We start from the raw sequence: 72089 nt of genomic DNA on the forward strand, positions 1-72089 counted from the left end.
CCACTATTAAGACTGGTACTATGTATTCAAAACCGTAAAGCTTAAGTTTCAGCTCACACGTTCCCACCGGACTAGTCTGTTTCCCACCACACCCCACAAGAACAACATTGGTAGTCGATATCAAATCACCCGTCACTACTCCTGCCTCCCTCAGCCGAGGAACCACATCAGCGCGCAGAGAAGTAGCCATGGATCCGCTATCTAACATCCCCTGTAACTCAACCTTGTCTCCTGTTAATACGGTGGTGAAAAATAAACTGTCACTTTGGGATGTTCTGGTCACATTCTGCATAATTACTGTCTTGTCTTTGGGTGCTGCTTCACAAACGGACGTATATACAGATTGAATATCATCATTGCAATTGGAGGAAAAACCATAGAGGCCCACATTGTCCTCCTTTGAATGAGGGCCGTCTAGTTTTCCTGAGGAGGACCAGCCTGTCTCTGACCAGGGGGCTGTCTAGGAGTGGTCTGCCCACAATAGATACCAATATGCCCTGGACCCAGACACTTGAAACACAGCCTGTGCGTCCTACAGTGCGTCCTAGTGTTGTGCTCCAAACTGCCACAAACCTGACATTCTTGAGAATGTTTGGGGAACTGTTTATGGGGGCCATTTTGTACATAAGGGCCATTTTGTACAGACTGAGTGTTGTTGCCTAAAGCCATTTCTAACACTCTCAAAACTCTATCCATTGTGTTATTCTCAGATACAGACGACAGCTGCTCTAGCTCTGGACTACTGACAGCCATAGGTGACACGCTTTGTTCGTGATTAACAACCACCCTCTCCTGTGATGACTCAATGGCGACCACATGTTGTGTCAACCGACCTCGACTCGCTCTATGCTCTCTCAAATATTCATCCAAATGTCCCTGCACCTTTGATTTGATTTGATTTGATTTGAAGTCTTTATTTCGAACATGCAATGAATACAACAAACAATAACAAAAAAGAAAAACAACTCAATCTGCATGTTCGAAAAGGAGTAGGAAGAAGTATACACTTATTTAATCCTACCCCTTTTCCACTACTCAAATGAGTGTACTATTTTAAACATAAAAAAAAAAAAAAAATATATATATATATATATATGCAAAACAAAAAACTATATATGTATAAAATAAAATAAAATAGAAACAAAATAAAAATGTAAACACCCGTGAATATCAAGTCCCTTCTTCATCCCTGTACCTTGTGAACATAATTTCCTTATACATCAGTTTGAATTGTCTCATGTTTGGACATTGCTTTAACACCACATTAAGACTGTTCCACAGTATCACTCCACATATTGAGATGCAGTGTTTTCTCATGGTAGTGCATACGTTTAGCACCTTTAAATTGTGTTCTCCCCTCAGATTATAACCCCCCTCCCTATCAAAGAACAATTCTTGAATGTTTCTTGGAAGTGCATGACTTTTTGCTTTATACATTAATTGTGCCGTTTTAAATTCCACAAGATCATTTAACTTCAATGTCTTTGACTCCAGAAACAATATGTTAGTGTGATCACGATAACCTGCAATGTGAACTATCCTTATGGCCCTTTTTTGGAGTATAAAAAGTGGTTGTAGTGTAGACTTATAATTGTTTCCCCAGACTTCAGCACAGTAATTTAAATATGGTAAAACTAGTGAACAGTAGAGAATGTAGAGTGATTTTCTATCCAGGATGTGCTTTACTTTACTCATGACTGAAATGCTTCGTGAGAGTTTAGATTGGACATGTTTTTATACCTCACCTGCTGTCCACTCACGAGATGGCTTACTTTTGAACACTAAAGACAACTCCTTATCGGGGCAGTTACGGATGAACATGAGAACTAGATGCTGGCTCAGGCTAGTCTGAGGTTCCCCCTTACTAAGAAGACACTGTTCTGTGGCTTCTGCTGCTTTGTTAAGCCTAATCCAATAGTCAAGAGGATTCTCGCTTGCATATGCTTTGACTGCATAAAAGTCAGCTAATGGAAGATCTGAGTGAATAATATCACCAAAATGTTGCCTCAGAATGCTAAAAATAACACCCACCTCACTGACAGTTGAGTTGCTACGCATCCATACTTTGGTAACGTCCCGGGCCCTCCCCATTAGCTTGTTCATAACCTCCTCAACTTGTTCAGCTCCAGTACAGTTATTTTTCTTTCTGATATACGTCCTCATGAGTTCCTCCCACTCAAAAACAGAGCACTTATCTGTGCTGTCCCCTCTAAAATAGGGTGGGGCATTTGCATCTGAACGTAACACAAGATTCATTTTGGATGCATCAATCACAGTATTCCCACATTGGTCAGGTTGGAACATCTGTTGGGGATTTTGTGAAACTAATACAGGTGAAGTCCCCAAGGTTGTGTTCTGCATTAACGTCATTCTAATAGCTTCCCCTATTTCTGACCCAATGGATTTTATCAAATTGGCCATTTGGCTGGGGGATGTTTCAACACTAGTGTTGTTCATTTCACCAGGTGAGGGAACAACCGGGGTGAAAAGTAACGATTGGGCATTTCTCTCAGAGTGACCCTCTACACTCCCCCTTCCAGGACTAGAGGAACCTGAACCACCTGGACTCGCCGGAGTAGACTGCATAACCGGTGTGTAACTTAGAACCCCTCTCCCTCTCCCCACAGTCAAGTTCCCTGTAGGAGTGTTTCCTACGTTCAAAGTCATTTTCAGTATCAAATGGTACTTTTACCGTTATACTCACAGCGTGTTTTAGGTAACACACTCAAAATCAATAAACTTGATGAGAGACCGTATCTTTTTCAAAGGATTCAGTGCTCTCCAGCCTCCCTCAGGAACAGACGGCGAATGCAGCGTCCACGTGACCAGGCCGCACCGGCAGCATCCACGCGTCTAGGCCGCACATGAAGCCTCCACGTCTCTCCAGCACCACCGGTGGTCGGCTTCCGCTGACCAGTTGATCCGGATTGTCTCTGCACCAGTTTGTAGCGTGATCCAATCTGCGTTGTGTCTGGTGTGAAGTGGAAGTAGACTCCGACAACGGTACTCAATTGATGGTTGTTTTATTGGTGATCTCCTGTTAGCGAACCAAAACAGCACATACAAAACATGGCGTGAGCTACCATCATCACCGTGTAGTCCACCTCTGTGCTCTTTCACGTTAGAACTCAAAGAGAGCGAGCGCGCGCGCACATTCAAAACAGCGCGCCATCCACAGTTACAACAATTGTTAGCTACTATTAAATACATGTAGCTCAGTACAAGTCAACTTCAGCAAAAACATATGAAATAATATGAAATGAAAGACAGTGTGTAAGCATTAATTAAACCGAAATACAAAAACAACGGTTCATACCTGTTATTGAACCAACACAGCACACACAAAACATGGCGTGAGCTACCATCATCACCGTGTAGTCCACCTGTGATTGCCAAACAGAATACTAGTTAGCACACAACGGTACTGTGGCTGTTTTACACAGGGTGAATTAATGTCATCACACAACAGGGTATTTCAGTACCAAAACCAAAACATAAATCAATTTTACAAGTTATACATAGTGTTGTGAAGGATCAGATTAAACCGAATATATATATTTATTTATATATATATATTTAATTGTATTTGTATATAGTTTGATATCCCCTGTATATTCCTTGTACAATATGCACTGAATATCCCTTTAGTCTACTAAACAGCCCATAATAGTTTCATTCTACCATTGGACGAGAACCTGGCGCCAGGTTGCCATACCCCTAGGTCCAAGTTCAATCGTGCCGCCCAACATGTCGGGGCAAGCCCCGGTTCCGCGCAGGAATATGTCGGGCGAAATACGAATGGTACTATTTGTTCATAGCGCATATATATATGGCGCAAGTAAAGTAGAACTTTCTTTTAGTCCAGTTCTTTACCCACCAACAGAGTGACAGACGCGAAGCCTCCCCACGACGCACGTGTGGTGTAGTAAGGCCTACTTGGCCCCAGAATAGGCATTGAGATATCGTGTAGATTAATAGTTGAATAGTCATAGTTTGGCACTATACCGTCGAGTTGGACGTATTCTATTAAGCTAATAATAGTCTATTTATGTATGGTGCATCGTTCGGTTAGAGTTCTAAAGTTATCAGTACCCCCATCGTTCCTGACGTTATCTGGACGCTTAACCAGGCTGGGCAGACCCCTAGTGGTGCTTGCATCCGAGGAGCTCCGGGCCAGGGCGACTGGACCTGTATATTGGATTACTCTACCCGGACGACGGCGAGCCTTCCACGGCTTGGATTATGCTTTGGGTGCTTTGATTATTCCATGGATAAAGGCCAACACTGCGGAGTGTTGGAACTACCCCCCGGAGAGGACTCCAGGTGAGACGGCGCTCTACACCAGTGAGGTCGCCTCACGTCTCTCCGTTGTGGACCGGCATCTACCGTCCACAGAGGGTCCAGCTGTATTCGTCTGCGGACCGAGGTTCTGTGGGCACCGTGTTCAAGACTTTGAATTCTCCCAAGAAACCGTCGGCCAGATGGGATACCGCCAGCGGCTTCTCTAACCCCCCCCCTCCTACTGTCTTACAACCAGCGGGACACCCCCCCCCCCCCTTAGTGTATCCAGCTATAATCATCTAAGTACCATCGCTATAGTTTCCTAAATATTCCAGGTTGTATACTTACTCCCTGCGTAACCAGAGATTGGACATTCAATGTTGATTTACCTACGAATACTCATTTGCCATACAAGTGCATATTTCAAATCATAAATGTAAACAAGTGAACGTTGTATATACCTTTTGCTATATTAAACCTTCGATTTGGTACATTTGTGTGGATTCGTTTCATCAGGTGGGAAAGTGTTCATCATACTTATATCATGTACTGGATGGCCAGAAGTTAAAGTACAAGAGGTAGTGGTATTAAATATCATATCTAACAATACAGTCAGGGAATTGTACCCCTCAGTTACAATTGGTCCTTCGAGCCGGAGGGTAACTAGTGTAATATTAATATAGTGTTATTAATATCGAAATGGCCTATGATGAACACTCCACGAAACGATCCTCCTAACCTAGAACGCCCGCGGCGCAGACGACAGACACCTCAGTACTTAGAGGCTTACACTGTCAGTCAACTACCTAGCCTTCGACAAACGGTAAACGCGGTAAAAGTAGAAAGTAAAATTATGTCTGACCTTAACGACCAGGTTTCCCCGACCACAGAGGCCCTAGTAGGTCCTAATGTAACTGACCAAGCTCACGGTGGGGACCAGGAGGGAGCGGACATGCCTTTACCCCCCGCCACTACCCAAGAAGTAGTCCCCGACCAGCCCCGGGAGGAAGACGACCCTACAGAGAGAGAACTCTGCACGGAAGAAGAGGAGGAGAGCGCCGAGGAAATAGAGCTCCAGGACTCCCCAACGAGTACCCCCAGGAGCGGCTCACGCAGGAGCGGCTCACCTCCACAACCGCCTTCCCCCAGCGAAGCGGAGAGGATGCTACAACAGGCGTTCCTCGTCAGCCTGACAGCCTCTACCGAACGCGATCGACTCCAAGCGCAGACGCTTAGCGAGCGTGAACATTTTACCATTGAAAGAGACCGTCTCCAAGCACAGGCGCTTAGCGAGCGCGAACAACTCCAAGCGCAACAACGGAGCGAAGAAGAGCGCACACGCCTGGAGATAAGACGCCTCCAGACAGAAGAGAATATGGCAAGAGACCGGGCCGACGCCCAGCGCGCCGCTGCCGGTGCCCAAAGAGAAGCAGATCTCACCAAGCGCGAAGTCGAGCGCGACAAGTTACAAGCGCAGCTAATGGAGCAGCTGATCCGCAAGGCAACACCCTCCCCCTCCGCCAGGGGTTCAAGGAACTAGTCGAGACAACAGTCATGGGCAGCGTCTCCTCAACGAGCAAGCGACCCTGAACTTGACCAACAGACCGAGCCTATACCCCCCGCAGACCCCCTTCACAGACCGGTCCAAGCGAGACCCAGCTACAAGGAAGGAGCGGCATACACTGCGGAGAAGCTAAATAAACGAGGTCTCTCCCCCAACGCTCGCCGATGTATCAGCCATCCACGGCGTCATACATTGCCACGCCGTCATTTCCAGACTTCGCCTATGAGAGTCGAGCACAGTACACGGAGCTCCGGATGTGCTTAGAGACAATGATGGTGGATGTCGCTGATGAACGCCACAAGTATGCAATATTACTGAAGCACCTGAAAGTACCGCGAGCGCACAATATAGCGCTAGCCTATGCCACCTCTTCGACACCATACACAGCGGCCCTAGCGGCGCTGGACCAGAGATATGGACGTATATGGGATTACGTAATCCAAGAGATAAGGCATATTGATCGCCTACCCCCAGCCACGGACAATCGCTCATTAGACGACCTGTCAATCAAAGTGCAGTCCCTGGTAGGGATGCTGGGAGCGCAACGGGAAAAGGGCATGCATGAGCTATACGCCAACTCTAATGTTGAGAGGATTTTGGAGAAGCTGCCACCCGCAAGACAGGAGCGCTTTAGGCGGCAGAGAGATTACCGGGATCCCAACGGCCCCGAGCCATCCCTCCTTGATCTAGCCGACTTCCTGGCGAGAGAAGTCAGCAGCTTACGACTAGATACATTCGGGCGGAGCACGCCAAGCTCCAGAGAGGGACCCAGGAGAATAAATGATGGAAGAAGATCGGTGACTGTCATGCACCAATCAGTCAGTACCGAGCAGTAAGAGTCACAGCACCCCCTCGAGAAAAGAGAAGTGGAAGATAGCGTGTCCCTACTGTGAGAAAGAACACTGGCTGTCACAATGTGACCTATTCACAAAGATGAATGCAGAAGAAGTGAGTCAATGGATAAAGTCCAACAGGCGCTGTTATCGATGTGCGCGGCCCCACATGGCAGCCGAATGCCGCCTAAAGAAAAGGTGCAGCCGGTGCGATGGAGCCCATCTAGATATACTACACGAAAGTAACGGAAGACGGCCTCCACCTGCACCACGGAGCGGCACCAAGGCAAGTGTCATGTACATTGACCCCGCCAGCAGCAGCGGCGCCCAAGTGCTCTTAAAGGTAGTCCGTGTGACATTGAGCTACCAAGATAAAGTCATGGACACTTACGCCGTCCTTGACGACGGGTCAGAGAAGACCCTTCTGCTCGCGTCCGCTGCGGCCCAGCTGGGACTGCGGGGGAGCAAGAACGAAATGACGATTCGGACAATAAGAAGGGATTTAAAGACGATAAAGGGCGAGAATGTCTCCTTCACTATCGCAGCAAACGGGCAGCCAGAGCGACGGTACAAGATTACAAATGCTTTCACCAGCCGAGAAATAGGACTATCGCAGTACACCTACCCTGTCACCAAGTTGATGGATAAATATGTGCACCTGCGCCAATTACCTATCCCGCTCATAGACGGCGCTACCCCGACCCTGCTGATAGGCTCCGACCATGCAGAACTCATAGTCCCGATTGACCGGGTTCATACAGGACCCCGAGGCTGTCCTGCAGCAGTCGAGACCCGCCTAGGGTGGACCCTACAAGGCCCCCTCGCTAAATCTCTCAACCGAACAGCAGCCACTAGCTGCCTCCACTCCAGAACGACAGAAGAAGACACCACTCTCCTGCAGCATGTCGAGAGGCTATGGACACTAGAGACAATGCCCTTTAAGAACGAAAAGAAAGATATTCGTTCTAAAGAAGACATTTACGCCATCAACCTACTCGAGCAGGGGACAAAGAGAGTCACAGTCGGCGGAGTGATGAGATACGCAACTCCACTCCTGAGGCGAGAGGGAATGCCCACCTTTCACGCAAAGAAAGACGCCACGGAGCGCTATCTATTGAACACGGAGCGGCGCCTAGCCAAAGACCCCGCTCAAGAGAGTGTGTACCGCGCTGAGATTGAGAAGCTAATCACAGCGGGACACGTAACAAAGATTGACATTAAAGAGGCCGATCAGACGACCGAATCATGGTACGTGCCGCATCACAAGGTCCATCACAACGGCAAGGATCGCATTGTGTTTAACTGCAGCTACCAGATCGGATCCCAAAATCTGAATAAAGAGCTCTTGCCCGGCCCCACACTCGGCCCCTCCCTACTAGGCGTGCTACTGCGCTTCCGCCAGGACAAGGTGGCTATCAGCGGGGATATCAAAGGGATGTTCTTACAGGTGAGACTAGTAGAGGAGGACAAGCCTCTGCTGCGGTTCCTATGGAGAGAGAGGATCGGAGACGAGAACCCAGCCATCTACCAGTGGGAAGTACTCCCCTTCGGAACCACATGCAGCCCGTGCTGTGCTACATTTGCACTACAGAAACACGTCGCAGAGGACCCAACAGCAGATGAAGAGGTCCAACACAGTGTGAAGAACAGTTTCTACGTGGACAACTGTTTACAAAGCGTTTCGACTCAAGAAGAAGCCGAGGCTCTCCTAATCAAGTTACGCGCCTCCCTGATCAAAGGCGGCTTTGATCTCAGGCAGTGGGCCAGCAGTGACCCGCACGTATTGCGCAGCCTCTCCCCCGCGGACAAGGCTGCCAGCAGCGAGACCTGGATGGCGACAATCCCAGGAGAAGCCCAAGAAATGACACTAGGACTAGTCTGGCGCTTCAAAACAGACTCGCTCCACTATAGACACAAACCCTTGGCTCCAGAGCAGGGAAGGTCGACGGCGATACCGACCACCAGACGGAGTGTGTACAGAACACTCGCCAGACAATATGACCCGTTGGGATGTATTCTACCTTACACCACCAGGGCAAAGATGATTGTACGAGCACTATGGGACAAGGACCAGGGCTGGGACGACCCAATACCCGCACACCTTGCCTCAACATGGAGAGAGTGGGAGACGGAACTCCGCTCACTCCCAGGCGTCAATATACGCCGCAGCTACTTCCCATCCACAGTGAGGCCAGAGACATGCGAGATTGAGCTACACGTCTTCAGCGACGCCTCCGAAGTAGCCTACGGATCGGTGGCCTACTTGCGTGCCCAAGAGAAGGGAGGAAAGATACACACTGCTTTCATCCTGGCCCGCTCAAGAATAGCCCCATGTAAGCAACAATCTATCCCACGTCTAGAGCTCTGCGCAGCCCTAGCGCATCTAGCCACGCTAATCCAACGTGAACTCACCATCCCGGTGCACAGAACAATCTTGTGGTCAGATTCCACGACAGTACTCACATGGATCAAGTCTGATTCATGCAGATACAAAGTCTTCGTGGGAGTCAGAGTCACCGAGATTCAAGAGTTAACAGAAGCAGCGAGCTGGCGGTATGTGGACACCAAACACAACCCAGCTGACGTCATCACCCGGGGAATGTCTCTGGATGACCTAACCCGTCGCAACATCTACAGTGACGGACCAGAATTCCTCAAGCTCCCGGAAGGAGATTGGCCTACGCCCACCCCGCGGGAAGCAAGTAACGAGGAGGCTGAGAACAAGAAACCTATGTTCTGTGGACTGAGCACAGTCGCCTCCACAGACCCCAACATAGATGACTGCATTACCCTAGAGAGTGCGCAGCAAAGAACATTCCTGCGGCACCACCCAGAGATTCAGTCCACCACTGACATGTCAGCAGCTGACTACGAAGAAGCAGAACTCCTTCTACTACAACGAGCCCAGAGAGACTCGTTCCCCGATGAGCTAGACTGTCTACAGGGAGGAAACCCTGTCCCATCAGACAGCAGACTGATTCACCTGGCACCAGAGAGTGACGCCCATAATCTCATCAGAGTGGGTGGTCGCCTGCGGAGAGCCCCCGATCTACCGGATGATACTAAGTACCCGATCGTCTTGAACAGCCGACACAAGGTCACAGAGCTGATCATAAAGAAATACGACGAGGATGTACACCACGCAGGAGCAGAGAGAGTCCTCACGGAGATCGAGGGAGTATTGAACTCAAAGCCCCTCGGTTACATCTCCAGTGATGTAGCAGATGTCGACCCAGTCACCCCCACCACACTCCTAATGGTGCGGCTGGACCCCGCGCTACCCCAGACAATGTACAGGCCTGAAGAAGCGAACGGCCGAAGAATGTGGAGGTACAGCCAAGTACTAGCTGACAAGTTTTGGAGCAGCTTCCTACTTCACTACCTACCGTCTCTACAGACCCGCCAGAAGTGGGTAAAAGAGAGAGACAATTTGACAGAAGGAACAGTCGTCATGATTATTGACCAGTCACTACCCAGAGCTATGTGGCCGGCTGGCCGCGTAAGCAAAGTGATCACCGGTGCCGATGGCAAGGTCCGAGCAGCTGAAGTACTCGTCCAGGGGCGCACTTACACACGTCCCGTGGCGAGGCTCATAGAACTGCCCCGACTCCCAGATACTATCGATGATGACCATGACCCCATGACTTTGTGAGTTGACTGACCCTTACAGCGGACCTTGAGTGGTAGACAGTGCGGTTAATCTGTCTCTGCTTAGCTAATTAGGTGGGACTAATTAGGGGGCGGCTGTTGTGAAGGATCAGATTAAACCGAATATATATATTTATTTATATATATATATTTAATTGTATTTGTATATCGTTTGATATCCCCTGTATATTCCTTGTACAATATGCACTGAATATCCCTTTAGTCTACTAAACAGCCCATAATAGTTTCATTCTACCATTGGACGAGAACCTGGCGCCAGGTTGCCATACCCCTAGGTCCAAGTTCAATCGTGCCGCCCAACATGTCGGGGCAAGCCCCGGTTCCGCGCAGGAATATGTCGGGCGAAATACGAATGGTACTATTTGTTCATAGCGCATATATATATGGCGCAAGTAAAGTAGAACTTTCTTTTAGTCCAGTTCTTTACCCACCAACAGAGTGACAGACGCGAAGCCTCCCCACGACGCACGTGTGGTGTAGTAAGGCCTACTTGGCCCCAGAATAGGCATTGAGATATCGTGTAGATTAATAGTTGAATAGTCATAGTTTGGCACTATACCGTCGAGTTGGACATATTCTATTAAGCTAATAATAGTCTATTTATGTATGGTGCATCGTTCGGTTAGAGTTCTAAAGTTATCAGTACCCCCATCGTTCCTGACGTTATCTGGACGCTTAACCAGGCTGGGCAGACCCCTAGTGGTGCTTGCATCCGAGGAGCTCCGAGCCAGGGCGACTGGACCTGTATATTGGATTACTCTACCCGGACGACGGCGAGCCTTCCACGGCTTGGATTATGCTTTGGGTGCTTTGATTATTCCATGGATAAAGGCCAACACTGCGGAGTGTTGGAACTACCCCCCGGAGAGGACTCCAGGTGAGACGGCGCTCTACACCAGTGAGGTCGCCTCACGTCTCTCCGTTGTGGACCGGCATCTACCGTCCACAGAGGGTCCAGCTGTATTCGTCTGCGGACCGAGGTTCTGTGGGCACCGTGTTCAAGACTTTGAATTCTCCCAAGAAACCGTCGGCCAGATGGGATACCGCCAGCGGCTTCTCTAACCCCCCCCTCCTACTGTCTTACAACCAGCGGGACACCCCCCCCCCCTTAGTGTATCCAGCTATAATCATCTAAGTACCATCGCTATAGTTTCCTAAATATTCCAGGTTGTATACTTACTCCCTGCGTAACCAGAGATTGGACATTCAATGTTGATTTACCTACGAATACTCATTTGCCATACAAGTGCATATTTCAAATCATAAATGTAAACAAGTGAACGTTGTATATACCTTTTGCTATATTAAACCTTCGATTTGGTACATTTGTGTGGATTCGTTTCATCAGGTGGGAAAGTGTTCATCATACTTATATCATGTACTGGATGGCCAGAAGTTAAAGTACAAGAGGTAGTGGTATTAAATATCATATCTAACAATACAGTCAGGGAATTGTACCCCTCAGTTACACATAGCAATTAAACCAGATATTAGATAACCGAAAGGGCGTACCTCTGCTCTCGTTCATGACAAACTCAAAGAGAGCGATCACTTCCGCCGGCGTGTCTCTCGTCGACAAACCGGCTAAACCATTTTGTACATTGGTTGAAAGTATTTACTATACAACAATTACTCAACTGGAAAGATGACCTATCCTCTCTAAACCCATTATAAAAGACCAAAAGGGATTTCGTTTGGAGAATCAATAACTCAATATGAGGAAATTAATATAAACTAGTAACCAAGGCACCCCTCCAAAAACACTAGAGTGAGCTCGGTCCACTTTGTTCCTTCAAAGTAAGAGTGTTTCCGTCTTGGCCTACTTATTTAAGATGAAAGATAACAGTTTCTGTCCATGATTCTAGCATAACAACTTCACTCTGCTACATATATATAAATCTATAGCTTATTAGCAACGATGCAGCAGTCTTGGTGAGGACACATACGGAGCTGCATGCAGAGACAGCAGAAGGAGGAGAGGGCCAGGCACAGAAAAGGCAACCAATCCCACACAAAACATACAGCCTGCGACCTCGCCTAAATTAGTCCAATCCTACAGTTCCAGCTGCCTCTGATCATTGAAATCAAAGTCTATGTTAATGTTCCTAGTGAGGCCTTCACACAGCCTTGGACAAACGGCAGTTCACACACTCTTCAGTCAAGAAACAATAAAAACACAGGAAAATCACTCACTGCAAACGGCGGCCGTACTTGATTGATTGATTGATTGAAAACTTTATTAACAGATTGCAGAATGGGTACAATACAGTACAGCTCAATACACACAATTGTTAAGGGGATGCAGACCAGAGAAATACTTTCGTCTTGTTTACATCAGGGTCCCCCATTTTCAATTCATCAGGACATATATGACATACATGACATACAGATAGACAGTACTGCTACATCTATACATTTATGACATACCAGATTTGCAAATACAGTACTGTTTGTGATACAAAAAGAGTCCAGAAAAGAGAGTATATACATTTGACGTAAAAACTGTACATTGGGGGAGGTTGGGTAGGTGGGGGGGGGGGGGGGGGGGGGGGCTGTACATTGGAGGTGGTTGGGTGGGTGGGGGGCAATCAATTGTAGTTACTGGAGAAGTTTAACAACAGCAAAACTATACCAAAACATCCTTTTGCAAACTCTCAAACACATCTTGCAGTATATCATTCCAAGTCTCCTTTATCCAGCCGTATGCAAATGCATACACAAACACATGCATAATCGCTAAAAACGCCTGAGCTTAAAGTTTGTACATATAAGCTTTTAAAATACATTTGTGACAATTGCAAGTAAAAGATATTTTAAAATATTTGTCCAGAGCCCCACCCCCCAAGAAGAAAAATATTGTTCTGTTAGGATATCTGTTTAACAGTACTGTATATTTGCATATTGTGTATGTCACAAATGTAACAGTACCGTATATCTGTATGTCATAAATGTCATATCTGTATATCTGTATGTTGTGTATGTCATAAATGTCATTATGAATTGAAAATGGGGGACCCTGATGTAAACAAGACGAAATTCTCTCTCTGGTCTGCATGCCCTTAACAATAAGTGTGTATTGAGCCGTACTGTATTGTACCCATTCTACAATCTGTTAATAAAGTTTTCAATCAATCAATCAACCAATCAATCAAGTGTGCACTACTCACGTCCAACAGAAGAGGCAGCAACGTGCCAACGGCCGTCTAGACCTGCGTGCCGAAAAAAGCAAAAGAAGAAAGGAGGAAGTACTCTCGTCCTGAAAAGGGTTTTTGATATCTCTCTCCCTAGAAAAGGTAACGTTAAACATGTACTTTGGGATATGTGTGTAGTCTTCTCTATGACAATAAACGTATAATGTTTGGTAATACAATAATGCAGTTTGTACCGTGAACGTTAGGTGGCCGTATTAAATGTTGCTTTCCTTTCCCCCTTATAATAATTGGTGCTTAACCGGCATAGCGAGCTAACCATCCAACTGTTAGCTCGGCGTTAGCGTCGTTAGTTCTCCGTCAGCACGTTAGTACTGAACCCCCCTGTGTGTTTGACAGGAGGCAGCACTTCAACATCAACCTTTAAAAAGTCCCCAATGTGGTTATTATCACCATCAGTATAGCTAGCTAACGCTAGCCATATCGCCGCTTGCTCTCCCCCAATGACCTAGCGTTAGCTGGCTAGCTAGAATGACAGCTAATGATGTCGTTAATATCGTTTAAAGCTTAAATTAACCTGCCATTCTAGCTCCACGGTGGCCAGTTTAGTGGGTCACGTGGCCCGACTGAAACAGCTTGTTGTCGACGTATTGATTGAAAACTACAGATTGCAGAATGGGTACAGTACAGTACAGCTTAATACACACAACTGTTAAGGGGATGCAGACCAGAGAGAGACTTTCGTCTTGTTTACATCAGGGTCCCCCATTTTCAATTCATCATAACATATATGACATACATGACATACAGATAGACGGTACTGCTACATCTATACATTTATGACATACCAGATCTACAAATATACAGTACTGTTTATGATACCAAAAGAGTCTAAAAAAGAGAGTATATATATTTGATGGTGTACTGTAGAGACTGTACATTATTACTAGTCTCTACGTTAGTAACTAGCCTACCGATATTGCGAAGCCACACACACATTAAAGATGTATCGATGTCCACACACACATAAGTCTAGGCTATTCCAATCAAACAAGGGGCATATCCTAGATGTAAACCCAGAGACCGCTGTCTGCAACTAGTCAGTCACCACACACACACAAGTCTGACGCCGATTGCATTTGGGATAGTTCAGATTTTTGGAATCCTAGCCCCATTTCTTGCGTACCAGTGTTGTTTTGGTAGAGTCCAATCTCGGCACAATCCACGCAATTCCTCATACTAGTTTAGGATAGTTGGCTACAACCCCAATACAAAGTCAATGGGGGGTCACAAAAATCCTATCTGTACAAGCTGACTGAGGTTCACTGAAATGTACAAGAGGGTGCAATCACAACTCAAACTTATTCCAATCGTGTCTTCTTAACCTGGTGCAACGGTCCAGACAGACTCGTATACAGTAGAAGAAATAAGCAGCAGACACAAATAATGTCCTTTAAGTGCTTTCATTGAGCACAAGGAATACAATGCCTGAAACTCGCAGAAAGCACTGAAATTACCAACAGTGATGCAGGACACCCTTTTATAGATGTTGCTTGATTATGGCGGAAATCATAATCATGATTATTTTGATTGATATTGAAATCATGATTATTAAACACACAATTACTCATTGATTTGAGAACATTGCATGACGACGACTGAATTTGTTTTACCTTCTCTGCCAAAAGCTGCCTTTCTGTCATCTTCTACAAGTTACCATAGATGTTTCAAAATAACTGGAGGAACAAGCCGTGGCTCCCTCTTCTCACTCAACATGAACTGAACTACTGTTTGGACTTGGGGAGAGGGGTGAAGCACACCGCTTTGAAGGAAGTGTGCCGCATTTACAACTCAAGACTAAATGAGACCAACACGGCATGCCGCACAATAATCGTTTTATCTTCATGATCTTGTTTTCATAATCGTGGGAAGCCAAAATCCGAATTGAAATTGAACAGCGTTGAATCGCCCCGGCCCTATGTTAGCTGGCCACCAGCTAAAACACAAAACGGGACATGATCCAGCTACCAAAACACAGGTTTGTTGATCACAGACGTTGTCACAAGGTGGAGCAGCTCTTATGACATGATGGGACGATTTTTAGAACAACAACCAGCCATCTGCCGTGAGCTCCTGTCAGCAGAGGTCAGAGAAGGAGTATCTTTTCACTGCCAGCCAGGCTGCCTCAACCAGAGGGATGCCACCTTGCTAATGTCAGAGGAGAACATGCCCACTCTGGTCTTATCATAGCACCACGTCATGACAGACTTTAACCATATGGAAGCGTGTTCTTTATACAACGATAGTTTTCCTAAAATGTAATTTAAGAAAAAGAAAAAAAAAATATATATATATAACGCTTTGGTTACAGCATCGCAATATATCGAATTGTAACCCCTGTGTCACCGGATCCATGCCAATACACAGCCCTAGCACTGAGTACATTAAAGTACATGGAAAATATACTATGTTGTGCCCCTCTGTACTAACGGAAGCAGCAAGGCAAAGCTCTGGCATTTTAATTTGATTTAACCTTTATTTACCAAGGAATTCTCATTGGAAATGTCCTTTTCAAGAGAGACCTGGTCAAGGTAGCAGCAGTAGGCTTACTTAATCATTCCAACAGTCAACAATACAACATACAACAATTCACAGAGACTGTTATTCAGTCCAGTCTCAAAAACATTTACACTTCTGTTACGAACTGGCTCAAGCTCGCAACAATAATGTGGGAGACACAGGCACAATTTAAGAAACGACAAAGAATATATATATATTTTTTGGATCCACTTTTTTTTCTCCTATTCTCCCATCCCAATTTAGCTGTTTCCCTGTCTTGAACGTTGCTCGCATATGCCCCCCACTGGTCAGTTGTAGGGAGGATAGAAGCCTTGCATCACGTGTCCCCTCCGGTACACGAGGAGGCAGCCTGTCACGTCTTTTCACCTGCCAGCACGGACTCTCATTGGCGAGGAGTAACGCGTGGGAGGCTCACACTACCCGCACCATTTCCTGTCTGCTGTGCAGGCGTCCCCTACCGGCCTGTAGGAGTCGCTGTCCACAACGTCCAGATTACCACCCATCGACTTCCACCCGCTGACTCTGCCAATTGAGCCAGTATGACGGCCGGCCCAAGCCGGAGGCAACGCCGACAGCCGGATTCGAACCCGGTGTCTCTTACGTTGGTGACGAGCGCAATGTCCGCTGCGCCACCCAGCCGCCATACAACAAAGAATTTATTATAATTAAACCAAAGGAGCAATATATATGAATATCAGTTTGTCAGCAGTGTGTGGATGAGTGTGCAGCATGAATGTTGTAGGTGTAAAAGCACAGAAAGTAACCAAAACCAAAGGAACCAAAGACAACAACCAAAAGAACCAAACCAATCAAACTAAAGGACCAAATGTGTGATATCCTGCCTGGGACACCCCGGCCCAGGTGTGCCCCAATTAACCTGACGAGCCTTCCCCAGCTGTGCTCTGCCAGCCAGAGCAGAGGAAGACAACACAGTGTGGGGGAGGGTCGTCACACTCCTCAGCTACAGTATCTTGTATACTGCTTTTAAAATCACCCAGAGGTGTGAGATTTGTTCAATTCAAAGCTGTTATTCATAGTTCTTTTACGAGCCATGGGAACATTATAGACAAACCGCTCTGGGAACATAGCGAATAGCTGCTTCTTCAGTTCAGGTACAGCAGGGAATGATTTATAAATAAAATAGCATTTAGCATGCCGGCTATTCTAAATGCACAGATAAATGGATAAATGCTCTTTTCCTTGTACCTTAATGTAATCACAGCACCAGGAATACATTGTGGCACGAGAGACGAGACAGCAGATTGTTTGTCACCATTTTATTTATTTAAAACGGACCTCTAGTGAACTGCAGATGCTATTTCCTCAACTACTGTCCACTGTAGTAGACCCAGCCCCAGTTGAATAAATAGTCTTATTGAAGAAATGAAGCAGTTCACTAGAGGTCTGCTCTCCTTATGTATTGCATCTTATGTTACTCCTTATATACACATTGTTACTCCTTGTTTATTATACCTTATGTTACTACTTATGTATTTATACACCTTATGTTACTCCTTGTTTATTACACATTATGTTACTTCGTATGTATTTATGTTATGTACACCTTATGTTACTCCTAGTTTATTACACCTTATGTTACTACTTGTGTATTACACCTTATGTTACCCTTATGTATTACATTGTATGTTACTCCTTATGTAATTAATGTATCTTTTCCTCTCTCCCGTCTGGACGTGGCTGTGATGTTTGCTCCAGCTCCTAGGAGCTCACCACCACCAGTAAAGCTGTATAAGCACCGGGTTGACGGGAGCGATGGCAGCGGCACGTCGTCGTATGGGGAGCTGCGCGGTGACATCGCCATGAGCTACAAGCCCATCGCCCCCGCGCCGTCCGGCTCCAACCACACCCCGCCAGGTTGGTACCACCAGGTTGACCTAAGTATAGACTGTTCCTTATATATATAGGCTTGGGCGGTATGACGGTATTACGGTATACCAGGATATTTCGAGATCCCGCCGGTATGATTCTCAATACCGTGATGTCACAGACTGCTATTACACTGACACGGAGTTGATTGTAGTGCACAGCACGCGCCAGCAGAGGGTTACGTGGCTATCGTTCTGGGAGCTAACGGTAGTACCTGGCTGGTGCTAACTAACTGGCTATCGTTCTGAGAGCTAACGTTGATACCTGGCTGGTGCTGGCTAACTGGCTATCGTTCTGAGAGCTAACGTTGATACCTGGCTGGTGCTAACTAACTGGCTATCGTTCCGGGAGCTAACGTTGATACCTGGCTGGTGCTAACTAACTGGCTATCGTTCCGGGAGCTAACGTTGATACCTGGCTGGTGCTAACTAACTGGCTATTGTTCCGGGAGCTAACGCTGATACCTGGCTGTTGCTAACTAACTGGCTATCGTTCCGGGAGCTAACGTTGATACCTGGCTGGTGCTAACTAACTGGCTATCGTTCTGAGAGCTAACGTTGATACCTGGCTGGTGCTAACTAACTGGCTATCGTTCTGAGAGCTAACGTTGATACCTGGCTGGTGCTAACTAACTGGCTATCGTTCCGGGAGCTAACGTTGATACCTGGCTGGTGCTAACTAACTGGCTATCGTTCCGTGATTTGTTTACTTGGTAACACGGGTTGCTAAGGAATTTAGGTTCGAGGTTGAAGAAAGTGCACTTTTAGGTTGAAAGAACGGCCCTAATGTCAACGTGTTTCAATATAAGCGTTATGTATGGTGATAACGAGTATATTGTTAGCTCCGCCCCCCCCCGGGTAGTTGCCGTATTAATGGTATCAACCCGTAGGGGCACTCGGGTTATACCACGTTACTTTTCGTCTCTAGGAAAAGGGGAGGGGAGAAACGGCAGGCGCTGAGGCTTGTTAAATTGCTCGTTCTCAGCTTGATATAATTAACCTCTTAAGGATCGGGCAAAAATGGGGCTAGTTCTTTTTGTTTTTTTGACTATTGCATAGCCATGGTAATTTTGATTTATTATACTTTATACCTATAGCACATGCATGGGTCTGGTCTCTTTTGAAAGGTAACATTCTGAAGATTGTTACCCAATAAAGAAAAATTACTTTGAGTGCTAATGAAATAAATGAACAGGTTTGAACACACTGAAGTGAATGTTTTGTGTACTCATTTCTTTTTACTGGTTCCAGTTGAGAGGTAGGAGCTGGAAAACATAATGGTTCCATAGCCTGAAGTCGTATGTAGTATAGGTCCAAAGTTTATAAAAATCCCACAGAAAATGAATGTTTTACAAAGGTTTTTGTAATGTGTGATGATTATCCAAAATGGCCGTCCGCTCCCTTCATTCAGAGGCTCTCGTCAAAACAATGGAATTCTTCGTCTTCTTGTGTCACCTTCCCCCACTCTCAGCGCTCGTCTGGGATCTATTTAGGAGCAGATGCTCCTTGGCTACAAAGGCGGTCAATAATTTTCACTGCCGGGGGTCATGCTTGCGCACGGCGTGGCACTTTGCCCTCGTCTGTCGGCTCCGGGCTGCTTTTTCGCCGATCAACCAATAAATACATTGTTGGAAAGTTGAATTTGCCACCTTTCGATCATCACCCCACTCAACCTATTGCGTGCTTCCATTCTCGAGTAATTTGACAAGCCATTCGGACAAGTGACCACGTCCTGTTTGCCCCTGTCCTGAGCAGACCACATAATCCATAAAACTAATTTATTTTGCTCATAATAGCCGTTTCGCGAGTTGCAAACAAAAGGCTCTGGGCTTTCAGAATATTTCGATTTTATCGAATTCAGATGATAAATAAATATTTCATGATGATTGTGGAAAGTTGTGCTTAACACTTTGTATCGCTTGAGTGCCAGCGCTTTAGTCAATGAGAGGACGGGGATATTTGCAAACGCATAAACTATATCTTAAATTATGGCTATGTGTCTAATACGCCCGTCGCTTATCAATGACTTGCTTGCAGTCAACATGTACGAAACGGATAGTTTTTTCATCAGTACATTTCCGCTTTATACCGTTTTGAATAAGAGTATAGTTTTGAAGATTTCTAGTGATTCCAGAAAAATCCCTGATAATAGCTCTTTAGTGGAATACACAAAACACGTAATTTTTCGGCCTATTTATGAATAGTTTTCAAATAAACGCTAGATTATCGATAGTATATGTGTACTTATGCACGCTAGAGAAGCGGGCTGAAAAATCAATTATCCATGACCTGGTCAGCGCTAACGTCATATACACACATAGGGGACACGTTGTGAACGCTGTGAAAGAAAACTGATTAACCCAATACTGGTAAAATAGATTCCTTACCTCAGATCAGATGTTCTGCAAAAAGATTATTCCAATTCCTGATCGCCATTCCAAATATCGATCACGTTTATTGATCCAACGTTAGACCTCGAAACAGATAATCCACACTGCTTTCGGTTGCCTCAATGAATGCAATAGTCTCCAGGGCTGTACGCTAAGCTTTTTCACTAGGGGCACACTTGCCCCTAAATTAGAAATTTAGGGGCAAAAAATATGTTTTAGGGGCACATTTTTAAATAACAATTTTACCATTATAGTGCAAAAAAATATGTTCCTCCTGCCTCATTACTGTGGTCCTTTTATTTAACATTTAAGTGCTTTTGTTGTCAGGTTTGTATCTTTTATAATGAACCAACTAGGGCTGGGCGATATGGCCTAAATATGATATCACGATATTTTCTGACCTTTCGGCGATACACGATACACATCACAATGTTTTTCTTTTTTACCCCAAACAATTCATTATGAGGCTTACCAAGACAGTATGAGTTTGCAAGCTAACATTAAAGACAAAATAAAATACCCATGCATTTAGCATTTTTATATTATATATTAGATTTAGATTATTGGATTATTAGATTATATATTGCATATATTTAGCAATGAGATATTATATGATTTAGATATGAAATATGATGAATTGAAAATGGGGGACCCTGATGTAAACAAGACAAAAGTCTTTCTCTGGTCTGCATCCCCTTAACAATTGTATGTATTGAGCTGTACTGTACCCATTCTGCAATATGTTAATAAAGTTTTAAATCAATCAATCAATCAATAGCATTTTAGCATTTTTATGAAACTACTGTATATTTGTATGTCTCTAAATGTTTTGATGAATTGAAAATGGAGGACCCTTATGTAAAAAAGCCGAAAGTCTTTCTCTGGTCTTCATCCTCCTGTACTGTATTGTACCCATTATGCAATCTGTTAATAAAGTTCTCATTCATTCATTCTGACGGAAAACAGAATCATTTTGATTGACAGTAGAGTCTGCCAATTACGTCACAACGCTTGCACCCGCCCTGCTGTTCTTAGCACCAATCGGCAAGCGCATTCGTTTTTGACTTCCTGAATGCTGAAAGGTGTGTTGACAACAACAAAGCTACTAGTAACATTAGCTCCCCGCGGCCCACAAGTAGGAGACCAGTGCTCTGCAGGATGACTAAATGAGGCATAATGATTTTACCTCAACGAATGTTATAATAAAAGCCTTTCCATACATCTGTCTGATTGAAAACTTTATTAACAGACCGCGGAATGGGCATATCTCAGCACGGGCTGAGATATGAACGAGTAACGTGTGGACCAGATTGACGCGACACAAGGTTTACACAACAGCCCCCACCCCTTGTTTTATTGTATTTGTACCTGTACTACCTGCTGTCAGCTGTTTATCTCTCTCTGTGAGCTTGATTAGCTCACGTTAGCTAGCGTTAGCTCCACGGCTAACCCTGAACTAAATCAATTACTAGGTTCTAAAGCATTTCGAGTAGTTTTCACTGCACATAGAAGCAGCCAAACAGCGGGAGAATTTCGGGAGCATATGGCCAAAACCCAGTTAGGAACCATCGATTCCCATCCCTACTACTAACTTTACTTTTCTTCATAGCTAAATCAGACAGCCAGTCTATCAGAGTGAGTGCTCAGTTGATTTTCCCCGCTGATCATACCTGAGTGCTCAGCGTCATCACACGCCTTGGATCATTTAGGAGTGAAATGCGAATGCAAGGCTTGAAATCGCTACTCGCAAGCCCGCCCCCAAATATTATTTACCAATCGCAACGGCCAATTAAAGGGGCAATTTGCGATGAGATCATCGCAGCGTACAGCCCTGGTCTCAGGTTACATGGCTCAGAAGTAAAATGTGGAATTTGGAGTTTTTTTTTCTCATGCATTTTCATTGACTCCAATCCAATGGGTGCAATACCATCAGGGAGACGATAGGGGGCGGTATTTGCCCTTTTCGAGGTCAGAGCCAGTCCCAATGATAACGTGAGGCTGGATGGATGAAAAATGAATGGATATCGCTAATAAAAGAAATAACGATTAAATAACGAGATTTCTCGTCATTGCCACTCAACGCATGGCGGCCAACAATGAGATTTCTTGTCGTTAGCACCCAATGTGTTAAAGTGCTTGATTTTTACCAAAAAAAGTCAAGGCCCGGAATTCCTTGAAAACAGCCAATTTCTTAACAAGGTGCTTAAAAAGTCATTGAAATTCAAATCAACCATTTGCATTGAATGTTTTGTTAATCCATGATCAAATTGTTCTGGATCAAGAAATCGTTTTTTTTGTTCTGTTTTAATCAAATCTGACGAGTCGCTGTCTCGCGCGCTCCAACTGCTTTTCCTAATGTCTTCGTGTGTCATGCTCTAGCTTGCTCTAGCTGGCAAGCAGGCCAAGAAGATCATTTTTATCCACTTTTTCTCCTTATTTTCTCCCATCCCAATTTCGTGTATCCAACTCTCCCCTCCCCTGTCTTGAACGTTGCTCGACTATGCCCCCCACTGGTCGGTTGTAGAGAGGATAGAAGCCTTGCATCACGTGTTCCCTCCGGCACACGAGGAGGCAGCCTGTCACATCTTTTCGCCTGCCAGCGCGGACTCTCATTGGCGAGGTGTAACGCATGGGAGGCTCACACTACCCTCGCCACTTCCTGTCTCTGCTGTGCAGGCGTCTCCCAACCAACCTGTAGGGGTCGCTGTCCACAACGTCCAATCCCCACCCATCGACTTCCACCCGCTGACTCTGCCAAATGAGCCAGTACGACTGCCGGCCAAAGCCGAAGGCAATGCTGAGACTGGGATTCGATACCGGAGTCTCTTGCATTGGTGACGAGCGCAATCTCCGCTACGCCACCCAGCCACCAGGCCAAGAAGATCTTAAAAAAAATGCATTTAACACTTTCAGTGCCAGCCATTAGACGGGCCCCGCTGTAGCAATGCCAACGCTTTAGCCTTCCCTCCACTGAAAAACTGCGCCCGAGACATGAGTGTAACACAGGGTCTGGAACAGGGTTTACTGCACTCTCGATACTGCCACCTGGGAGGATCTGGCCGGTACGGCACCCTCGGCGTCGCAGTATGCCTTCTAATGGCAACATACTGACATTGAATAGGATATTAAAATCGAAAAAAAAGGAAAAACTATCCAAAAACGTAATATTACGTGGCCTGGCACTCAACCGCTGGTGCGCAAACAGTAACATGTAATATTACGTGGTTGGCACTGACTGTGTTAAAAGTTAATTGTATCCTTCGAGTGACATCCTTGAAAATGAAAAATAGTGCTTGGAAAAGTACTTATAAGTCCTTGAATTTAATTTTGCAATGTCTGTGGGAACCCTGCATAAGTTATGAATGTAAAATTGATATAAATATTTGTCATGTGTGCTATGGCTTTCGAGACCTATTTCTGAAGTGCTGTGGCTATCCTATCATCACAGCATTCTGTCAGGCTTTGCGCCTCCTGGTGGTATAGAACAGAACAGCAATCAACCTCAAAATCAACCGTGTCTGCACCTCGGTAGAATGGTAGACACAATATACACTCTATACACCTATGAACACAAAATTGTCTCTGGTAATGTGGTAATGATGAAAAGTCAAAATTGGACTGGTATGGTCTCTTAAATCAAAGGTGTTTGGTGGCGTCTGATCTGTTCCTCTTCTCTGTCTAGGCTCCAGTGTTCCCTCTCCATCCTTGCCTTCCTCATCCAACTTCAGGCCAGCCTTCAGTGACTTTGGCCCACCTTCCATGGGCTTTGTTCAGGTATGTCCAGGGGAGATTCATCCTACTGGTTCTATACATAATTCTTTCCATACATTTAGCAACACTAGTAGCTAAACATTCACAGAAGGGTAGATAAACTAACTGCATTATAATTTATGCCAATAACATTCAGTTTTGTGGTAGATAATCCCGAAAAATAAGAGAAATAAAATGTTTTATCCACAAGGTCATTTTATTGACAGGAGCTGGGTAGTGTAGCTTTTCGAAATTTCAACAACATTCAAAAGCTCGTCTCGTCTCCTCATATGACTACAAACAAAATGGCGGCGCAAATACTTTTGCGTCTATATTCGCCTGTAACCAAATACATTTCCAGAACTCCTATTTCACAAATAACACTTTAACCTATTGGTAACTCTTGGCTACATTTGGAAAAGAATGCAACATTAACTCATAAGAGTCTGGAGAGATGGATTTATGGCTTGGGTCCGGTACCGGACCCGTCAAGCTTAAGAGGTTAAGCCCGGGCTGAGATTTATTTCACGTAACAAATGGATCAATACAGTCCGAGTCCGTATTAAGTGATGTTTAAGCCTGAGATAAATGTTTTATTAGTAAACTGCTACTCCTACTGGTCGGTCGGGGCGCCTGTTCAGCAGGGAGGGGATCTGGGGGAAATAGCGTGAACCTCTGCACGCGTTATGTTCCCCAAGTGAAAACTCCTCGTTGTCGGGTAAAAAGAAGCGGCTGGCAACTCCACATGTATCGGAGGAGGCATGTGGTAGTTCTACACCCTCCCCAGGCCGACAGTGGGGCAATGCGCGCAACGACTAAATTGGGATGGGTGAAAAATACAGAAAAAGCCCAAAATTGTATAGAATAAAAAAAGAAAGAGACCCAGGGCTTTCGATGGAGGTCCATAGATGTCCCTAGATAGTGAGAACATGCAAATGGACCTTGTAGAAGTGGACCAATCTTCCATTTACTTGGGTATGTACCTCACTATGAATTGAAAATGGGGGACCCTGATGTAAACAAGACAAACGTCTTTCTCTGGTCTGCATCCCCTTAACAATTGTGTGTATTGAGCCGTCCTGTATTGTACCCATTCTGCAATCTGTTAAATAAAGTTTTCATTCATTCATTCATAGGCAAATCTTCTGAAAATATGGCTAGGGCTTAAGAGGTTAAACATGACTTTAAGCATACCTCATATATGCTATATCTCTGTTGGAAATGTGTTCGTACAGGGAATTGTGATACTGTTATGATTACGTTTGCGTTTACAGTTACAACTGCTCTTGTCATGATGATGATTTCTGACTCATTATAAACTCTTCTTGCACCCCTTCCCCCCAAACATACACACAGCCTGTGAAAGTGTCCCAGGGCTCTACCTACAGTGAGCTGCTATCTGTCATCGAGGAAATGAGCCGTGAGATCCGACCCACCTACGCCGGGAGCAAGAGTGCCATGGAGAGGCTAAAGAGAGGTACTGCAGTCTGACATGACTCGTGTCAACACTATCGAGAAGAAATATACACTACACTACACACACATAGTTGTTCGTTTTGGTAGATTAATGGAACGGTCTGGACGGTACATGTTACGACTGACCAGTGGTAACAATATTGATCACAATTCTGTCTGGCGGCTTTATCATGTATTCTGACGGACCCTCCCCTGTCCTCTAGGTATCATCCACGCCCGCGCACTGGTCAGGGAGTGTCTGGCGGAGACGGAGAGGAGCGCTCGCACATAACCCTTTGGACCGACCCCTTTTTGCCCTCCACCCTTCCCTCTGTAGGAGCCCTCGTTCTCATGATGACGCCCCCTTCTCTTTTGCCCTCCACCCTTCCCTCTGTAGGAGCCCTCGTTCTCATGATGACGCCCCCTTCTCTTTTTGCCCTTCCCTCTGTAGGAGCCCTCGTTCTCGTCCCCTCTTTTGCTACCACCCTTCTCAACCCCTTCCTTCTCACTCTTTGCTCTTCTCTCGTTCGCTTCATATCGGGTCACAACCCCCCCACGTTACTGTGACTCACTTCTGTTTCCCTGCTTGCTTAAACCACAGTCTCTTTTTTGTTACCTTTATGGGGTGTATTCAAAATGCAAAGAGTCGAGCGTTCAGTAGATTTCCCAGAGGAGAGCTCATGGAGGTTTTGTACTTGTTTCCAAACAAGACAGTGGGTGACTTTTTTTCTAAGCTGAGCTGTGGGTAAAAATTAGCAGTTTCCTCCTGGTCGGATACGACCGACGACACCGGGGTTTGTGTAATATTGATTTTTTATTATTATATATATATATATAATTATTATCATCATTCTTTTTTGATCTGATAATGACTTTTGGAATAAAGGATAGTTGATTTTATATTAGACAACGTCGATAGACAAATCGAATCAACCCCTCGAAGCTGCAATACCGAACACCACTTGGTAGCCAAAGGATCAATTCAGCATCGTATTTCCCCTCGTCAATGCAGGCATTTTGAGTAAACCCCAACGCATCGCTGCACCTGCTACTGAGTCTCGCTTCGCTTTCATCGCATCCTGTAGTCGCGACACACCGATGAATTCCTCTCCACCCTTTGAACTCTGTACATCTCAAGTCAGTTTGTTAGTATGGCGATTTTGTAAACCAGATTTTTGCAGTTCTGTATGTATATCTTAATTAAATGATAATAAATAGGAAAAGTTTTCAATGAAAGATTTTGAAGAATTATTATTTACAAAATGCATGGACGTTATTGATGAATGAATGAATATTGCATTTATATAGACATTCGGTGCATAAATGCTTTACAATGTATGGTGGAAATTGCCTCGTTCACCACCTATGGGGGGCAGTAACTCAGGAGGTGGAGCAGTCGTCTGGTAATCGGAAGGTTCCCACTCCCGGGCAGCGTGTCGAAGTGTCCTTGAGCAATACACTTAACCCCTAATTGCTCCCGATGAGCAGCTTGGCACCTTGCATGGTTGCCTCTGCCATCGTTGTGTGAGTGTGAGGAACAGAATTGTAAAGCGATTTGGATAAAAGCTGCTATAAAAATGCAGTCCATTTACCACTGTGTAGCATGGAACCTTGGGCTACACAGGCTCAATGGCTGCATTACACTGTAGCACCGAACCTTGGGCTACACAGACTCAATGGCTGCATTACACTGTAGCACGAAACCTTGGGCTACACGGGCTCAATGGCTGCATTGCACTGTGTAGCACGGAACCTTGGGCTACACAGGCTCAATGGCTGCATTACACTGTAGCACGGAACCTTGGGCTACACAGGCTCAATGGCTGCATTACACTGTAGCACGGAACCTTGGGCTACACAGACTCAATGGCTGCATTGCACTGGCACCTGGCACACATCACACTACACAATGGCTGCATTACACTGTAGCACGGAACCTTGGGCTACAGACTCAATGGCTGCATTACACTGTAGCACGGAACCTTGGGCTACACAGACTCGATGGCTGCATTGCACTGGCACCTGGCACACATCACACTACACAATGGCTACATTACACTGGCACCTGGCACACATCACACTACACAATGGCTGAAAGACTCAACAGACAGGGATTGATATCCAATTAAAGGAGAGGGATGATTAGGTGGCCTTGATGTCAAGAGACCTGATTGGGAACTTGGCCAGGAACATCAGGGAACCCTACTCTTTGTGACGGACGCCCTGGGTTCTTTAACGACCAAATTCAGTCGAGATCTGTCGCATCATTCAGATTTTTAACTCTGACTATAGTACCATATAACATTGAACCTGATACCTGAACTAGCTGGTTAACCCAAGGGTCATAATTGTGTGGCAATAGGAAATTGTATTTTATTATTTGTCCATGACTTGACATTTTAATTGTGTTGTCGGGGTTCATACATTTTCACTAATGATATTCCATCATATACGTAACTTCCATGACCAAGACCTGTTTGTGTCGATGTTCAAATATTACATTTTTTGTTGGGATAGTTTAATGTCCCAGGTCTGGTTTAGTTTAGACCAACTACGTCACCATAGACTTGTAATCAGACAATTCGATTTTTTGGCTGCTTGTATCATCAAAAGTAACTAGATCTAACATTAGACTTGTTCGATGGCTGAAACGGAACGGTTTTGAATAACTTACCATGACCTTTTGAACATGTATAACGTTCCCAGGCCTGGAAAACACCCAGATTCCATAAATTGTCCAGGTGTTCAGTTAGTTACCATATGAACTCAGATTTGTATGGATGTGTTTGTTTTCAATTTCAGTCCTCTAGTCATTCCACTAGTGAGTGACTGCTAATTCAACGAGGTTCAAATGACACGTTCTACTGTACTTGAGATTATTTGCATGACAGAAGCTCCATTTCACTCAGACAGGCTATGTCTTTCTCTACCTTTACATGTCTGCTTGTAATCTGACAATATTTGATGTAAAAAATTAAGTAAATCAAGGGATAAACACATTTATTATCAGTTAGTCAGTCACAGCCTCAATTACGCTTCGCCTCATTTCAACAGTTTAGTCCCGAAGACCAACTGCTTCTCATGAAGGTCAGCCAGCTAGTCTTTACAGTCAAGGCAAGTGAGAAAGATACAAAGGACTAAGCTGGGTGAATGACAAAAAAATTACATAATATGGTAATTGTATAACAATAACATACATGAAATAGCAAGGAATAATACATGTTTCATAGATAATAGCACATTGAAAATCATTTATATAAAACAAAAGGTATGCTGGGTAAAAGTAAGAAAAGGTTTAGATTATACTAGTGTCCTTTGCAGGTATAATATTTCATGATTGTCACTGATAACACTTTGTGTCAGAGTCCAAACAGCCAGAAGTGTATGGTCTCCTGCTTCCATAGCGTTGGCTGTGCAACCAGGATGTGAACAAGTGTGCTGCATGTCTATGGTACTGGTTTATTGGTGCGTGTTTGTTTGATGTGCTCAGTGCGATTTCATTAAGATACTTCTGGAGGGGAGGTGAGGGCATTTCTTACTGCACTATTTAAAAGGAACACACCGACATGGGAAATGTGCCTCGTCTTCTCCAGAGTCGGACAAGAAGATGGATACCCATTTCCTCTCTGCATGTTCAGTAAAAAGCTATCCTAGCTTAAAACTCTGGAAGTGTTTTTGGCCAACAGCTAGGCTAGTGGTCCGTATCCACACAACCATTCATTTATGCTAAACTAGGCTAGCTTGCTACTGAACGCACATGGAGAGGAAATTGGTATCCGTGTTGTCCGACTCTGAAGACCGTAAGCGCATTTCCCATAATGTTGGTGTGTTCCTTTAAAATTATAGGCATGCATGGCCAATATACAAACAGTGCATACAGTGGCTATCACTCTGAATGGAGGATTCCAACATAACAAACTTCACTTTAAACCTTACAAAAATATCGTACTAATGTGTATGTTACCATAGGAAGTGAAACATTTTTCAGTTAACAATGACACCATTTATCAAATAAAATCACTTTCTGAGACAAGTCTGTAATATTGGATTAACCCAAGCTAATGATTTCATTAAACAACTCCACTTTGCTCGCCATCCCTCCCCGTGGGAAGAAGTGATGTGCGACAGCCTGTTTTTGCTCATAATATGCGAGTGAGCTAATTACACAGCAGGTCATTAATGGGCTAAACGTAAATACAGAACTACAAGTTGCTTTCGGATCAGTTCATTCAAATGCAGTGTTTTGGCAGCAACAAACCTAGGAGAACATCAATGGATTTAATGGGGTTCTAATGCAGCCGTAAAGCGTAAGGTCAGTGTAACTATGTTTTTCTTATTGTCAACATAGCCTATGAAAACACCTACAATGCATTCCTCCTACTCACAAGTACTGTATGGTCCATCTAACCAACACCAAATCATTGCTCAAGTCCTAGAACTCCAAAAAAGTCATCAGTCGGACAAAGCGGACGTGGATGACAATTTATGCTCATTGGTTGGGTAAGGGAGAGCTTGGGCTGCGCAAAGACATAAATAAATATAGCCAATTTTAAAGTGAATCAATTGTCGAGACTTGTTGTTATAGTATATAATGTTAATGCTCAAAGGCTGCCAGGTTTACTAGGGTGGCTCCAGGTTTACTAGGGTGGCTCAGATCACAAGCGCGATGGAGAGGGATGAAGAGCAATCAGTGCGGAATGGAAGAGAACTAGAGAGGTAGAGAAGTCCACAGCGCTGATTGCTCTTCTCTCTCTCTGATTTGAGCCGTAGCCTGCGTAAATAGAATAAATAAAGAGCTACATTAAGAGTAATTAGCCATCAAAATCAGGCTGTATTTATTGGATGCGAGGATGTCGGGACTCACTGGAGTCGAGTAGAATTCCAGGCCCGTTGAGAACTCGCCAACCAACACCACTTCCGTTTACTGCTGATCGATAGAGCTTGTTGCAAGTACATTTTGTGGGGAAAAAACGAATGGCCCGTTCTTTCACGACAATTACATTACGGTGATTTTAGCAATACAGTGGGAACGTACGTCTTCTTGGTTGAGGGCTCTCTTGGGCAGGACAGAGTAGGAAGAGCATTGAGAGTAGGAGAAAGGCGTCGTAGGTTCTGGTATTTCCGTAAAGCTATGTTGACGATGAGGGGGGGAAATAATAACACAATTACACTCCCGTTATCCTTTAAGCTTTCATGAGGAAATCAGTGTTCCAATGGAAGAACAGATGAACTGAGAACTAAAAAGACGTTATCGCTAGAGGGAGATCAAACGCACGCAAGAAATCCCTCCCGTTCCTTCCAGCAAATCACACCCCAGTGACGTCAGTAGAGAATGGGGTACGTGTGCACGCCGTGGCGGTGAGGGAAGTGTGTGAGAGTGAGTGTCGTGTGTGTGTGTGTGTGTGTGTGTGTAACGCCATGGCTGGGAACGGTGTGTGGCTTTGGCGTGTCGATGAAAACTGAAACGTCAGCAGTGTTCACTGCAGCTCTTCTGTCTGGAGTCTCACAGTCACAAGCGTCCTCCTCTCATCCCTGCCAGAGATTCAACCCTGTGGGGGGAAAAGAACAAAGGGATTTTTTTTTTCCCCCACCTTTTCTCCCATTCCAATTTCGTATCGTCCAATTCTACCCTCCCCTGTCTCGAACGCTGTTTCTTGCCTCCCACAAGCCGGCTGCAATGTGGACTAAGCCATACATAGCACGAGTCCCCTCCGATACCCGAGGTAGCAGCAGTCGCATCTTTCCACCTGCGCGGCGCGATCTCTCAGCGTCAGGGGTCTGCGCTTTGGAGGGGCGCCGCCCCCATCGCTTCCTGATTCTACTGCGCAGGCGCACCAACCGACCTGTAGGAGTCGCTGTCCACAACGCCCGATCCCGACCCATCAGTTTCCCACCCCCTAATACTGCCAATGTGTATTAGTGCGGACGACCAGCTAAACTGAAAGCAATGTGGAGCGCTGGGATCGAACCCAGCACCTCCAGCATTCGAGGTGAGCGCCTTGCCCACTGCACCACGTAGCCGCCCACAAAGGACATTTTTTACAAACATTACTTTTTTTGTTTTACCTTTATCTTTCCTCCCATCCCCAAATTTAGTCGTTCCCCCAATTTAGTAATTCTGCCAATTCCGTGCATTGCACTGCTCTACTGTCAGTCTGGGGAGGGTGTAGACTACCACATGCTGCCCTACTGTCAGTCAGGGGAGGGTGTAGACTACCACATGATGCCCTACTGTCGGTCTGGGGAGGGTGTAGACTACCACATGCTGCCCTACTGTCAGTCTGGGGAGGGTGTAGACTACCACATGCTGCCCTACTGTCGGTCTGGGGAAGGTATAGACTACCACATGCTGCCCTACTGTCGGTCTGGGGAGGGTGTAGACTACCACATGCTGCCCTACTGTCGGTCTGGGGAGGGTGTAGACTACCACATGCTACCCTACTGTCGGTCTGGGGAAGGTGTAGACTATACCACATGCTGCCCTACTGTCGGTCTGGGGAGGGTGTAGACTACCACATGCTGCCCTACTGTCGGTCTGGGGAGGGTGTAGACTATACCACATGCTGCCCTACTGTCGGTCTGGGGGGGGTGTAGACTATACCACATGCTGCCCTACTGTCGGTCTGGGGGGGGGGGGGTGTAGACTACCACATGCTGCCCTACTGTCGGTCTGGGGGGGGGTGTAGACTATACCACATGCTGCCCTACTGTCGGTCTGGGGAGGGTGTAGACTACCACATGCTGCCCTACTGTCTTGAGGTACCGCTGACAGCTGGATTCGAACCCAGAGTCTCTGCTGTGGTAGGCGAGTGCTTAGACCTCTACCTCTACACTACCCAGCCGCCACAATTATGACCAGGTTCTGTTAGACAGGCTTCCTACGCGGTTTTCTTTACCAAATTCCACGTTGAATGGTTGATTTGAATGTGCCAGGAACAACAATCGCTTGGAACTTATAAATTTGTCAGAATATTTTACGTTTCCATGACGTTTCCAAAACACATCTCCACAAAATGACCCAAAAGAAGAAACCCAATAGGAATGAACAGCAACCAGCTCCAGGGACTGACCGTGGTGGCGGTGGCTGCTTGTGGGTTCCCGCTGAACAGCCCCTTGTAGCGGCCCTTGTCCTCCTTGTCCTTGGCCCGGATCTTGTCCTCCATCACCCGCAGCTCCTTGGCCACCGAGGGCGCCAGCGTGGGATCCAGCTCCATCACCTTGGTGAAGTCCGCCCGCGCCTCCGTCTCGTTCCACACCGCAGCGTGGGCCTTGCCCCTCTTGTACAGGGCCTTCACATTGTCTGTGGTGGGAGACATTATCTACCTTTAGTTGAGCCCCTTGCACTGAAGGACCATATAAGTCCGAGATTAAGTTTTGTTTTATTTGTCACATATAAAAAGGTACATGTGCTTGATTGAATTTACCATATCATACAGTAAGAAAAGGAAAAAGAAAGACCAAACACTATACAAAATATACAATGTACAAAACTAAAGTACAAAATGCAAACAAATGCAAAGATGAGGTAGTGTATATAGTGTGTAGACACTAGACAGCCTGTGTATTTGCACATTTAATAGTTGTGAAATTAAGGGGGGTACTTCACCGTTATACAATGCCGATTTATTTGCACATAATCTCACACGCATCCAAAAGCTCTGAACAGTTTTGCACACATTCATTTAGTTATTGAGAGTAAATCAGTTTGAATATGGCCACCACCAGTGATGTCATCGGGGACCTTGAATCCCTTGTGTTGATTACAGCTCAATGAAATGATAGGATAGGAGTCCCTATAAGACAAGGTATTGCAGGGTGGCTGGGTGGCGTAGCGGAGATCGCGCTCGTCACCAATGCAAGAGACTCCGGTATCGAATCCCAGTCTCAGCATTGCCTTCGGCTTGGGCCGGCCGTCGTACTGGCTCATTTGGCAGAGTCAGCGGGTGGAAGTCGATGGGTGGGGATTGGACGTTGTGGACAGCGACCCCTACAGGTCGGTTGGGGGACGCCTGCACAGCAGAGACAGGGGGTAGTGTGACAGGGGGTAGTGTGAGCCTCCCACGCGTTACACCTCGCCAATGAGAGTCCGCGCTGGCAGGCGAAAAGATGTGACAGGCTGCCTCCTCGTGTGCCGGAGGGAACACGTGATGCAAGGCTTCTATCCTCTCTACAACCGACCACTGGGGGGCATCGTCGAGCAACCTTCAAGACGGGAGAATTGGATACACGAAAAATTGGGGTGGGAGAAAAATAGAAAATAAGGAGAAAAAGTGGATAAAAAAAAAATACGAGGTATTGCTAGTTCTTCATTGACATCATTTCATGGAGCTGTAATTAACACAACACCAGGAACCCCAGGAAGAGTAGTCTCACCTTGGTGTGTAGACTAATGGGGATCCACAATAAAACACAAGTTGGGTTGAGTACCGAACTCGCATGAGACCCGGCCAGTTATAAAATTCTCTCCCTGACCACTGTCTTTAATGATGAGTGAACACAACACACTACGTGCCTGGCCAAATTCCCAATCAGGTCTCTGACATCAAGGCCACCTAATCATCCCTTCCCCTTAATTGGCTGATATCAATCCCTGTCTCCTGAGCCATTCGGCCATTGTGTAGTGTGATGTGTGCCCTGGTGCCAGTGTATGGTAGCCATTGAGCCAGCGTAGCCCAAGGTTGGGTGCTACCAGTGGTGGTGAAGGAGGCAATTTCCACCCTACATTGTAAAGCGCTTTGAGTGTCTTTATTAGTTATAACTTATAAGTAAGTAATTATTAATTATTATTATTAAAACATTGTTCCTCTGAAAACGTACAAAAACGGACTCATGTGGTTCTCCGTCTTCGAGGTAATCAATTATACGAGCTCGTTCAGATCTCCCGTTGAGATTGGCTATTAAAGCAATATTGCTGCGAGCGCTAAGAATCTCTGGTAATGGTCTCGTAACCTAGCAACACCTTTTGTCCACAGCTGCACTCCTCCATCTTACAGCAAAAATAAGCGCTTGTTATATATAGAACGATTGGTAAAAACTGTGATACGGTAGCAATAAAAGCTTGTGACGTGATGATCTGCCATAATAGCAGCCCTCTTCTTGTCTGTTGTTATCGTTTTGACCATGTTACATCAATTTCCAGCACGAGGGACAAAGGACGTAGTTATCCAAAAGTTCTACGCTGAACAAATGCTTTTCGTCCAAAGTGTTGTGCAATTCTTATTTAATGACCACAGCAAACGGGGGGCCGGACGAACAGAGGGGGGGGGGGGGGGTAAATGTTTCCAATTACCCAAGAGGGGCTGAGAGATAAGATAAGATATTCCTTTATTGATCCCCTTGGGGAAATTCAGGCATCATAGCAGCATGGGGGATGGGGGAGGGGAGGTACAGGTAGTAAAAGCAGTGTAAACAATATAACAACTCAATATAATTAACTCTGGACATGTGCATATGGGCAACAAGGTGCGAGACGAGGGTATGTATGAGATGAGGCAGTCAAAATGTAGTTATAAGTGAAGTTTTACTTCTCATCATCAGTTTTATCTTGTGACAAGGTTTCAGAGTTCAACCTTACTCCATTTTTTTTAGAGAAAATGGGTATAAAGAATTGCAGTAACTACAAAATCACACTACTTCACACTCATTGATCACCACTCACTTCTACCTCATCTCACACATCTATTCTCACACCCAACCATTCAGCCAAACCTGAATGTGCTAAACCTCCAGTTAAACATACCGGTGCTAAGCTAGCTAATGTTACCCTAGGTCAAGCCAACTAGCTAAAATTGTAACCCTAACCTTGAAAGGGTTACGCTTCTGCATTACCTGTATGGCTATTTAAGGAAATCCAAAGGCAGAGACGTATCCTTTGTCATGGGTCAAATTTGTAGTCCCGTTTTTATGCATAAATATGGCTTCATTGATACATGATCAGTGCACTGCCACTCATCTACCAACAACACACACTTTAAAGCCAATGCTCTCCGTTTCACTGTTCTGCGGGGGGCAGTGTAGCGTGGCGAGGGTGAAAAGGACATACCGTCGTATTTGAAGAGCAGAGAGGAGCAGTGTTCTATGACTTCATAGTATTGGCCCTGGAGTAACTGGCACTGGCAGTAGTTGAGCAGCAGGGGTGTGATCATCTGGTCCAGCTTGATCCACGCCTCATCCCCAGGGTGCTCCTGATTGGAGGAGACAAAGGGCAGGGGGAGGAGTTAGGGGCAATCGAATATAGTCTCTGGAGTCTGGACGTGTGGACTTTTTTGACGGAACAGGCAAGTGGCCGATAGTCTCTATTGCAATGACTAAAGGAGAGGGAAAAAATATAAAAAGATATGCATCTATATCTGTGATTGGACATCAAAGAGAAGCCGGTTGGGGCACCCGAGTGGCGCACCGCATACAGCACTGCGGTGCAACACGGCCGACCCGGGTTCGACTCCAGGTCCCGGAGCCGGTGATCTTCGCCGAATGTCTTCCCCGGTCTATCTCCCATTCCTCCTCTCTCTCTCTACCGGACTGCCCGGTAGCAGAAATCAATAAAAACCTACAAAAACATAACTTGTCCAAAAGGACAAGTAACATTCAAAGAGAAGCCGGCTATTCTCGGTCCTCGCTCCACAATGGTGGAACGAACTTACCACCAGTCAGTAGGGTTGGGCACCGAGAACCGGTTCTAATTGGAACCGGAAGTAACATATTTGCATTTCGATTCTTAATTTCGATTCTTAAAAAAAATATATAATAATATTTTTTTTGTTTTACTTTGTTAATTAATACCCTAGTTACAGTACAGCTACCAAATTAAACTGTATCAAGTCAACTGACGATGTGAATAGTATGAAAACAATTTAAGATTAAAAGAAATTTAAAAAATCTCCTGCGAAATAAGCTGTGACCTGTTTTGACCTGCACCTCAAATAATCGGAATCGAGAATCGTTTAGAACAGGAATCGAAATTTTCCACCGTTGACTAAAAACACACTTCAATCAATATCTGAAATGAAGGGGGGGAAAACGAACCTTCATACGGTCTTTTACCATCATCATACACTTTACCACTATATAATCTTCCTCTTCTATATTACTACCTACTATGCTAAATGTCTTTACTACTATGCACTCAAGACTGTAGCACCCAAGTTTCAACACTGTTTGATGAACAGTTACTTCGTGTTGTACCCTTCCTGCTGACCTGTTGTACAAAAACTTGACAGCTAAATGTAAAATGAACCGATATACGAGTCTACACAGCAGTTAATGTAATCAGACACTGCTACAACCTGTTCATCAATATCAGGGCTTCTAAAGACCTCCCATAACAGTCAAACATCCCCGCAGAGCCATTGTGCTGTCGTCGTTCCAAACTTTGACAGACCTCGTTTGACGTTTCTCCCTCTCCAGAAGCCTCTATATGAATTGAAAATGGGGGACCCTGATGGAAACAAGACAAACGTCTTTCTCAGGTCTGCATCCCCTTAACAATTGTATGTATTGAGCCGTACTGTATTGTACCCATTCTGCAATCTGTTAAATAAAGTTTTCATTCATTCATTCATTCATTCATTCATTCATTCATTCATTCATTCCAATAGACGGGGCAGAGATAGACCACACTGTGGGTGTGCATGCCCCCTAGTGGTGGGAACGGGGGTTTGTAGTGACGGTTCCATAGCACACAACCGTTATTAAAACCCCCCCCCGGGAATATACTTGGGTGCATCAGCTGAAAGTGAGGTTAAAAATGGTCTCTGACGCCTTATTACAATGTGGCTTTGGGTGTATGTATGTATATATACACCACGTGAGGAGACTCCCTGGGTAGATGGAAAGGCTGGAGAGAGAGACACACAGCAGCTCGACGTCGGGTACACAGGTACTCTCTCACTTCAACTGCTTACATTTAACCTGACAAAATATTGCTAACCTTTGGATATAGAATACACAATATCGGTGACATTTGGAGCCCTTTTTAACCCCTTTCCCCGTGAGCTAGCATGAAGTGATTGGTATCACATTCCATGTGATCTCAAATTTCACATGATACCATCATATTTTTTCTATCATTAAGAAGAAGAAATAAATGGTAATGTTGACGGGCCGATACTGATATTTTTTTAAAACAAATTTCTTCCCATGGATCCATAACAATTGTAATCAACTTAGTGAAGACGCTGACCTTCATCTGTAGATTTTTGAGGCAGGCGATGCCGTTGTAATATTTCTCTGCGGCCAGCTTGACCTGGCCCTCCTTGAAGAGGGCGTTGCCTTCCTCGTGGATCTGAGGCACCACTTCGAGCTTCTCCTTATCCGACATGGCCCACACGTCCAGCCGGAAGGAGCCTGGAGGCAGCACCTAGAGGAGAGAGGAACACTGGTCACTTTACTCCTGGACACACTGGCCAGGGCAGGGAAGTAGAGGCGTTACTCTGTGGTAGGGGCTGGCCTGGACTACAATGTATCAGTCGACCAATAGTCTTGTTGACTGATTATTAGTTGACTTAATTGACAAATCTGTAAACCTATTTAAACCTAGTGCTTATTAGCTCGTAATTTATTCTGTTAACTCATTCAGCATGGAAAAACAAATAATCGACTAATAATGTCTAGATCGACTAAGACCAACCAGTTAACCGACTAAGACCAAACCATTAACTGACTGAGACCAACCCTACCGACTAAGACCAAGCCATTAACCGAATAAAACCAACCCATTAACCCAGATCGGTATCGGGCCGGGATTTATTTCACGTCATAATAAATAGATCAATACAGTCCGTATTAATTCATGTTGCATTTCTTTTTCAAATGTAGCCAAGAGTAAAGACCCTAACCCTATCAAAACAGCAGTCAAAGTGTATATTTTCAGCACTATGTTTGTTTACCAATGATTTTAAGTGTTATTAGCTAAATATGAGTTCTCAGCGCATTGCATCGGAAACCAGATGATTTAGACGCGAGGAAATGATGCCATGACGTCATGAAATCGTTGTAGTCCTAAGAAAGAGGAGACCCAGGTATTTCGATGGATGTCAATTTCATAAAACTACACTACCCAGCTCACACCAGGGCTGTCAAAATGGAGCCGACTGGCGTGAAAAAAGAATATTGCCGTGATTTTCGTCATTATATCTCACAGGTCGAACAAACCTGAACGTTATTGCCATAAAATACAACGTATATTGTTTCTTTACCTTTCTGTGAATGTCTACAAAAAAAAACAAGCTGTCGCAATCCGGTGAAAAATAGCAGAGCTATGGACATTATACAAAAGTAACTGTACTTACAGTATATTTAATTCATGGTCTTTGCTGCCCTGTAACGGGCACCTGATGATACTAAAATCCAGATTTACCTCTGCCATTGGAAAGAGGAGATTTGGCCCAATCCATAGATGTATGACTTGGCCATAATAAGGTAATTTATATGCCCGATATTCTATATTCATATTTCAAATTGCATGTGTCCGGATGGCAAAATGCAGTACTGTATCTACAAAACCCCCTGTAAATCATCTGCCCTTTATTCACTTGCTTAGATTTTTTGTAACAGACAATATTTCTGACACTGGGAAAACATTCCCTGAGGTCCATATATGTCCCTAGATACCAGGAACATGTAAATGGACCTTGTAAAAGTGGAGCAATCTTCCATTTACTTGGATATGTACTTTTAGGCAAGTTTTCTGAAAATATGGCTAGGGTTTAATTGATTAACAGACTAAGACCAACCCATTAACAGACTAAAAAAGCTCTTACAATGTCAGGGCTTTCCCTAAATATGAGTATAGGGGAGCAGCGCCACTATGTGGTTTTATAAAATTATAATAAATTAACTTGCAGGAAATTACAGCAAATGTCTTTCTTTATTGCAATTTATTGCCTCCCGGACCGCCCCCTAGTTGAAACTCAGCACCATCTTGGGGGGGTGGCGTAGCGGAGATTGCGCTCGTCACCAATGCAAGAGACTCCGGTCTCGAATCCCGGTGTCAGCATTGCCTGCGGCTTGGGCCAGTCGTCATACTATCTCAATTGACAGAGGTAGCGGGTGGAAGTCGATGGGTGGGGGGACGTTGTGGACAGCGACTCCTACAGGTCGGTTGGGTGACGCCTGCACAGCAGAGACAGGAAGTATCGGGGGCAGCGTGAGCCTCCCACACGTTACTCCTCGCCACTGAGAGTCTGGTGAAAAGATGCGACAGGCTGCCTCCTCGTGTACCGGAGGGGACACGTGATGCAAGGCTTCTATCCTCACTACAACCGACCAGTGGGGGGCATAGTCTAGCAACGTTCAAGACAGGGGAGGGGAGAATTGGCAATACAAAATTGGGATGGGAGAAAAAAATAAGGAGAAAAAGCGGATAAAAAAAAAAACTCAGCACCATCTTGTTTGAAAATCCTGGGGAAAGCCCCTGAATGTGCATTCATACGTTGGCCTGCGCATCAGCATGCAAACGTTCAAACGCTCACCTCCAGCAGCTCTATGGTGAAGACGAGGGGCTGTGGGTTGGCCTGCAGCTGGTCCAGGTCCTGGTGGCCCAGGGAGTGGTGCGAGTGGATCTGGGCGATGCCACAGCAGTGCCTCTGGCCCTCCAGGGGGTCCTTCCCGGCGCTGATGTTCCTTAGCGACTGGGACACCAGTGGATACAAGGCAGTGTGCTGGGAGACAAGAGGACAGAGGGGGGGGGGGGGAGAGAAGTCATGTACTTGTGTGAGTGAGAGTGAAAAAACAGACAAAGAGAGAGAGAAAGAGAGATAAGAGTGTGTGTGAGAGAAAGTGTGGGAGCTGTACATTTTTATCATTGTATGTATTCTTGCACTGTGAATTACCCTGCAGAGAGAGAGAGAGAGAGAGAGAGAGAGAGAGAGAGCGAACAAATCAAACCCCGTCTAGTCGGCTCACACCCACCTGGTTGTCGCAGGTGAACTCTGCCATCTCCCCCTCTCTCATGGTGATCACCACCCTCTCCCACACGGCCAGTTTAAACTTCTTGCCCAGGATGAGCTCCATGGGTTTGCTGCGGTCCCCCATCGTCCGGGAGTCGTCCAGCACCGTGCCATCACACAGGGTGGAGCGGTAGTGGAAGACCACCTGAAGAGAGATGGGGATTGATTGATTGCTTGAAAACTTTATTAACAGATTGCAGAATGGGTACAGTACAGTACAGCTCAATACACAGAATTGTTATAAGGGAATGCTCATGCAGACCAGAGAAAGACTTTCGTCTTGTTTACATCAGGGTCCCCCATGTATGGGGCGGGGAAAACAGCAATACTTTAAAATATAATCGTATTCAAATGGTTATGTGTAACCCAAAATGTAACAATAAAGCTGTTATTTGAACTTGTGTTGACAAGCTAGGTGTCGTTCGTTCGCCAGGAAAAAAAGCTTTTGGGAACCAAACGTCAAATCACTCAGTTCTAGTCCAACCACCGAAGTGGAAATCGGAGTGACATCACTTGGCAACCAATGGGAGAATGAAAACATTGTCATCCGGTCCCGCCTACATGTCGTACCTTCAGATCAGATGAAACGGCGAAGTAGCTACAACAACTAGCGTAGCTACATACACGTTAAATAGGTTATTAAATACCACAAGCAAATCGGAACAACAAACATCACATCTGGAAAGTGGCCTGGCTTGAACACAGTTAGGTCACAGAGCCAGCAGCGTTAGCTAACGTTTAACACAACGGTGACCGCTAACTGATAATAGCGTTAGCTTTATTTTTTTTCTACTCCCACTTTTGAGTCCAGTTCCGAGGAATCTGGACCAATTCTCTTTACCTTGGTTCCATCGGGGAATGTCGATAGCTCCCCTCTGCCGGCACCGGTCACTTTCTTTTGTATACCCTCTTCGAGTAGCTTGTGTGCCTGTTCCTCCATCCTTATCACTCACTCACTACTCAAAACACTGCCGGAGCTTCGGCGACGATACGTTAGCAGCTCTCAGCTGAATCTGCTCCAGACGTCACCTCCTCTCTGACGGTCTCAAGTCTCCACCTCACCGACACCCCCTACCGGTGGCGGAGCGGGACTGCTGCTGGTGGGAGTAGTCCAGTTGGACTATATATTTCACTCACACTAGATCATAGCCGGTCATCATCACAACGATAATGATCATTTTAGCCTAGGTTCCATTCTCTCTGCTGTTGTCTCCCCACCGCCGGTATGACATTCTGTACATATGTAATGGATGGTATCGTGAAGCTCAGTCAAGAAGGGCTGGGGTGAGAAGCGGTGCTATGGGTTAAACTCACTCTCACATCCTCAAAAAGACGCATAAACCCATTACTTAGAAGTGAATTCACCTCTTGGTATAGCGGTCTGTGTTGCTGCCCGCGGTGTGGGAGACCGGGGTTCGACTCCCACTCGGGGCATTGAAGTTTGAGGTGACGTTGTCACAACCGTTACACATAAATCTGAACAAAAACCTAGGTACACAATCTTACAAAATGATTGGTCATTTTGGGCAGTAGTGTATCTACTTTTGGGGTCCTGGACGTAAATGGTAAGTGGACTGCATTTATATCCAAAGCGCTATGCAACTTATGCCTCACATTCACACATCGATGGCGAAGGCAACCGTGCAAGGTGCCAACCTGCTCATCGGGAGCAGTTAGGGGGTTAAGTGTCAGGAGGTAGAGCGGTCGTCAGAAGGTTGCCTGGTTCGATTCTGCGACCTCCCAGCAGCGTGTCGAAGTGTCCTTGAGCAAGACACTTGACCCCTAACTGCTCCCGGTGAGCAGATTGGCACCTTGCATGGTTGCCTCCGCCATCAGTGGGGTCCAGGGGCGGACCTTCCTACAGGCGATATAGGCGGTCGCCTAGAGCGCCACCCAGAGGGGGGCGCAAAATATATATATATATATATATTTTAATTTTTTTTTCTGTGCAGTTTTGGCGCCCCCCTCTATATCTGCAACCATTATTTTTACATTAAAAAAATTCTAACATAAGGGAAAATGAGCCAAAAATCTAAAATGGTCGGTCGGTCTGAGCCTCAGCTTTAGGTGTTCACAGTCAGAACATGCTAGAGCGCTGTGCATTGATGGGTATCGGTCAAGTGTTTATAGAATTGAATGTTGAGGAAAGAAAGACTAACGTTAGAGAACTATGAAGAAAAAAGCCATAAAATCTCGCCTAGGGCGCCAAATGGGCTAGGTCCGCCCCTGGTGGGGTCAGTGGTGTTGTGAAAACGTTTCACTGCCTCAAGCAAAGGCATGCGACATCAGCAGTATTCTCTACCCTCCCAAACCCTCATGCTGCAGTACTGATTGGGTTTTTTCCCTTCTCAGAGCACTAATACTCTCCAAATGTATATAAAATAAAAATAAAAAAAGCAAGTGTGCTGTAGGCTATGTGTGAGGCAGGCCATTTCTGAAAAACCAAAATCGAGTGCGACGGTTTAAAAAGTAATATACAACGCTTTAATGTAATTTCACAGTCATTATTCACACATAACGTAACATGAACACAGGCAGAGCGAATCTCCTTCTCTTCCACAGACAGTGAAGCTTATGTAGTGGAAAAATCATCAAGGCAATGAGTGGTTGAGTTAGTAGTGGTCATTATAATGACAGGATATAAAATAACAACAATAATAATAATAATTATAATAATAATAAAAATACCCATGGGGCCTTCCTTTTCTTTTTTTTTAGCTTGTGTTACATTTGTTACAAGTGACAAAATTACAATTCATGACAAAAAAAATGTAGTGTAGCGTGAAAGATCACTTTTCAAAATATGGCAAGTAGAAGAACTTGAAGCCTCTTCTCCCTCGGACAGCACAGCTGATGTAGGTCACATGGTACACTGGGGGAGGTAAAGGAGAGGTTGATACTGGGTGTAATATGAATGCACTGAGACGGTACTGCTCAATGTCAGGTTAGGAACGTTGTTTAAAGCTGCACTATCATTTGGAGGGGAAATAATCACTCTTGTAGGAGGCGGTCGGGTGGCGTAGTCACCAATGCAAGAGGCTGCGGTCTCGACTCCCGGAGTCGGCATTGCCCTGCGGCTTGGGCCGGTCGTCATACTAACTCGTTTGGCTGAGTTAGGGGGAGGGAAGTCGTGGGTGGTAATCTGGCGTTGTGGACAGCGACGCCTACAGGTCAGGTCTGGGCGCCTGCTCAGCGAAAGGCAGGAAATGGTGAAGGCAGCGTGACCTCCCACGCGTTACGCTTCACCAATGAGAGTCCTCGCTGCCAGGTGAAAAAATAGCCACTGGCTGTCTCCACATGTGTCGGAGGAAGCATGTGGTGGACTTCAGGGTTCCCTTGTACCGACCAGTAGGAGGAACATGCGCACAACAACCAGGTAGGGGAGGGGGGAATTGGCATAACGACTAAATTGGGATGGGGAGAAAAAAATAGAAAATCAGGCAGAGAAAAAGAGGATTACAAAAAAAATAATAATAATCACTCTTGCAATCCTTCGGAAATTGTTTTTCTGTCGTATGTCGTCGGAGCGAAAGTATTTTGGTGCAGAGTGAACCAAACGTCAGCCTAGAGGAGATACTTCTTTGCATAGTAGATTTATGTCTTGCAGTGGTGGAAAGTAACTAAGTATTTTAACTAAGTATTTGTATGGCTACTTACACTGTAGAAATGTATCCAGTTTTTTTTACAATGTAAAAAACATTACTTTGTATTGTAGTTTGTATAGATTGTTGTGTATTGTCGTTTACAAATCTACTACGGTTCTACGGTATCTCACGTTTTTCTGAATGTATGTACATTTAAAAAAGCTGTGATGATAAAAATAATCTGAATCTGAAGTACTGTACTGTCCAATTTTGAGCTACTTGTACTTTATGTGAGTATTTTCATTTTAGGGAACTTTATACTTCACTACATTTCAAAGGAAATATTGTACTTTTTACTCCACACTACATTCATCTGAACCCATCAGTTACTAGTTACTTTGAAGAAAAATCTTGCATAGAAAACATGGCAAAAATGTATGAAGATTATATACTTTCACATTTGAAGCCTGCCAACTTCAAGAGGATGTAACCAGAGAAGCATAACTAGACCACATACCACTTTAACATAACCTTTAATCAGAGCAGCATGACTGGACCACATACCACTTTAACCTTTAGGAGATCAATGGATGGAGAATTTAATGCTCCAAAGCACTGGAATACACAAACGTCATGTAGAATGCATACTTTTACTTTAGATACTTGTACATTCAATAGCAAATACTTTTCTTCTTTTACTTAAGTAGAATTTGAATAGAGGACTTTTACTTTTACCAGAGTACTATTTTATCTGGGTATTTAAACTTTTACTTAAGTAAAGGAACTGTGTACTTCTTCCACCACTGATCTGTGTCTCGTTAACAAAACCGTGTAAACGGCACACACTTTCTGGGATACTTTTCTAGCTTCAAACGATTTAGTTTATTCAGTTGTGAAAATATAGATTTTTGCCTCCCCTTCTTTTCTGAGGTTAAAACTTTTTATAAACGACATAGCTCTGCTTTAAAATTCCAAGAGAGAGAGTCACATTTTCGATAGAAAGACGGAACAACAAATATGTCAGGTTTACCCCCAGGAATGAAGAGAAGGAATCCGGGGATGAAGAAAATGGCACTTGACACACCTGTGGAGACAGGTCAAAGGTTAACACACAATCTACAGTGAGGACATACAGTAATATAGTTTCAAGTTTTCAAGTTTCAAGTTTCTTTAATAGTTGTCATACAGAAGTACAGAATACTTTCATACAAAATGCTTCCTACTGTTACGCTCCAGAGACTGTGCTAGACAAGATAGTATCAAATAACATAGTATAGCATGTAATTTAGAAGAAGAAAATGAGGTCACAGTGTTCGGTATAGACATATGTACAATGTTCTGAGTTACCATATAATATACAATACTATGCAGTGTACTAGAACCAGTAATAGAACCACTCTTGCTTGCACCCTTTCAGATGAGTTGTTTTAGTAGTAGTAAAAAAAATACTAACCTTCGTACAGTCTTTTACTAGTATGCACTCTGCTACTTAGGAATCTACCAAGCCTATTTTACTACCTACTATGCTAATATACACTCATGTCTGTAGCACTCAAGTTCAACACTGTTTGACGAACAATATTACTTCCCCTTAGCTGCCAGAGTTGTACCCTTCCTGCTGACTTCTTGTACAGAACTTGGAAGTCGCTTTGGATAAAAGCGTCAGCTAAATGACTAAATGTAAAAATGTATTAGTAGCTCTTTGACACCGCCATCATCAGAATATCAAGTTATCAAAATTAAAATCACGCCAGTGTGATCGCACACCTGAAAGGGTTAATGCCGGGTATGCAGTATGGGGTCATTTCTGGAAAGCGTGAGATGACAACAACAATAACAACGCTTCAGTTGACTGGACTTGCAATTCTCCCTATTCTTACCTGCGTCATTCATCTGTATGACGATACCCGTGAAAATGAGAGCTGAGGGAGAAAACAAACGCACACAAAGACGGTGAGATCAGGGGAGGAACCGACAGCACAGTAACAGTATATACACTGAGACTCTGTTCCCATAATGTTTGCCAAGAGATGGGCTATATATTTTTTCAGAGACCCAGAGGCAGAGACAACGTTCACTGTGTAGCACAGAGGGCACAACACTGAAACAAGCTAGCTGTTGTTTAAAACTACAGAACCACTCTGTTAGAAGCCACAGTATATACTAGATCATAAAGGGTGTTTATGTATTTCAGAAATCTATTAAAAAAAATCTGGGATGTTTTAATATTAATTCTCTGCCAATTTTATGCCCGTCTATAATTAGGCACATTTTATGTCTAATATTAGGTCTAATACTATTTTCTGTCTACATCACTGCTGTGAAGCACTTTGGGCTGCAATTCTTGTATGAAAGGTGCTACACAAATAAAGTGTATACCGTAAATCCTCTAATAGTGGAGGGTACTCGAATAAAGAACGGGCCTCTTATAATGGCCGGGGGTTTGATACATGGAGACAAATACAGGCCGGCTTCCAATATAAGGTAGGAAAAAAAGTAATTTTTATATTTTTCGTGCCGTGATATAGAATGAGAAACTCTTGCCAATGCAAATTAAGTGCTGCCTCCCGCTACACTGACTACATTAACGTTTCCCTCTCACTGGCGTTAGCTAACTTCGTCACATCTAGATCTGTGGTGTCGGCTGGACGACACCGGCTTTGTTTTGCAGACGTTAACGTTCGCTATCTATATGGCATATGGCATTGTCCAGTCGGCATTACAGATCATGATGGCTATGACAGAGTCAGCTAAAGCCACTGCATGTTATCATCAACTCGATTCAACTGAGGTAGTTGAGAAGGTAGGTACCACACGCTAAATGGTCCCCGGACCCCGCAACCTATAGACAGTTCCAACTTCAGTGTGTGAATTACGTTAATCCACCACAGTTTCACGCTGACAAAGCAAATACTCATGTGATCTGTATATGTTTATGTCTAAATAAAATCAATCAATCACAATTACAATTAGCCAGTTTGTGAAATTAAGGCCTGCCTCTTATATAAGCCTTTCTCTAATAAAGGCCTGGTGCTCTTTGCGGCTGAGGTAAATACAAGACCTGTCCTATATTTGAGGATTTACGGTATATTATTATTAAATGGTTGTATGACTTGTATAGAGTCCATGTGATGCACAAAAATCTGATGCAAGAAAAGTTGGCGTCAAGGTCTCAATGTAATGGCAGACTTACCCACTCCTGTGATGAGGAGAAGGAATGAAGCAAGAACCACTCTTCTATTCTTCTTCACCAGCGGGTGAGACGTCCACCTGAGTAACAACAACAACAACAACAAAATAGTTGACCAACAGTTGTTATTGAATCAGTTTGGCCACAACTAGACTCTTTCACCAAATAAAAAAAAAGGTAAAAGGGTCTTGTGACACTTTCTTTGATGTAGTGGACAGATGGGGTGAGTGTCGTTGGTTATGATTGGTGCAGCTGGATTTGATTTGCACAATCGAATTTGAAGTTCTCTCCGTTCTGTGTCCCTCCTTCTGCTCAGTGCGTCGACAATTTGCTTGACGTATCTGCAGACCAATCATACGCTACGCCTGGACTTGGAATCCATACCCATTGGATCATACGGTTGCAAACATTTCAGCTTGCTAGAGCCACGCCTACAGCTTATGTCATCTTTATTTATACAGCTCTTTTAAAACACAAGGCAGGACTGATCCAAAGTGCTTCACAAGAAAGAAAACATCAAAACAGACCAGACAACGACAATGATGACAAACAGGAAAAATTACAACTATAATAAACAAGAAGAAGTAGTAGTCGTAATAATGGTAATAATGAGAATAATATAATAGGATGTCAGGGGCAATGAAAAAATAAAGAGCAACGGTAAGTTTTAGCTGCTTAGTAAACATTTTGATTTTTTTTACTGAATTCCGCTGATCTGATGCTTCAGACTCAGAAAAAAGATTCTTCCACAGCCTGATGCTCAGAGAAACACTGGTCCAGTCTGATGCTCAGAGAAACACTGGTCCAGTCTGATGCTCAGAGAAAGACTGGTCCAGTCTGATGCTCAGAGAAAGACTGGTCCAGCCTGATGCCCAGAGAAAGACTGGTCCAGTCTGATGCCCAGAGAAAGACTGGTCCAGTCTGATGCTCAGAGATGTCAAGCCTGATGCTCAGAGAAAGACTGGTCCAGTCTGATGCTCAGAGAAAGACTGGTCCAGTCTGATGCTCAGAGAAAGACTGGTCCAGTTTGATGCTCAGAGAAAGACTGGTCCAGTCTGATGCTCAGAGAAAGACTGGTCCAGTCTGATGCTCAGAGAAAGACTGGTCCAGTCTGATGCTCAGAGAAAGACTGGTCCAGTTTGATGCTCAGGGAAAGACTGGTCCAGTCTGATGCTCAGAGAAAGACTGGTCCAGTTTGATGCTCAGAGAAAGACTGGTCCAGTTTGATGCTCAGAGAAAGACTGGTCCAGTCTGATGCTCAGGGAAAGACTGGTCCAGTCTGATGCTCAGATATGTCCAGTCTGATGCTCAGGGAAAGACTGGTCCAGTCTGATGCTCAGGGAAAGACTGGTCCAGTCTGATGCTCAGATATGTCCAGTCTGATGCTCAGAGAAAGACTGCTCCACAGTCTGATCTAATTCTTAGGGGAAGACTGTTCCACTGTCTCAGGGCTGCCGCTGCAAATGTTCGGTCCCGCTTTAGTTTTAGCTGGTAGTACAGTGATAGTGTAGTCACTATCTATTAAATGGCATGTGAACATATATTTTGTGTCTTACCCGTTTTATAACTTTGTGTATGTAGAATTTAGATTCCATCTTCTAAGATTAAAATGAAAAAGATATTCACAAATCCCAAAGACCCTGAAATGTGTGTGTGTGTAGTTACCGGCAGCAGTGTGTGTGTGTGTTGGAGAGCTAACGGCTGGTGAACTTGAGAACTGTTAGGCTCTATCTGACTCTTAATAATAAACACTGTTACTACGGTTTGGACCATGTATACCATCATCACTATTACTACTGTCTGATTGAATCCTGCCACTCCCTACTGTTCACTAGTACTACCACTACTACTACCGTTATCACCATTATCATTACTACTTGCACCTTGTTCAATTATTATTACTTGCATTCATTCATTTATTTTGCATTTATTTAAAATTTGTTGGACCTTATGGTGTTCTTGTTTTGTTCTTGACTTATTGTGATGTTTCTTCTTGACTTGTTTAAAGAAGACGTGTCCGGCCCATGGGGACATTAACGTGTGTTGTCGGGCCTTACAAATAAATTTGATTTGATTTATTATTACTACCTATCCTACCTGTACCCCCCCCCCCCCCATGCTGCTATGACACTTGAATTTCCCCAAGGGGATTAATAAAGGAACACTTGACTGCCTGTGTGTGTGTGTGTGTGGTGTGTGTGTGTGTGTGTGTGTGTGTGTGTGTGTGTGTGTGTGTGTGTGTGTGTGTGTGTGTGTGTAAGTGTGTGTGTAGTTACCCGCAGCAGTGAGCAGACAGCTGGGTGACAGAACTCAGTGTGCTGAAGGACCACTGTGAGCTGCAGTAGGACAGAGTTGCAGGATCACTAGGAAGAGGATAATAGAACATTACTATTATTCTTTATGCTCCAGAATAACAAGAAACACATTCACAGAACCAGGGATCCACCTATACCTAATGATTCTCTACTCTGGCAATACCGATTCCAAGAACTTGAGTTTAAACGTTAGTCGATACAAGTACTGATCAGATATATTATTTCTATTGAAGACGGACATAAGATATTAGTTTGGGGTGAACATCCTTCACCGATTGAAAAATTATTGAGTTCACGTTCCTCCTTAACACTATCAGTGCCACTGGTTAACATGGTAAAACATGGTTGAATGCCAGCACCCACTTCAATGATAGCGTTGTGAACGCATAAACTATATCTTAAATTATGGCTATGTGTATAATATGGCCGTCGCTTATCAATGACTTGTTTGCAGTCAACATTGTCAAAACGGATTTTTATTTTCTTTAATCGGTTCATTTCCGTTTTATAGCATTTTGAAAAGCCCTCGTTTTCTTGAAAGTTTCAGGAAAATATAAAGATTCCGTGATAAACGGCATTTACTGGAATATTCTGGAATACACAAAAAAACGTTGTCATTTTTCAGCCTATTTATGAATCGTTTTCAAATAAAATATATCCTTCCTAGTGACACATACACACAGTCCTCATCCCTCCTAGTGACACATACAGTCCTCATCCCTCCTAGTGACACACACAGTCCTCATAGCCCTCCTAGTTACACACACACAGTCCTCATATCCCTCCTAGTTACACATACACACAGTCCCCATCCCTCCTAGTTAGTTACTATGGCGCGACCCCGGTCAGTCGCCTTTGGTTTAGCTCCGCGACGATTGTGCACATTTTTAGCTATTATGTTTGTTTTTTCGACTTTTTTTTATTAAAACATCACTGGCGGGTATGTCATACGACCGCCAGACACTTATGGACCTAAACTCCGGACTCAAATTAGAGTTGGGAGACACTTTATGCCCAGAAGGGCTAACAGAAATCAAGCGGGAGAACGGCAACAAAGGAAACGGCAGAAAGAAACATAGAGGTAGACGAGGCGGTATCAGACTTAGATTAAAAAGATCTGCTTACCGTCCAGCAATTCCATCCATCTTTCTGGCGAATGCACGTTCGTTGGAGGGAAGGATGGACGACTTGAGAGCGAGGGTCCGATTCCAACGGGAGATGAGAGACGTTAATATCATGTGTTTCACTGAGACATGGCTCAAGCCAGCGACGCCGGACAACAGCGTCTCTCCATCGGACAATTTCACCGTCCTGAGAGCAGATCGCACGGCATCCTCTGGGAAGAGCGTCGGAGGTGGGGTCTGCATCCTCACGAACAATCTCTGGGTTAATCCCAAGGAAGTACATGTCCTCTCAAGTTCATGCTCCCCAGATATGGAACATCTCCAGATCCTGTGTCGCCCGTATCACCTACCCCGTGAGTTTACCGCGGTCATTTTATCCGTCGTGTATATTCATCCACAGGCAAATACCGGCAAAGCGCTGGGGGAATTACACGACCACATCAACAAACAGCAGATCAAGCACCCGGAAGCCGCGACGATAGTGACTGGTGATTTCAACCAGGCAAACCTGAAAAAAGTGATGCCGACTTTTTTTCAGCACATCGCCTGCTCCACAAGAGGGGGGAACACACTCGACCACTGCTACACCCCGTTCAGAGCTGCCTACAAGGCTGTAGCGGCTCCGCCACTGATGGGCTCTGTAAGCGCGAGCGATCACGACTCCATCTTTTTAATCCCAGCATACAAACAGAGATCACGCGAAGTCGTCGTGTCACGTGAGACAAAAAAGTGGTCTGACGAATCAGAGGCCGAGCTCCGTGACGCGTTCAAGGATACAGACTGGGACATGTTTGAAGGAAGCGCCAGTGACGTCAGCGAGTACGCTGATACCGTTGTAAGCTACATAACTACAGTGGCAGACGGCATTGTCCTCACAAAGACGGCGCGGGTTTTCCCAAACCAGAAACCTTGGGTGGACAGCACTATAAGAACAGCCCTAAACTCACGCACCACGGCTTATAACCTGGGCAGAGAGTCAGGAAATATGGAAGAATACAAGGCTTCAGTCTACACTCTGCGCAAGGCTGTTAAACTTGCTAAGAGGACATATGCTGAGAAACTGGAGACACAAATGGCACAAAACGACACAAGAGGCTTGTGGAGGGGACTGAAGACAATAACTGACTACAAAGTCAGCGCCCCCTCAATGGGAAGCGACGACGCCTCTCTAGCGGACAAACTCAACTCCTTCTACGCTCGGTTCGGTGTAGACTCTGGCTAGTGACGTCACTGGCGCACCGGCTGTTGTGGAGGGGGGGGGGCAACCGCGGGGGGGCGGGGGCGCTCTCTCGTTGTCGGAACACAGTGTGAGAAGAGCATTTATGCAGGTGAACACCAGGAAGGCTGCAGGCCCAGATGGTATAACAGGACGCATACTTAAGTCCTGTGCAAACCAGCTTGCCCCGGTGTTCACCGCCATATTTAATCAATCCCTGGCGGAGTCAGTAGTCCCTGCCTGCTTCAAGATGTCTACCATCATCCCTGTACCGAAGAAACCCTCCCCAACATGTCCAAATGATTACAGACCGGTGGCACTCACCTCTGTGGTCATGAAATGTTTCGAGAGGCTGGTCAAGGACCACATTTGTGCCTCTCTCCCCAGTGATATGGACCCTATGCAATTTGCATACAGGACAAACAGGTCCACTGATGACGCGGTCTCCCAGGTACTGCACAGCACTCTCTCCCACCTTGACCGTCAGAAGGGGGGCTATGTGAGACTGTTGTTCATTGACTACAGCTCAGCGTTCAACACCATAGTCCCCACCAGACTGGTGGGCAAGCTGATCGAGCTAGGCCTGAGCTCCGCCCTGAGCGCCTGGGTACTGGACTTTCTGAGTGAAAGACCCCAGGCGGTCAGGGTGGGGGGTCAGACCTCCAACACCATCACCCTGAGCATCGGGTCCCCCCAGGGCTGTGTTCTAAGCCCCCTGCTGTACTCACTCTACACACACGACTGTGTGGCCAAGTTCAGCTCCAACTCCATTGTGAAGTTCGCCGACGACACGGTGGTGGTGGGGCTGATCTCGGACAACGACGAGAAGGCCTACCGGGAGGAGGTTGAGGTACTGGAACGTTGGTGCCAGGACAACAGCCTGCTCCTGAACATTGGTAAAACCAAGGAGCTGATCGTGGATTATAGGAGAGGACAGCGGGAGACACACACACCACTGAGGATTAACGGGGCTACCGTGGACAGGGTGAGCAGCTTCAAGTACCTGGGGGTCCACATCTCAGAGGACCTGACATGGTCAACACACATAGGCACAGTAGTAAAGAAAGCGAAGCAGCGCCTCTACCACCTGAGACAGTTAAGGAAGTTCAGAGTATCGGGGAAGATACTCCAGTCCTTCTACTCAGGAGCTGTAGAGAGCATCTTGACCGGAAACATCACTGCCTGGTATGGGAACAGCACGGCACAGGACAAGAAGGCCCTACAGAGTGTGGTGCGCTCAGCCGAGCGTACCACGGGTATTGCGCTACCTCCCCTGCAGGCTCTATACAACAAGAGGTGCAAATCCAGAGCCTGCAGGATAATGAAAGACCCCCACCACCCCAATAACAGCCTGTTCCAGCTGCTGAGGTCAGGCAGACGCCTGCGAATTCTAGAGACTAAGACGGAGAGGCTTAGGCTAAGCTTCTTCCCCCAGGCCATCAGAGCCTTGAACAATGAACATTGAGAGACACAGAAACTGAACTATCCACACACAAGTACATACACGACACGCACGCTGAGCACGCTCACACACTAGCAGCCACTTTAACACTCATGCCGCACACACGCACACTTATGGCCAGAGGAAAGGCCACTTAAAGTAGTATAACATCAGGAACAGTGTATTGCACTACTAAAGCTAACTAGCATGTCCTATATGCTCTGTAAATACTAATGTACAGATACCGAGATGGCACACCATGTACCTGTTTATTGCACTGTTTTATTGGATTCTATTAATATGTTGTACCACTGTATTTTTATTGGATTCTATTATATGTTGTACCACTGTATTGCACATCGTCGCGGGCAAGACCAGCCGCATTTCATTGTATACCTGTATGCCGTGACAATTAAAACTCTTGAATCTTGAATCTAGTAACAGTCCTCATATCCCTCCTAGTTACACGTACACACAGTCCTCATCCCTCCTAGTTAGTACTAACTAGGAGGGATGAGGATAGAGCCATATGAAATCCGCGTTCATGGAATCGCGGAATTAACCAATAAAAATGGAATCAACTGCAAAACGTGGAATATTGCAGAATTTGGCCTAATCTGGACTGAAATTCCGTTTTTGGGTGGAACGTTGGTGCACACGTGACCGGGGAGGCGGACGCTACAGCGGGTTACACACAACACAGCAGTCTCCAAGCGTCTCGCTGCGTCGGCGTTAACATCGTCAAGAAGCTAAGAAATTCCCCAATAAGCCCTCAATTCAGAGCAGAGCAGTATCCTAATGACTTTTATGCCTCCGACGACAAGGTGTTTTGCTAATTCTGTCAACGTTCCGTGGACTGGAAATGATAGCTTCTTGCTAAATCTGGTGCACTCATCCATTTGTTTAATGCAAACGATTGTCATTATACACTGCCCTTTATAATCTAAATAAACTTAAATAGCTATGAAACGTTACAGTACATAGGACTATAGATGGAAATGATAGCTTCTTGCTAAATCTGGTGCACTCATCCATTTGTTTAATGCAAACGATTGTCATTATACACGGTCCTTTATAAATGAAATAAACTAAAGGTGCCTAAATTATGCATTACTATATTTCATCACAATATAATAGATATAGCTAGGCTACTGACATTGTCATTGTGATAATGTCAGTAGTAGCTAGCTGTATCTATTGTTTACACTTGAAATGTGTATTTTTATTTTGTCACAATATTATTTGAAAAGTATTGTGTAAAATGTAACTGTATTTCTGAGTTGCAGCACTTAAAAACATTAAATGGACTGTTATATCATATTCAATTGTGGACATTTATTCATTCCCACTTATTAGACACTATTTCTGATGGTAAAATTAGCATAAAAAGCAAAATACAGAATTCTGAAATATTAAAACGGAAAAAACGGAATTTGGGAAAAAATAAAATGGAAGTTGGAAAATAATAAAAACGGATTTCATATGGCTCTAGATGAGGACTGTGTGTATGTGTAACTAGGAGGGATATGAGGACTGTGTGTATGTGTAACTAGGAAGGATATGAGGACTGTTACTAACTAGGAGGGATGGGGACTGTGTGTATGTGTAACTAGGAGGGATATGAGGACTGTGTGTATGTGTAACTAGGAAGGATATGAGGACTGTTACTAACTAGGAGGGATGGGGACTGTGTGTATGTGTAACTAGGAGGGATATGAGGACTGTGTGTGTGTAACTAGGAGGAATATGAGGACTGTATCATTATGTGTAACTAGGAGGAATATGAGAACTGTATCTCCTAGTTACACATAATATGATACAGACAGTCCTCATATCCCTCCTAGTTACACATACAGTTCTCATATCCCTCCTAGTTACATACAGTCCTCATATCCCTCCTAGTTACACATACACCGTCCTCATTATCCCTCCTAGTTACAAACAGACTCCTCATATCCCCCCTAGTTACACAATACACATACAGTCCTCATATCCCTCCTAGTTACACATACACAGTCCTCATCCCTCCTAGTTACACACACAGTCCTCATATCCCTCCTAGTTACACATACACACAGTCCTCATATCCCTCCTAGTTACACACACAGTCCTCATATCCCTCCTAGTTACACATACAGTCCTCATATCCCTCCTAGTTACACACACTGTCCTCATATCCCTCCTAGTTACACACAGTCCTCATATCCCTCCTGCATTTCATCAGAGAGGTCAGAGTGCAGGGTCATCTGCAGTGCAGCGCCCCTGGAGCTGTTTAGGAATTCAGTACCTTGCTCAAGGTCACTTAGGCACAATGATGGACACCATAGATGTAATATCAGCCACCCTTCAGTCACCAACTCACAGCTGTCGGGGTCGGGGATCGAACCAGCGACCTTTCGGTTACTGGCCGGCCTCTTTTACCTCTAGGCCATCCTGCCTCCTCCTAACATCCTTCACCGTTTGAAAATTTTATTGTGGAACATTTCTGGATATTGATGGTGTCTGGCCATGCCAGTGCTTCCCTCCACCACACACACACACGAAAAAAATCACATCAACACCTTCCGATTCTCACCTGATTTTAAAGAAGTTGTTGAAGGAGGAATTAACACTGCCCAAGACGTCTTCATTTTCAAGATTCTGAGGGGAGTTTATAAAAGTTGCATTATGGTTCAGCTGTAGTTTAAGAATTATTACGAAAGATCACGTGTGTGTTTGGGTAGTGGTCTCTATGTATAATTACATTACATGAGATTAGATTACATTAGATTAGTGCAGTAAAACGAAAAAGAGGTTTGGCATCCAGCCAGAGTGCAAATGAAACAGTAAAGTGCAATAGTAATATACAATGTACATGTGATTAAACTGGGTATAAAATATATAAAGTAGTACTACTGAGTGTAGTGCCAATAAGATGTATGTACAGAGTTGTAGTATTAATATGTACAGTGATACAGGTATAATTAAAGACACTATGGTAGTAAGTCATACTGGCCAGCGGCGTAACTAGTCAAACATCTATAAATACCTGGTACTTCAGATTACTGTGGTCTGGGGAGCCTGCCACAACGGGGGAGGGGAGACTCTGAGGTTTAGTGAAAGACAGAGGACCAAATGTCATCTCTCCTCCTTCTCTGTCTTTGTCCCTCCCCTTCCACCCCTCCACCTCTCCGTCGGACACCACTCCTTCCTCCTCTCCCTCCAGCACGAAAGCATCATCGATGCTAAACTGCGTTGTCATGGCGCTTGCCTCTCTTAGGGCCTTTGGTCCTGTTGGTTGATACACACTGTGGGTTGAAAGAGAAAAACGCTGCTCACTCACAACAATAAGAGTAGCTTCAAACACTGCATGCTATATTATTATTCCTTACTCACAAGAGTGGCTTTACGCACTACAAGCTGTATTATTATTCAATGTTATTATTCCTTACTCACAAGAGTAGCTTTACACACTACAAGCTGTATTATTATTCAACGTTATTATTCCTTACTCACAAGAGTAGCTTTACACACTACAAGCTGTATTATTGTTCAATGTTATTATTCCTTACTCACAAGAATAGCTTTACACACTGCATGCTATATTATTATTATTCAATGTTATTATTCCTTACTCACAAGAGTAGCTTTACACACTACAAGCTATATTATTCAATATTATTATTCCTTACTCACAAGAGTATAGCTTCAAACACTACAAGCTGTATTATTGTTCAATGTTATTATTCCTTACTCACAAGAGTAGCTTCAAATACTACACACTATGTTATTATTCAATGTTATTATTCCTTACTCACAAGAGTCGTTTCAAATACTACAAGCTATATTAACACTTTGGATGCCACCAACGCTATAAGTCGTTAGTTCATGCCGCCAGTTGAGTGCCGCCAACAACATATATTGTCTGTTTGCCGTTTTTTTATTTATTGGTGATTTGAATTCATATTTCATCAATTGAGCCTCGGGTTAGTGCTGCAGAGTCTCTCTGAGCTCAATTGGGAAGATACCACCCCCTATCGTCTCTCCCTGTGTAACTGCACCCCATTAGTTCAGACTGATGCAGGGGGAGTGGTTAGTTTGCTCATTTTATTTTTCCGTCAAGGCATCTGAAGAGACCAAGTGATCGCCGGCCCTCAGAACAGCGACGATTATGTATTTACAGTACCAACACTGTAATCAATAAGCGTGTTCGATATTTGGCAATCAGGAATTGGAATAATCTTTTTGGATAACATCTGATCTCAGGTAAGGAATATATTTTACCAGTCTTAGGATAATCAGACCTGTTTTCACGGAGATATAAGCTTTTTCCCTATGCGTGTGTGTGTGCGCAGTGATTCCTGATCAGGAAATGAGAATCGATTTTTCAGCCCGCCTCTATAGCGTGCATAAGTACACATATACTATCGATAATCTAGCATTTCTTTGAAAACTATTCATAAATAGGCCGAAAAATTACAACGTTTTTGTGTATTCTAGAATATTCCTGTAAATGCCGTTTATCTATATATTTTCCTTGAAAACTAGGGCTTTTCAAAATGCTATAAACGAAAATGAACTGATAAAAAAACAATCCGTATTGACAATGTTGACTGCAAACAAGTCATTGATAAACGACAGGCAGATTAGACACATAGCCATAATTTAAGAGAGAATATGCGTTCACAATGCTATCATTGAAGTGGGTTTTCAATGTTAAATGGCCGGCACTGAAAGTGTTAATATTCAATATTATTCCTTACTCACAAGAGTAGCTTCAATCAAACACTACATGCTATATTATTATTATTCAACAATAGTATTCCCCGCTTGCACATTTCAACTCATCCGTGATTTCAAGCTCAAAATTAACTGCAATCAAAGAACCACTAACTCAAGACATGGTCTGGTCATTGGTCAACAATATCAATATCATTCACCAGCATTACTCACTTGTAAGTTTCAACTGATCGCGTGATTTCAAGCAAAAATTTATTAACGTTATACTTAAACTACAAAAAAAATCTCATATCCAAAAGTAGTAGATAGATAAATAGGTATTTGGTTATGTGGGTGGGTAGGTTTGTAGGCAGGTGGGTGGGTTGTTATATATTATTTATTATGTATGCAGTATACAGTATGTACTGTGTGTATGTATGTTTGTATTAACACGTATCTTTTGAATGTATTCTGGTATTTTATAATAATTAATATGTATATTTTTGTATGTTTGATTTTATAAAACAGGGGAAGTTCTCGATAATAAGCCTCTAGGCTTCTAACTTCTCCTTCACAACAATATGGTTATAACTTATTATGTATTGTTTTACTTTTGTTTAACAGTGTTAATAAATAAATACAAATACAAAATACTTCAAAGGGATCTCTCACTCAGTCTCTCTCTCTCTCACACACACACACACACAAATGGTTCGGAAACGTTACCGTTACAACTTGATAAAGCTACTGTAAAAAAAAAAGCCCAAGCAATAGACTGGGAAATGAAAACAGAAAATAGATGGAAAATAACTATTGTAAAGGTTTAGGCCTCTGCTAGCAGCTAAATAAGCAGCACTTAACTGTTGTTGTCTGCCATTGTTTGCTCTTTTTGCAGCTATATGCTAACGCGATCAGATGACCTCGCGTAAACTTACTCTCTCTCTCAAATCTTTTCTTCTGGCGAGCTCAGCTGGCTTCTTCAACTCCACGCTTCAGACACATGTCTGCCGCTGTTGTTCACATGATAATCGCATGGTCCAATTCGACGTTTGGATATATATATAAGTCGTTCCTATAATGGGTCGTCTCCGTTACTATTATTATCGACAGCGAAGAAAAAACTTTTCCCAAACTTTTTGTCTCTCCTCCTCCGCTAGATTCATCCGGTGGCCGAGATTACACGCCCAGGCTGGAGTGGCTGTCGTCGTTAAGTCCAATGCGATCGAGCGTCGCGACGTCGACCGACCCGGATATAGACCACTGCATTTCCGCGTTACATGGAGGTCGTGAGGGGGAGGGGGTTTGATTGATTGAATGAAAACTTTATTTAACAGATTGCAGAATGGGTACAGTACAGTGATGCAGACCAGAGAAAGACTTTCGTCGTGTTTACGTCATCAGGGTTCCCACATTTTCAATTAATCATAACAGATATGAGTCATAGCGAGTTGGCGAGTGCAGCGCATTCCTGTGTGCACGCGCTTCTGCTCACAAAACTTTGGCTGCACTGCGTGCAACCCCGTCCCATGAAGAACGCATCACTAACCAGACATACATGACATACAGATAGACTGATTGATTGACATTTTTATTAACAGATTGCAGAATGGGTACAATACAGTACGGCTCAATACACACAATTGTTAAGGGGATGCAGACCTGAGAAAGACGTTTGTCTTGTTTACATCATGGTCCTCCATTTTCAATTCATCATAACATACATGACATACAGATAGACAGTACTGTTACATCTATCTACATTTATGACATACCAGATCTACAAATATACAGTACTGTTTATGATACAAAAATTGTCTAAAAAGAGAGTATATACATTTGAGGGGGAAGAACCCCCCCCCCCCCCCCCCCCCCCCCCCCTCTATCCCATGAGCTCAAATAACTGAATGAATGAATGGAAACTTTATTTAACAGATTGCAGAATGGGTACAATAACAGTACGGCTCAATACACACAATTGTTAAGGGGATGCAGACCTGAGAAAGACGTTTGTCTTGTTTCCATCAGGGTCCCCCATTTTCAATTCATATAGACATTTATGACATACACAACATACATGACATTTATGGCATAGGGACATATAGGTATTTAGTACTGATACATTTGTGACATAAACGGTATTCAAATATACAGTACTGTTACCCCTAGATCCTGACAGAGTATATACATATGATGGGGAGGGGACTGTACATTAGGAGGGGGTGGGTGGGTGGGAGAGAGATATACATACGGCGGGGAGGGAATATATACATGCGGTGGGGAGGAGACTGTCTATTAGGAGGTGGTGGGGGTTTTGGGCATTTACGGTGGCCAGTTTCGAATTGCAGCCTCCCGTAGGTGCTCTTTAAGAGCGGTTTTGAATGTGGGTAGGGATTCACATTCCTTTACAGCTTTGGGTAGGGCGTTCCACATTGATGTGGCATAATTGCGAAACGTATTTAGTCCCTTGTTTGAGCCGAATCTGGGTTTAACATGATTTGTTGAGCTTCCTCTGGTGTAGTGGTTGTGGTATTCACTGACCTTTGGGAAGTATTTTGACATGTACATGGGTACCTTAGTCGTATAGTGTATCTTGTAGACCAGGCCCATTGCAAGTTGCTGTACTCTGTCGTCTACTCTAAGCCATCCTAGGTTGTCAAAGTGGGCAGGGGTGAGGTGGGTTCTGGGGGTAAGGTCAAGTAGTAGTCTGACCAGTTTGTTTTGTGATGTTTGTAATTTTGTTTTAAGCGCCTTTGAGGTGCTTTGGTACCATGAGGTGCACGCATAGTCGTAGTACCCTTGAATGAGTGCTCCTGCCAGAGTCTTCAGGGTATTCTTGTTTACCAGAGAGGAGATCCGGTACAAGAATCTAGTTCGTTGGTTGACTTTTTTATTACATTGGATGCCATTTTGTCACAGGAAAGATTTGCCTCTAGGATGGAACCCAGGTAGGTAATTTCGTCTTTCCTTGTGACAATATTGTTACCCACTGCAACTGAGAAGCCGTCGGTCTTGCAGAGTTTGTTATTTGAACCGAAGAGAATGGACTCTGTTTTGCCCATGTGTAATGATAGTTTGTTATCAGCGAGCCATATGCAGATTTTGCCTAGTTCCGAGCTGAGGGTTTTTTCAACCTGCAACTTGTTCTTGTCAGAGACCAGCAGGGCTGAGTCGTCCGCAAACAGGAACAAGTTGCAGTCACAGGCTGACGACATGTCATTTGCATAAATTAGGAAGAGTAGCGGTCCTAGTATGCTTCCTTGTGGAACACCACAGCTCACTGTGAGGGGGGGGGGGGGGGGGGGGGGTAGAGTACCGTTTACCTCTACCATCTGTTCTCTCCCCTCCAGGTAGGATTGCATCCAGCTCACTGATAAGCTATCAAAACCAATTGCTTTTAGCTTGTCAATCAGAATGGAGTGATTGACAGTGTCGAAGGCCTTTTGTAGGTCCAGCATGACCATGCCGCAGTATTTGCCCGCGTCCACCTCTTGTTTGATGTGGTCGTTCAAATAGAGGAGGCATGTGTCAGTGGAGTGGGACGTTCTGAAGCCAGATTGGAATTCGTAGATTAGATTTTTTTCCGCCAGGTACTTTTCGACCTGTCCGAAGACTATTTTCTCCATGACTTTCGAGATGGAGGTAAGAATAGAAACAGGGCGGTAGTTGCCTGGGTCTAATTTGCTGCCCTTTTTGTGCAGAGGGGTCACTCTCGTAATTTTGAAGTCCTTGGGGACATGTCCCTGTTTTATAGAGAGGTTTATTATGTGAGTGATGACTGGGGTCGATGACTGGGGTCGTTCTCAAATCTTTTTCACCTCAAGAAGCTCTAAAGATACAAATTAGACCACGTACGGAGACCCACTTGATACGATTTTGTGCTTTTAGATATGTTTTATTACATAATTCTATGTATATACTATCTGAAGAGATTATAAACAGAGTGAAAACAATGACCAGAATACACCCTGTCACTGACTGTTCCTTATGCTTATGGGATGGAATTGTAGTGGAATTAGGGACCCCCTGGAACCCCTTCAAGCACCACTGGGGGTCCCCAGACCGCACTTTGATAACTACTGCCAGGGTGACACTGTTCTATGTTGTGGTGATACACTGGGCAACAAGGTCGGGCAATATGCTTGTCAACAGGAAAGTACGTGAGACAGAGGCATAGTGGTGGAAGTAACTAAGTATTGTACTGTACTGTCAAGTACTGTACCTAAGTACAATTTCAAGCTACTTGTACTTTACGTGAGTATTTGCATTTTAGGGAAGTTTATATACTTTTACTCCACTACATTTCAAAGGAAATATTGTACTTTTTACTCCACTACATTCATCTGAACCCATCAGTCACTAGTTACTTTGAAGAAAAAGATTTTGCATAGACAACATGGCAAAAATGTATGACGATTATATACTTTCACATTTGAAGTCTGTCAACTTTAAGAGGACATAATCAGAGCAGCATAACTGTACCACATACCACTTAAACATAACCTTTAACCAGAGCAGCATAACTGGCCCACATAGCACTTTTACATAACCTTGGCTTTAACCAGAGCAGCATAGAGCAGCTCAGAGCTGGACAGAGGGAATGAGCGGTGTTGACAAGACAAGATCACAGTCGGTTGAATTCTGTCACTGTTGAAGATTCAGAGTGAGTATACCTGTTTTTATGTTGTTGAGAGTGCCTACGGAAACATCCAGTTGATACATGAAATTATTTATATACTGTTAATGATGCTAAATGTCTACCTTTGTCATTATAACAATATTATTTTTATTTTTTTATTACTATTATTCTTTTTATCAACTTTTTCTCCCCATTTTCTATTTTTCTCCCATCCCAATTTCGTATTATCCAATTCTTCCCTCCCCTGTCTCGAACGTTGTTAGACCATGCCTCCCACTGGTCAGCTGCAATGTGGACCAAGCCTTGCATCACGTGTCCCCTCCGGTACACAAGGAGGCAGCTGTCGCATCGTTTCACCTGTACAGCTCACGTTGCTCACGATCCCCACCCACCGGCTTTCCCACCCCCTAATACTGCCAATTGTATTAGTATGAACGACCAGCCAAGCCGGAAGCAACGTCGAGAGCTGGGCTCGAACCCAGCATCTCCTGCGTTAGTGGCGAGCGCCTTGCCACCCTTTATTACAATATTCTTCATCAGTGGTTGGTTGGTTAGCAGCTTTGATGTATGATAATGGCTTATTGTGCTGATGAAAGGAATAACTGGATGACTATATACTATAGACTTTATAGTCTATAGACTCTATAGCCTGTGGGAGCTGAAACATTGTGCCAGATGAAAGTGAGCTTTGTGGCCTACAGGCCATACAGGCGGGTTTTCAGGATCTCGCCTATAGGGCCCAACTGACCCACAGGCCGGTCCTGGCTTTGAGCCACATATTGATTTTAAAATTGTAACATTGTAAATTTGGCAAAAAAAAACATTGTAACCCCCTCTCAGCTGTTCACCTCTCTTCTCCTGGTGATGCCTTCTACATTTGTTGCAGATGAGACACCGAGCCCTGTTATGCCTCTCCTTCCAGCTCCTTCTTGAGGTAAATAACACCATTCTGCAAAACAGAGACACAAATTAGACCACGTGCGGACACCCACTTGATACGATCTTTGCTTTTAGATATGTTTCTCTATATCATTCTATGTATAAAGAATGTGATGAAGAGATTATGAAAAGAGAGTGAAAACAATGACCAGAATACACCCTGTCACTGTTCCCTATGGGATGGAATTGTAGTGAAATTAGGGACCCCCTGGAGCCCCTGCAACGACCCCTGGGGGTCCCCAGACCCCACTTTGATCACTTCTGCGAGGGTGGCACTTTTCTTTCACATGTTTTTATTATGAAGCATCGTTTTCAATAAAAAAACTAATCTTGGTATTGCCATGCCTCTTTTCAGGTATCAACATAATACAAATCGTAAAAACATACCGTACATACAAACCTACAAAAGAAAATACACATTACCCCCCCCCTAGACTAGAGGTTGCTATGTTTCTCAAATTCTAATTCAGCTTCTTTATTTTGCAGGGTGGTACTTTCCTATATGGTGTGGTGACACACTGAGCAACATGGTAGGGCAACGTGCCAACAGGACTCCCCCCCCCCCCCTAATTTCCCCACAAATGTTTTTTCTTTCTTAACTTTGGATGTTTATAAAGACACATTCACAGTATAATGAGTGGCTGGCATGGAGGAATTATGACACAGCGGGCCCCTGCGCACAGACATCTAACCGCCCCACCCCCGTCACGTGACATCTAAAGCCCCACCCCCGTCACAGACATCTAAACGCCCCACCCCCGTCACAGACATCTAAGCGCCCCACCCCTGTCATGTGACATCTAAACGCCCCACCCCTGTCACGTGACATCTAAAGCCCCACCCCCGTCACAGACATCTAAACGCCCCACCCCGTCACAGACATCTAAAGCCCCACCCCCGTCACAGACATCTAAACGCCCCACCCCCGTCACAGACATCTAAACGCCCCACCCCGTCACAGACATCTAAACGCCCCACCCCGTCACAGACATCTAAACGCCCCACCCCGTCACAGACATCTAAACGCCCCACCCCGTCACAGACATCTAAAGCCCCCCCCCGTCACAGACATATAAAGCCCCACCCCCGTCACAGACATCTAAACGCCCCACCCCCGTCATGTGACATCTAAACGCCCCACCCCGTCACAGACATCTAAACGCCCCACCCCGTCACAGACATCTAAGCGCCCCACCCCCGTCACGTGACATCTAAAGCCCCACCCCCGTCACAGACATCTAAAGCCCCACCCCCGTCACAGACATCTAAACGCCCCACCCCCATCACAGACATCTTAAGCGCTCCTCCCCCTTCACGTCACGCCCCATTAAGCACATTTTGATGGGGAAATTTGGAATGGCAATTTTCAAAAGGGTCTCTTCACATCTCGCCTCAAGATATCTGAATCAAAATGGGTTCAATGGAACCAGAAGAGTCTCACCTTGACAGCCAAGTCCAGGTTATGATAGGCCCATGCAAGTTTAGGGCAAAACCATGGCTTACATAGTACCAAATGTGTTGATGAATTGAAAATGGAGGACCCTTATGTAAACAAGACGAAAGTATTTTTCTGGTATTCATCCTCTTAGCAGTTGCTTGTATTGAGCTGTACTGTATTGTACCCATTCTGCAATCTGTTAATAAAGTTTTCAATCACTCAATCAATTAATGCAGAGATGTGATTTTTGCCTTTTTTATTTTTTATAATAAAATACAAGATATTTGTGCCCTAATGATGAGGATAAACACTCGATGAAGAAACCCAATGGCCATCACAACTCAGCGTGCAGATAGATGGGCAGCGAGAGCCAGCATAGCACCAGGGTCATCAAGTGGGTACCTCCCTTCACTGGTGTTTCATCAAGTTAGGCCCACGACACCTCGGCAAGGCTCAACGGTTAGTTCCAGCGTCCCTGCACCTCCATGCTAGCTCCCACCATTCCATGATATCCACACGCCGAACCTCCCTATGTTATCCTATGTCAAAAACATAGGATAACAGTCTTGGAATTGGATAAATCGTATGGTAGGGCTGTAAAGCTAAGCCTCTTTGCGAATCCAATGAGTCCAGTCATATTCATGTGTTGATGATGTGAGTCTCCATAGCCCTTTCAATGTGGTGATTGATTGATTGATTGATTGATTGAAAACTTTATTAACAGATTGCAGAATGGGTACAATACAGTACGGCTCAATACACACAATTGTTAAGGGGATGCAGACCAGAGAAAGACTTTCGTCTTGTTTACATCAGGGTCCCCCATTTGCCATTTTCTATTTCTACTTTTGACTTGACCTTGCTGGATTAAATGACCTATTGTAAACACTAGGATTATCACAGCCGTGTGGAATTTTACAAGCAGAAACTATAGAGACCTAGACCATTCAGAGGATGTATGGCCTGTCTAGGTGCATTGACAGTAAGTGGGACCATTTTCAGAAATCCCCCCAAAAAAAACGATTCTTGCCAAAAATCTCCAGATGTCAAAAGTTAGTGGTCAAAATGGTTTGATGATATTGCACTAAAGCCAAAGCTAATAGTATTAACGTATTAGACATACTTTTGTCATTATGTACATTATAATGTAATAGGTGAAATTCTAAATATAATGTGTATCACATATTGATAGACAGAAAAGATTGACATACAGTTTTGAGCTGTGTAGGGCAGGGGAGGGAGGAACTGCCTACTCAGGGCTCCGAGCCGGGGGGGGGCCCTCAGAGGGTCTGGATTAAAAGATTTGTAAAGGTCTTTACTAAAAGGTGTGTATGAATCGCAGCTGGGGAGGGGAGAGGGGTCCAGAGATGGCTCGTGACTGCACAGGGAGGGCCCAGAATTTCTCGCACCCCCCCCCCCAATAATCCCCTCCCCCAGCCACCCACAAACCCCCAAAAAGGGCCTATAGACTCCAGAGGTTTCATTAAAGCCAAGAGCCAATGACTAAACTCCCCTGTATCTCAACAGGATAAACAGCCACTCTGAAGGTGTCATGCTGGCTTATTTCTTGAGACATCTTCAAGGTGAATGTTTAGGCCATTCCTTCAGTTTTTTGGCAAGACCGCGGCGAGAAATATCAAATTAATAACAGTGACTTCACGCATTCTCTGGCTTAGGGGCCCCCTGGGCCATTGGGCCTCTGGGTACGCCCGTCCGGTAATCCATTAGTCTTGAGAGAGTGGAGGGAACAGCTACAGTACATCACAATGAAAACGAAACGTCAGTCGGCCAAGGATATGCTCTGCTGTTTTGACTTTCTCTCCAGCTGTCTTCGTCCTCAGTCCTACTGTAAGCGCTGTGCCTGGCTCCCAGTTGGTCTTGCCATGTCTACCTTTCCAGAGAGACTTCGCCGGGACAGTCATCACCTGGAAATACAATGGTACATTTACATTTACATTTAGTCATTTAGCTGACTTATCCAAAGTGACTAGTTCTGTACAACAGGTCAGCAGGAAGAGTACAACTCTGGCAGAAAGACATAGTAGTAGTAGACATAGTAGAAAGACATAAATATAGGCAACACAATTAGATCTGAATATAAAGAAATATGAGAAAAATAAATCAATAAACAGTGTAAACAATCGAATTAACTCAGAATATGAGAAAGTAAACAGTGTCATCAAAGGTGCAGATGACAGTCTGTATGCCAGTTACATTATACGTTATATAAATGATTAGTTATATAAATATGGGCAATAAAGAACTACACTCTTGGAATTAGGAGAGCCTCAAGGAACTCTGGGGATACTCAAGGAACCTTTTTGATCTGAAAAGGTTCCTCCTACAGGGGTTCCTCAAGGAACCTTTTTGAACTGAAAAGGTTCCTCCACAGTGGCAATGGTGAGGAACTCCAAAAGGTTCCTCGGGGCTCTTCTACTTCTAAGAGTGTAGAATCTGAATAGTATGAGTAAAGTAAAGTAAACAGTATACACAGGTGCAGTATACACAAGGTACCCTAACTGGCATGATATACGTCATAATGTTATATACCTTGTAGTCTGTGCAAGTTAGGTGGCAGGAGTCACACGTTAGTGATCAGAGCGTAATTCCTAGTAGTTCTCGATTTCTGTCGCCGTTGGTTCTCCGGCACCAACAGAGCATGGCACCAACACTGCGAGGGTTAGGGCTTTGATTCCCATTGCAGTCACCCATGCTAAACTTGTATCCACCAAATGGAACATGAGAATAGCACTCTGACCCTGAAGAAGACTGGACTTTAACTATAATTTAAATAATTAATAATTAAATTTTAACTATACTTTACAGTTTGTGTTTTTCTCTTCAGTTTCTAGTGAATATACCATCATGGTATATGAGGGATCTGCCTTTAACCTTCCCTGTTATCGGCCACCATCTGGCCAAGGAGAGGCCTACGCGCTTTGGTTCAAAGACACAGCCACGGGCGAGCGGACACAGCTGACCCCTGAGGAGGTGTTGAGCCGGGCCGGTAAAAGACTAGAATGGCTGTCCGCAGATCCCACTGACCACAATCAGACCGTCACGCTGAAATAACTCACCGCGGAGGATGCCAGGATTTACCACTGTGAATCCGCTCAGGGGAGTAGTTCAACACAATCAATCTCATTGTGGAAGGTAAGCTTACTGGCAACCCCCTTAAGGAACATGCCAACATTTTGGGACATTAGCTTATCGTCTTCTCCAGAGAGACACAATAAGATAGATGCCAGTTTCCTCTCTGTGCGTTCAGTAGAAAGCTATCTGGCTGCACGTTAGCCTAGCTTAGCACAATGAATGGAAGCGGACATGGCCGGTTAGAAATAGAATAGAATAGAAATACTTTTATTATCCCGAGGGAAATTTTATACTACAATAAGCCTATGCATTGTCCAACTAACACTTCTCCCGAAGGCTAACCGGCCGCGTGTATATTTTCCCTAACGGAGTTCCACTTCCGTGTGCGCAATCTGATTGACCACTGACTCTACGGCCAAACAGCGCGTTACGCTAGTTCTGCTAACAGCCTGCAGCCAGCATTATCCAATTCATATCAATCGAAATAACGTATTGTTTTCATCTCTCTATATTAACGTGATTCCATCAACACAACATAAATGTTCAAAACACGACAAGACAGTTTGCATCACTTCCCACGGTTCTCGGCACTTATTCTACCGGTAGTACGGTAGTTGTTGCCGCGGTATTGGGTCTTTGGGTGACTACTTCATTGGCGGGGAAGAAGAACACTGATAGCGGTGTGTGGACTGTCCTGCGAGCCCCAGACCACCGTCCCGCGAGCCCCAGACCACCGTCCCGCGAGCCTTGTTTCCCGTGCGCCTAAAATTCTACCTGGTCTCGTCCCGTGGGGCTCGCAGGGCGGTGGTCTGGGGCTCGCGGGACGGTGGTCTGGGGCTCGCGGGACGGTGGTCTGGGGCTTGCGGGACTTTGGTCTGGGGCTCGCGGGACGGTGGTCTGGGGCTCGCGGGACGGTCCACACACCGCTATCAGTGTTCTTCTTCCCTCCCTTCCGTTAGGGAAAATATACACGCTAACCGGCCACTAGACAGCTAACACTGTCGCCTCACAGCTAGAAGGTCCTGGGTTCGATTCCCGCTTGGGGACCAGGTTGCCGTGTTGCCAGTTACCTAGGTGGGGTATCTCCCGGGCCTTTCTGTGTGGAGTTTGCATGTTCTCCCCATTCTCACGGTGCTCGCAAGGGTTTCCCCTCCCGATAAGATCAACCCAATGGAAAAACATGCACAACAGATCGCTAACGTTGTCGCGTCCCTGACGAAGATGGACAGGAGCACTTGGATTGGTCCCCGGGCGCGGCGCACGCTGCAGCCCGTCTGCTCTTGGCTGCCCTTGGGGGGGAAGAACGACGGGATGGGAAGTGCAGAGAACATTTAATCAGTGCCTCAGTGCATGTGTGTGTGTGTTCCTGTGGGTCACCCATCGCATGTGTGTGTGTGTTCCTGTGGGTCACCCATCGCATGTGTGTGTGTTAAAAAAATGCATGACAAATAAAGACTTCTCAATGCCCATGATTTACACAATGGCATGCAAAAAGACACTCTGCTTGAAACAGAACCCCCAAAATCGCCTTTTTGCTTTTTTCTTTTTGACGATATTGAGATTTTGTTGTATGTACATTTACATTTACATTTACATTTAGTCATTTAGCTGACGCTTTTATCCAAAGCGACTTACAAGTTCTGTACGACAAGTCATCAGGAAGGGTACAACTCTATCAGCTGAGTAACAATGTTCATCAAAGTGTTGAGTGCTACAGTGTAGTAGGGGTGTAACGGTACACAAAAACCACGGTACCGTACCGTACGTACCTCGGTTTTGAAGTCACGGCTCGGTACAGATTTTCGGTACAGTGGGGGAAAGTTTGGCTTTCCATGTTCCACTCAGGGGTGATGTAGTGTGCAGTAACTAATTGTAGGTCTGTCAATGAATATTCTATATTGAAATTAATAATCGACTTGTAAAATATTAGATTGTTAGTGGTTAACATACCGTTGTATCAGTTTGGTACACAGCTGTTCGGTACGGTACACACTGAAACGGTTCGGTACGGATACGTGTACCTTTACACCCCTACAGTGTAGGTTAGTATATTAGGACAAGTGCATGACAGTAAGGTTAGTTAGGGTTAGAATATATATATAGTATATATATATATATTTTTTTTTCATTTCAGATAATGGTTGAAGAAGTGCGTCTTTAGTTTGAGAGTGATCAGACGGGCCGCTACGTAGCTTCCTAAACATGTCTTCTATGAAAGTAGTGACAATAAAACGTCAATAACACACATTTAGTTGTTTATTTTACTTAATCTTGTCCGATTGTGTCCATAGATCACAATTACAATACAGAACTTTGAGGTTGTTTTCTCAAAAACTAGTTTTTATGCATTTTACTTACACACAAAGTCTTGGAACTCTATTTCCCTAGTACCTACACACACCAAACTTTCCACATTTCTTCCTATCCATATCCCGCTTCTGATTACAAAAGGGTTTGTTGATATATCATTCATAGCCGGGTTTATAGTACATTTTATATTTATATATATTTGTCATGACAGTAGACAGTATTTCCTGATGTGTGGGCTGATAAGAGGACATAGCCACAATCCCTTCTGTGAAAAGTTTCTTTTTGAATGTATCCACAAAATGAAAGCACGTTTTTGAAACTGGCATTATCCATGTTGGTGATGCGAGACTTGGCGATAAATGCAAATGTATGCATATTTAATGTGGATGTGCCTCGTTTGCATATATACACATACAATTCTGAAAACTTGCAATACATTTTTTCTTACATACGTACATAACACACTGGGAAAGTTTCATAGTGATATTAAAATATGTATTTTTTTTGTAATATTATATATAATATAATAATATAATACTGTCTCACCTTAATGGGGTAGAGAGTACTGACGGGGTAGAAAGTACCAACATGGTGTGAGCAGACACAAGGATATGGCGAAGTACACTGAGGAAATATACTATACCTATCCCAAAAACATACCTACGTTAAAATCCAACAAACAGGGAGTAGGGAATGGGAGAGATACAAGCATGGGGATTAAAAATAAGTGCTGCTGCCCTGGGCGAAACAGCTCAGCCAACACTGTCAAAACAACTCAGGTCTGTTGACAAAAAATCTCTGTGTGCAAATTGGTTGAATCCTCCATTGGTCCCAGGCCACGTCTGGTTAGTCCCACAGAGGCGATCCAGCTGGTGGAGGAAAAAACCTTGATCAGTGCCTTGCTGTTCAGAGTTCAGTATCCACCCATACAGTATACATGATGTGAGTCAACAGGAAGGCACTTAACTGGGGAGTGATCATGCGCTGTCGGCCCCAGTTAGTGGATCTCCGAACCCGCAGCGGTTTAGATGGTTTGAAGATGGAAGATGAAGGTAGACGGTGGATACTGGATCCGATGTTGTAGATGAAGAATGGGCTATTTGCCGTCGTGAGACCTCCGCCCAGGCAGGGAATCAGTCTCTGTGTGTCGTCGGCTTCCACCCTGTAGTCCGCCATCTTAACTTTGGGCTGCCATTATAAAGCCCAGGTGTATCCCAATGACCTCATCACGCACATGTGAGAGACTTGGAAAAAGTCATGGGTGGGTCTTCCCACAATCAATCCAAACTCCCACAGCTCAACCAATCACTCGGCACACAGCTATGGAAACAACACAGGGTAATTCCACTAGGGCAAGTGATCCGCAACGCATGGCAATTCACAGTCTTTGGAAGGCAAATAAATCACTCTGAGAAAATTACAACAATATTCCTGTCAACCTGTGACACCATCACTAAATAATACATGCCGAAACCACAAGCTTTAATTAATTAATTCCATCCATCCATCCACCTATCCATCAATGAACGAAGTGTACTTCACTTGGATTTAGTAGCATGGGATTGGTAGCGATAATGATAAACACTATACGAATGGGAAT

At 44.6% G+C, this 72089-nt stretch overlaps 3 protein-coding genes and 1 pseudogene across 4 annotated transcripts in view; 2 read left to right on the plus strand and 2 right to left on the minus strand.

The window, feature by feature from the left end:
* The first annotated feature begins 13571 nt into the window (after positions 1-13571).
* Positions 13572-26787, plus strand: cdk2ap2 (cyclin dependent kinase 2 associated protein 2). Its single transcript, XM_084318102.1, has 5 exons — positions 13572-13640; positions 17793-17951; positions 24035-24126; positions 25459-25579; positions 25782-26787. The coding sequence occupies exons 2-5, from the start codon at positions 17897-17899 to the stop codon at positions 25847-25849; spliced, it is 336 nt and encodes a 111-aa protein (XP_084174228.1). The 5' UTR covers positions 13572-13640; positions 17793-17896; the 3' UTR covers positions 25850-26787.
* A 1753-nt stretch (positions 26788-28540) lies between these two features.
* aip (aryl hydrocarbon receptor interacting protein) lies at positions 28541-41519 on the minus strand. Its single transcript, XM_084318803.1, has 7 exons — positions 41347-41519; positions 40468-40650; positions 40029-40217; positions 37739-37915; positions 35600-35741; positions 32628-32857; positions 28541-31106 (listed from the first exon to the last, which is right to left on the minus strand). Exons 1-7 carry the CDS (start codon positions 41443-41445, stop codon positions 31101-31103), a joined length of 1026 nt encoding a protein of 341 aa, XP_084174929.1. The 5' UTR covers positions 41446-41519; the 3' UTR covers positions 28541-31100.
* Positions 41520-42966: 1447 nt separating this feature from the next.
* tmem134 (transmembrane protein 134) lies at positions 42967-59244 on the minus strand. Its single transcript, XM_084318795.1, has 8 exons — positions 59009-59244; positions 56404-56662; positions 55951-56015; positions 49556-49642; positions 47283-47359; positions 45970-46011; positions 45120-45173; positions 42967-43377 (listed from the first exon to the last, which is right to left on the minus strand). The coding sequence occupies exons 2-8, from the start codon at positions 56614-56616 to the stop codon at positions 43295-43297; spliced, it is 621 nt and encodes a 206-aa protein (XP_084174921.1). The 5' UTR covers positions 56617-56662; positions 59009-59244; the 3' UTR covers positions 42967-43294.
* A 12502-nt stretch (positions 59245-71746) lies between these two features.
* LOC311231578 (alpha-2-antiplasmin-like) overlaps positions 71747-72089 on the plus strand; it is a 23285-nt pseudogene continuing 22942 nt past the window's right edge. The window contains exon 1 of the transcript in view: positions 71747-71750. The product of the transcript in view is annotated as an alpha-2-antiplasmin-like (transcript). The remainder of the gene's footprint in view (positions 71751-72089) is intronic.

Source organism: Notolepis coatsorum (assembly GCF_963971535.1).
Source record: "Notolepis coatsorum genome assembly, chromosome: 7".
NCBI classification, from domain to species: Eukaryota; Metazoa; Chordata; class Actinopteri; order Aulopiformes; family Paralepididae; genus Notolepis; species Notolepis coatsorum.

Excerpts from the sequence above, each read along its gene's own strand:
- cdk2ap2 (XM_084318102.1), top strand. The coding sequence starts at position 17,897 with ATGAGCTACAAGCCCATCGCCCCCGCGCCGTCCGGCTCCAACCACACC. Across the intron at positions 17,952-24,034 it reads CTCCAACCACACCCCGCCAG|GCTCCAGTGTTCCCTCTCCA; the intron begins GTTGGTACCACC and ends TTCTCTGTCTAG. Across the intron at positions 25,580-25,781 it reads CATGGAGAGGCTAAAGAGAG|GTATCATCCACGCCCGCGCA; the intron begins GTACTGCAGTCT and ends CCTGTCCTCTAG.
- aip (XM_084318803.1), bottom strand. The coding sequence starts at position 41,445 with ATGGAGGAACAGGCACACAAGCTACTCGAAGAGGGTATACAAAAGAAA. Across the intron at positions 40,651-41,346 it reads CATTCCCCGATGGAACCAAG|GTGGTCTTCCACTACCGCTC; the intron begins GTAAAGAGAATT and ends ATCTCTCTTCAG. Across the intron at positions 35,742-37,738 it reads TCAAAAATCTACAGATGAAG|GAGCACCCTGGGGATGAGGC; the intron begins GTCAGCGTCTTC and ends TCCTCCAATCAG.
- tmem134 (XM_084318795.1), bottom strand. The coding sequence starts at position 56,616 with ATGACAACGCAGTTTAGCATCGATGATGCTTTCGTGCTGGAGGGAGAG. Across the intron at positions 49,643-55,950 it reads AACAACTTCTTTAAAATCAG|TGATCCTGCAACTCTGTCCT; the intron begins GTGAGAATCGGA and ends TCCTCTTCCTAG. Across the intron at positions 43,378-45,119 it reads CCTTCTCTTCATTCCTGGGG|TGTACCATGTGACCTACATC; the intron begins GTAAACCTGACA and ends TACCTCCCCCAG.